Here is a 72089-nt window from a genome sequence, read left to right as displayed (position 1 = left end):
GGAACGTCCCATTTTGTACACGGGTATTATCCACTGATTTATCTGTTGTGTAATGGAAAGTTTTCCATTCTTTGTGTCTTCATATATTAAATTATTTTCTTGTACACAATAAGGGCATTTATCATAGACAAATAAGATTGTGCAAGTTTAACATAATTATGTTCGTATGCAGAAATCTGCAAATTTATCCGAGTTTACCAACGGCTATTATTTGATAAACTGCTCCGGTTCATTAGGTAAGATACTAGTTCAAACGTGTTTTGGTTTTTGTTTGTACTTTTGTCGTTCCCTGTTCTCGGAGAAATGATTTTAACATGGGGGCCATTAATGCATTGGATCACACACGGCATACACATAGCATTATATAAAAAACACGTTCTGCGCGTCCTTAAATTCGTCGTCCGAAGTCGGAAAACGTATTGCCCTTAATATTAAGTCAAATTAAGTGTCAGTCGCTGCAATTGTCTGTTTACATGTCGATAGTGTACATGTAGAATCTATGTTGACATCGACATCATTTTGTCAGGAGCAATCGCCGCCATATTGGATTTTGATCAATTTCATTCGAAATTAAAATTTATTATAGTAAAGTAAAATCTTCTTTTTTCGGTCGTTATGTATTACATTTCGCATGCTGCGTAAAATTTAATCTATGCATATGGTGATATTTTTACTAGTTTTACAGTGAGTGTGTGAATTTTTTAAGACTATTTTGCGTACCAGAACAAATACATTTATATCACTACGCATGGTTACATTCGTTAGATTTTAAGCGATTTTTAAGAATGAATTAAACTTATTGTTAGGCTAAGGTTATTAGATCTATTTCTGTTAAATGTCACGTTGAAAAAAAAAATCAAATGGGATAAATATAATGTTGCTCGGCTCGAACACCGAAAGGGCTCGCCAAGGCTCGCGCTCCCGGCGTTCTAAGCCTCGCAACATACACTTCTCTGTTTTCAACGCTAACCTAGTATTCTATATGTGTTACGTTTATTATATTATCGGTATTTAGCATATTCTGCATATATGATCCGTTAATAAGTTCCATCACATGTTATTCATATGGAATCCTAAAAAGATACACCAACGGCATTCATAACAAAGAAAAACGCAGAAAGACACGTTTTGCCAATAATTTAATATTTACGTGTGGGGTTCTTCAAATATGAGCCATTTATTTAGACATCGAAAAAGTGATTTTTCGAAGTGGTTCAAATAAATGTGCTATTATATGGATTAACAAATGCTTGGAAGGATATATATTTGTACAATATTTATCGAACGAACAAATTCATATATATAAGTCAATATTAAAATCGATGTGTTTACATAGTGTAATGTACGCCAAAGATAACAAAACAAACTGCTTTAGTGCCTGATTGTAATCACACGTTAATATATGTGTGTTGCCTCAAAAGTCATGTGTGGTCAGAGTATGCATTTAATTTAAACTCTACGTATTATCTTATGCATTATTTCCAAAACAAAAAGTAAATTTATATGCATAATTTGCGATAATTACATTAAGCTCACACCGGTTTCAGTCTCAGTTTATTTGCAGAATCAGCAAATAATGCCTTTGTCCTCATACTAAACAAAGGCAATTCTGAGTGGGCAAGGCCTTTGTTGTTTGGGCCCCGGGGAGGGTAATGTGGACATGGATGGTCGAGATTGTTGCCATAAGAGATGTTCAGTTGTTACAAAAACATATTGCGTACGAAATATGTTTGGAACGAAAAAATGTGGATGTACGGAGAAGTAGTACCCGTGGACCTCTCGATAAATTTGAAAGAGGACCAGAACCAAGTTGCCTTTAACTTTATCATGGCCCTGGGGTGGGGAATGTGGACATGGATGGTTAGGATAGACGGTGTTGTCCTAAATGATGTTCAGTATTAATTTTAAGTCAATTGGTGAATCACTGAATAAATTATGTAAAAACAAAATTGTGGGTGGGCGTGGTCGGCCACTATCTCCTCCTACACTATTAGCACTAGAACCTTGAAACATACACACATGGTAGCTATGAGCATATGTGCGACCATGCACTATTATGAATTTTTATCTTACCACTGGGTCAAAAGTTATTATCACGTGCTTCGCATGTTGTTAGTAAAATGAGTGAAAATGTCCTCATTTTACCCCATTTCACCCCCCATAACTTTGGACCCAGGGGTCAGATTAAAATTCCAAAATTGCACCGTCAAACATATGCTTGTAGCTACCATGTATGTAAGTTTCAAGGTTCTAGTGCTAAAAGTGTAGGAGGAGATAGTGACCAGATTAAACGGACAGAACGCGGAGATCAAAACAATATCCCTACGCTTTTGAAAGCGTAAGGATACATACTAAACAAGAAGCATATAATAAAATGAATGAGTGAATACATAATTGGTTTGCATCGATTATGTTAAGGTTCATGGGGGGATAAAATTCATTAAAACTTCGCTTTGGTTTTTCTTCATTGAATGTGGTACAATATGGCCAAACTATATATCATTTTAAAGCTAAAGACGGATAGAATAACATAAACACATTTTTGACATTCAATATTTGTGTGCTTTATTCATATTTTGGTTTAAAACCAATACATTTTTACACTAATTTACAAAATCTCAATCTTAAGTTAGGAAGGATATGCAACACCTTAAGTTGAATAAATTCAAAGCTATATACATATACAAGGTCAAGTTAGCAACATTTCACAGAAAATTATTGTCATAAAACAACAAATTAGTTTTTATTCAGCTGCCTTTTTTGGATAAATATCCTAAACAAAGTTCTAAAAATAACTAAAACGTAACTACTTTTTAAAAATCCAGGTATGGTGGATAATAAGAGTCACAATTCTATTTCAAAGGCTTAACAATTTTGTTATTTACCTCTCACCTGCAAATTTTAAACCATCTCAAATTGAAATAGATTGCAGACGACATATAAAATTGTAAAGGAATATAAAGAAATTGGCAACACGATTGATTTTATATTTCGATTCCTTCTACCCATTTTGAAAGCGTGGCCATCGTTGTGATCCGTAGAAAAACGTGCAAAACAAATCGGTCGAAACCACGTGCAGTGGTGAGAAAACCGGGTATGTGTATACACATACCTGAGAAAACACATAACTTATTTTGACAGTTGGGTGGCATCTAGTAAAACAACAATTAACATTAATCAGCAAGAGATCGCACTAAATAACAGAAATGACCACGTAGAGATATCATCACTTACCCTATTTCAAATATTTTTCCAGCTGAAAATTGTCCCCCACACGTCTTTTTTAGTTTATTTGTATTGTTTTTCTGGAGCCGAAGTGCATCTCACAGAATATCCATCCAACTTCCGTTGTTTTCACTTTCGTTATTAAAAACTCCGTTTTAAAGAATTATTTCTACTTTTAGATTGTTAAAGCGATGTATTATTATATTTTATCAATAGAATAGTATACCGTGATGAATTGAACAGAGTTACGTATCGATCTTTCTGTCAGTCTGTTAGCGTACTATTTTATGCGCAATAATATATGCCATGTGATTCGACAACGATTGTAAACATTGGTGAAATGCTTCTTACAAAGTTATTCTTTTGAGTGTTTATGAAGTCTGATCGTGCAGTTTGCAAACATCAACGGAAAGATTACAATCCAATGCATTTGTCATCGTCAACCGTTTGGAATGTCAATTAGGCGATGAGTGAGTTTTCAGCATGTTTCTTTCTATTTTATTAATTTAAAAATGGCTGCCCCCATGGTGATGAAATGACATGTGTTCGAGTTTTGATATTTCTAGATATGTAAACTTTGTTTACTAATGTATTTAAGCGTAACTTGCCCTCGTCAATGTCGATATTATTCACTAGTTATATAATTTTCCGCCGAAATACGTGGAATAAACATGATTCAGATTTTTAAAAATAATGTGCATTTTAGTGTTAAAATCGCTTTGTATTTTGATTGATTTTGTGGATGTTATGAAACGTTGATGTACAAAATTGGTAGCAGTTTGAAGGAAAAACATCCTTTAAAGCATATATGTATACATTTTCAATGTGGCACTCTTCCTTTAGTCAAATTTTAGTTCAATGCTAGGGGTCCCACATTTTTCACAATGAACGTTATTACCGAAAATCAACGAAAATTGTGTACAATATTTCGTAAAATAAAGCTTAACAATTAAAAATCATTGTTCCTTATGGCAATTGCCGAAATGTCAATGACAGATGTGGTGTGGTAAAATAGATGTTTGTGGATATAGAATTGTCGTTTTCATTATGGTTTAAACATGGTACCATTTTAGTGTTCGTTTGTCGTATGAATAAATATATTCGCAGGAAAATAGCATGGATTTTATTGTGTCCACAAATAAATATAAACGAGCATTTTCTATATACAAAAATCTATGTTATATCATACCACATCTAGCGTTGAAATTTTGGCTATTGCTATAAGGAACACTGGTTGTATAGGTGTTAACTCTATTTTACGAAATACTTTACGAGAAATTTTCGTTGATTTTGAGCGTTATAGAGCCTTTAACAAGCAGCAACAAAGTAGCTAACTAACAAGGTAATCATTTTTTTTCAACATGACATAATAAATAAATTTGGAAATATTTCTTTATAGTCTAGTGTTAGTATTGGACATCATAGATGTGAACTTGTTGACAGTGTAAAACGATTTGTTAACATTATACTTAATTAGTATTGTGTATAAACCGTACATGTACATAAGAAGTGATATCCTGATTCAACCATCTTACTGTTACAAAGTTTGCAATTCCTGTTTTCTCTAGCAATGTTATTGTATCTACCAGTTTCAATTTCTAATGAATGAGCGCTAAGTCTAAATCTTGTTAGACCTTTTCTATGGCAATCATTATCAACACATTCCATATATTGTTGAAATGTATAATCCTTTTTAAATTTAACATAATAATATAATTTACTTTGCGAATTTATTATATGATACCATTACTTTACGTATTGATCAAGAAGTCGTTGTTTGTGTTTTGGGTAATGGTCTGTTAAGTTCATCTGTTCATGCAATAAATAACTCAAGCCTTAATTGTCAATAAGGTCTTCGATAGGTTTTGTCCCGCATAGTTTTACATTAGTGTTAACAAACATATTATCTGTGATACTATCGTACTTAGATTGTATAAGAGCGTTTGGTGAATTAATAATTTTGCACAATAATTTAAGTATAAGTTTTATACACTTTGAAAGCGACATTGCGTTAATAAATTAATTATCCTATTACATATTGCTATGAAAGCTTCTTGCTACTCCGTAAATAACACAATAACATTATTAATAAAACTTAAAAGATAAATTATATATATACCTGACATTTGTTTTATACATATTTGAAAATCAATAATCGTTGTTTTGCTGATAATCAAACAGCAAATATCCATATATATGTTTATCAACGTCAACAACTTGTATGTAAGTAATATGCGATATCATTCGTACATGAGCAGAACTAACTTGACCGTTAAGGTAACAAGGAAAAGATTTCTCGTACCGTTATATGTTCTATGGATATAATTTAAAATGCTAGATTTGCTTATTGTCTTACTAGTTATTCAAGTATTAACACAAGCATTTTGGGCATTTGCTGCGTAGTACATACAATTACTTACTCATAGTTATGAGTAAATTTATTATTCTCTATTCTCAAAATACTATTAAAATCTCATCATCTTTATAACCCATATCATCATCATTATCATTATCAAACAAATAATAAACCAAAGACAAAATAGGAGTGAGTGCTTGTATTTGACAGGACTTTCAACAAATAAATGCAAAAAACAATTCTTCTGACGCCCGTATATGTTGTATGCGCAATGGATATAGACCTCAACGGCACCGCTCAGTTGAGGAATCTCGAGACGACTGGAAACGGTGTAACATCTTTGTTCAGGTGTATAAAGAACTGAAACGATACTATTTAAATGCTGTAGGGCATGTAATTATGAATACTTCGTATACACATGTGTGTCATGTGAAAAGGTGCAAATGTATTCATAACAATTAGACGTCAAGTATACATCTCAAAAAAGAGTTACTATTTGAATAAACTGATCCCCGCCGATGCCCACAGTGCACACAGGACGCCCCCAATGCCCATCAATCACGCTAACTTGCTTAAATATTATAAATAAACAAATGTGAAACATTAATTTGTTCAAAGAAGCTGCTAATATCTGCAAGATTCATCTACCACTACCAATCAAGAGAAGTGTACATGACTTCACGTACACCCCATACAATAATCAGTAGTAATAAACGATTCAGGTAAAACCGCGAGCGGGATACGCAACCCTACTGCCATTTTTGTTTTCTTATTTTTTCTTTTAATGGCAGGGGGACGTATGAGGACCCATGGCTCGAGACCGGTGTCTAGGTGCCTTCATCACCTCCCAAAACCTCTAATTAGAGAAATCTACAAATAAGCAGCTATTAAGATACTGTAACATTAAGTATTTTATAGTAAAAAATGTAATTAAAACATTATCAATTTCATTGCGCAAGTTAACATAACAAACAAACATCAAAAGCATCCTGCACACACCCCGGACATCAACAAGAAACAAACAAATCACTCAAACCATAAAATCCATAAAGCATCTATAAAGAATGTTGATAAATCATAAATATTCCGAGAAATATATAAATGCATATGACGAATTTAACAGCTATATTAAACCGACTTCAACATCTAACCAGTCACACCAAAATGAAAATATTAAGTAATCGTAAAATAAAAATGTCTTTAAAATTAAACATTCATTACGAACGACAACAAAAAATTATAACACTGACATTTAAACATACCAATATTTCAATAAGTATGCTGAAGGTACTATCTCCAGAAATTGAGAGTCTCGAAAAACATGACACCCATAACTTAAAAGACCTCATTCAAACACAATATTATGTTAAAAATGAGTCAAAATAATCAAGAAAACTTAGCTGCTTCAGACTCAAATGAAAATACACCTATCGTCTTTCCCAGTAAAGAAATCGGTTCGTGTTAAGATCCCATCTCACATGGACTAAAACCCGAACTGAAAATATACTAAATATAGACTTTATAATAGCAAAATTATAAACATAAAAGCAATGTAACCAATTATTTAACCATACATATGTTCATTAAGGGCGGGCGGGCGGGGTTATCACCCTTTCGTTTTCTTGCTCCATAACTTTGCCTGTCAAAAACAACCCTCGAATGGCGTCTTACTAGATGTGCAAATCATATATACCCCAAAACGAAAAACTCGTGCGCTTTCGCGCTAAAACATGCACACAAAACCCGAGCATTATACGCGCTAAACCATTACCATAATCTCTCTTCTAAATAACACGTATTCAACCATACTATAGCGTATTTATCAAACCGAGAATAATTTCATTTACTCATAGTTATGAGTAAATTTATTATTCTCTATTCTCAAAATACTATTAAAATCTCATCATCTTTATAACCCATATCATCATCATTATCATTATCAAACAAATAATAAACCAAAGACAAAATAGGAGTGAGTGCTTGTATTTGACAGGACTTTCGAATAAAACAAAGAGAGAATACAAATAATATAAAACATAAAATGAATACCTAAATATTCTCCACCACGTTATATACCTCTCGAACTGTGTTTTAACTGAAAGGATACAATTATAAACATTTGTAAAAGCAATAAAATCAATTCAATCAAAATAGGCACACTATGGCCTTCAACAACGGTCAACTGACCACACAAGCCAACTGGCTTATCAACATCAGGCACACTCTGGCCTTCACAAACGGTCAAATGACCACACAAGCCAAACGGCTAATCAACATCAGGCACACTCTGGCCTTCACAAACGGTCAAATGACCACACAAGCCAAACAGCTAACAACATCAGGCACACTCTGGCCTTCACAAACGGTCAAATGACCAATCGAATAATGCACAAGAGAATTAAACAGATATAATAAAACAATATTTACCAAATTAATGATAAACATTAAAACGGAAATAAAAAATATCATAATCATAATCCTTATAATAATAATAACATACTACATAAACCATACCTTTATGTTCCCCAATACTTAATATACCATTCGTACTGTCCAGTTACTGCACTGCAAAAAATAAACTTGCAGATTGTTAATTCCATGTGAACATGCTTTTTAAGAAAATAAGGTCAACTCACAAAAGCCAACCGGCTTTCACACATCAAATCAACTTGCTTTAAAAAACGGTCAACTGACCATACAAGCCAACTGGCTTACCAAATCAGGCCAAATGGCCGTAAACAAATTGGTCCAATGACCACAAGGAACATACACACAACACAAACACAGAACTTAATAATACTCAAAAGCATTTCCAAACCATTTATATAATAATATATTATAGTGTCTTTAAATGTGCTACGAACAACACATCATACATTTCAAATCACACATACATTAATAATGACTTTTCACAAATCTAAATTTAGCGACACCGATAATCTGTCTTTCAAAGAATCTTTAACATATCCGTCCTTAGTGGAAACACTTTTTCATCTATCATGTCTTTGCCAAAGTCTATCCACAGTCTTATTATTGGCACTTATAGATGCTCCACCAGCACGAAAAGAATGAAGTCCATATTTAGAAGAAACATAACCCATTAGACTTAACTTCTTCCTCAAAACTATCATTTATAGTAGAATAACTTATATGCTTATTATTAGAAATCAATTTGAAACAGTGTTAAACATTACACAAATAAACTGGTCTAAACACATAATCAGTAGATGAACATGCAATATCTGCAACACACAAACACTTTTCAAACAATTTCACAGGACATGTGTCTGTATTAGTTTTGCAACCAGAACAGTATTACCCTCTCTTAAAATGTCCGTTTTTTACTTTTCAACTTAAATATCACAATGCATATCTAAAAATACAACATCTGATCTTTTAACAGACAAAATTTCACTTATCCTAAAAAACCAGCATAAGATAAGAAAAAGATTGTAACGCCTCTTAAATACCCCAAAGAACAATCGCTCTCAGAAACAAAAGTGTGATAAAATTTCTTTAATATATCTGATGTAATAGGCTCTTTTTTAACTACCGTCTTTGCAATTCTCCGAATGCACCCAAATAAAATACATCATAATAATCCTAGTAATAATAATAACATACTACATAAACCATACCTTTATGTTCTTCAATACTTAATATACTATTCGAACTGTCCAGTTACTGCATTGCAAACAATAATCTTGCAAATATTGTAAATTCTATGAGACTTTCGTTCCAAGAAAGTTCGGTAACCTGACAACACAAGCCAACAGGCTTTCACACACCATTTAGACTGGCTTTAAAAACGGTCAACTGACCATACAAGCCAACTGGCTTTCAAAATCAGGCCAATTGGTCTTAAACAACTTGGTCCAATGACCACAAGAGACATGCACAAATACCAAACACATTTTACGAATGTTCTCACAATCAATACGTATGTTCTGCTCTTAAAATTAAAACTACCGACTTGACATTTGTTTTTAGGTTCAATTCACCAACACAGACATACTTTAAGCTACTGATCGAACCCTGGCTCAAATTTCCATGGCAATAGCATAAGCTCAATTGATATACTAGAACACCGTATTAACTTTGATTTACTAATTTGAAAACAACAAAATGCTTAACACACTCAAATACAAAGCTATAGGTACTTGGTCGGCTGCAAAACTAGTAAATTTTTAGAATTTTAACCCATCAAACAAATCTCAAAGAAAACCGTTATTGATGCAAAGTTGAATTTCTGTGACTCTAAAAAGAATACATGTACCATCTGAGAATAATCCCTGTTGCTGAACCGTTACTTGTTTTTGTTCAATTAAACGCAAAACCTAGAAACCCATTCATTTTTACGTGCTAAACCATAACCATACTCTTTCTCTTCTAAATAATATGCATAGACCAACATCATTCGGTATTTATCAAACCTAAAATAATTTCATTCACTCAAAATTCGTTAATGTAGTATTATCCATTCACAAAATACTGTCAACTATTCCTCCTCCTCATCAATAACGTTAGCATCATCATCAACATTTATAACATCGTCATCAATAAAATCATCATTATTAATCTTAACAAGTTATTTTCTAACACATAATTACACAAAACAAAACAAACAACAAATCATACCTTTCGAGCTGCCCTCTTACTATAATGATACACTATTCATTATTTATTCTTCGAACTGTCCAGCTTCTGAAAAAATAAACTTCGCAAACATGTGTAAATGCAATTTCAACATGTGTTTTGAGACATATTTTAGTGAACTGACACGCAAGCAAACTGGCTTATACGCATCTGAAAAAAAAATCTGCTTGAAACAAAGTGTCAACGGACAACCCGAGCCAACCGGTTAATTTACATAAGCCAATCTGGCCCTTAATAACATACATTTAATGTTCTCCAATATATATAATATCCTTCGAACAGTACAATCTTAACATTAAATAAAAACAAAAATGTAAATGTAAACGCACGTTTTAACAAATTTGGTTAACAAACTACACGCGCTAACTGGGTTTATCCACATCTGGTCAACTGGCTTTCACCAAAACGATAAGCAAAATTACACATGTTAACTGGCATTCAAAAAACGGCCAAACACAATAAAAGCAAAATGTCTTTACACATCAAGCCAACAGTCCACCAAACAAGAACAAAAACTATCACGAAAACAAAATCGACTTATATTGCAAATAAATCCGGTCTACTTTTGTTATCATTACAGTACCTAATCTTTAAAAATGCATTAAACTATCACGAAACTAAATTTAACAAAACCGATAAATGCCTTTCATCTAAGTTTAAAACAACAGTCTTATTGTCAACGCTCTTTTCAAACCAAATTTATACCACAGTTTATCCAAAATATCGTAAATTAATTAGCACATATGCATACACCATTATTGACACCAACCTTGCAGGGGAAACTTAACGTCTTAAATTATTATGAAAAATATAATAACTCTTAATGTTTTAATTCAATTTAGAGAAAATGTTTAATTGTATACAACAATAACATAAACTGTTTATTCAATATCCAGCGAACGAGATGTAATATATGCAAAACACAAACATGTTTCGAAAAAAGTTTACAAGACAAGTCTCTATAGCTGTTTCATAGATGAATAGAATATATATTTCCGTAATGTATCGATTTTTGATGTTACATTCTTAATTCACAATTGGAATACCTGAATAGTTTAAAGATATGTTCGCATAAATTTTCATCCGCTTATTATAATACCACCTCATATATCGCACACAACCATCGTGCTGAATTATATGGAAAACGGCAGTTAATTGTTATTAATCGTTTGTTGAATTATACGCTTGGAACTAATACACAAACTTGTAACACATGTATTACCATATAAGGTGTTATATCTTAAAAACAATAAAAATAAAGCAAGGTGTTCGTAAAAACATGAGGGAGAGTGATCTAACTCTGCTATCAAAACAACCTGGAGTGACACACTATGTGGCCTTACCTATATATAATCCTACCAGACCATTACATTTGCGACCTCTTTTTGAACTTAAATAGTTTCATTTTAACACAATAATCAAATCAATTGATGTATCTGAATAGTTGGAACTAAACAAAAACAACAGCACAAATAAACATATGGAGCATGTTATTGAATATACTTATCATAAAAGTTAACAAGGAACACAACCTGTGTTAATTTCAATCGGAATGTTGTTGCCAGTGTTATTACAATAAACAGAACCAACAAGTCTGACCTTTGTTCGAAGTTCCAGCTCACCATTCCGCTTCTAGCAGAGAATCAGTCCTCTCATCGAAAATCTCCTTCCGAATACTATGTATTTCGCATATGAACGCCTAAACTACTTTATCACCCTTTCGTTTTCTTGCTCCATAACTTTGCCTGTCAAAAACAACCCTCGAATGGCGTCTTACTAGATGTGCAAATCATATATACCCCAAAACGAAAACTCGTGCGCTTTCGCGCTAAAACATGCACACAAAACCCGAGCATTATACGCGCTAAACCATTACCATAATCTCTCTTCTAAATAACACGTATTCAACCATACTATAGCGTATTTATCAAACCGAGAATAATTTCATATATGCGTCATTATTACACGTAAAACTTCAAACTATTCGACTTACTGATTATTATTTAATAAAAAAAGAAAGTATAATTTGATTCTTTCTAAAGTCTTTGCACGATAAATTTAAGTTTGTGATATCTTTGAATATTAAAAAAATGTTTATAACATATTAACTAAAAAAATGCAATTTACATGGACATGGACATGATACAAATGTTGAGTTTGGTGTGAGGACTCTGGAAATTGAATGCCATTTGCTAGCTATGTCCATAAATTGGTTGTAGTATTTAAATTGTTATGTTGCAATGTTAAATTTTAAATTTTTTAAAATATTTTGTCCACATGATATTTGAGTCGGTTTAATAGTATTAAAGTTGACAGCAGAATAGCAAGACAAGAATCAATTAGATTTAAAACTGAGAATGTTTAATCAGTACTGTTTAAGTACTTTTAGATAAAGGTGCAACTTATGTGGAGACTGTAACATTTTAACCGTTTTGAAAGCAATTTTCAAATTGTTCTCATGGTGTGCTGCGAGATATACACATCGCGTAAGGTCATTTTACTCTTGAAGGGTTAAATGTTCGAAGTTTCTAAACTGAAGCATGAATGAGACTTAGATGACATTGCAGATCGTACGACACGGCGTGTATATCCGCTACATATTTGTTAATTACATCATGCATAATGAGCAACAATGTGGACAACTAGAATAACAAATGTGAAACACAACCATTAAACTTGTATTAGGTGTTTCCGATCTTTAGTCCAAAATAATACTAAAAATATAATTTGATAAAACGTACATCAAATATCCAGGTACGATTGGTGTGTTGGGTACTGTATGGAACAGAAACTTTTCTTTGTGTTATATTAAATATACATTATAAGCATGCTTGATATTCTTGATAATGCTAAGGAATTGTATCAATACTTGCGTAAACTTGATTTGTAACGAAACGCCGGCGGTACTCAGTCATATTTACTCAAAAAGGTAATTCTACTTTGTAAAAGTGTTTCAGAAAAGATTCAACACGCACACATTATGACAAAGTTAAGTCTGCAATAGCCATATATGCAACATTCTTCTTCTTTTTTCATCTTGTGGTAGCTAAGTTATTAATCAATATCGATTGCTAGTAAGTCATTTCCGATAAAGTTATAACAAATCTATGGTGACCTGCGTATGTTCGCCAATGTTTGCATCACCAAATGATTCGAAACATGTGTATCCTGTTTCGTTTTTCTACCAGTAATAAGAAAGTCCATGTCTGTTTCATAAGGGAATCATCATCAATTTTCTTTAAATGAATGGAAACCATAAAGAAGTATTCATTAACATTAAGATACATTAGTTTTGATAAAATTATGTAATCGCTATATTAAGAGCATGGCTGATTGATCTACACAATAATACATTTCACATCATATTATGGTTTTCTGCAATGTCGCTCAGTAACTCGATCTGTAATAGCCCATTATATGAATTAGATAATACATTATTATTTTTGTGTATCAACGTCAAAGCAAATATATATATATATATATATATATATGTATATATATATATATATATATATATATATATATATATATATATATATATATATATATATATATATATATATATATATATATATATATATATATATATATATATATATTGCAATAATTCATTGCATATAAAACAGGACATTTGACTGGATATAATTTCGTTGGAATAGGGGTGACATTCACTCCTGTATTATTTCACGTTCGTTCGCACAAAATACTAACTTGAGTCAACGACTTCTTACTAGTGGGAACGAAAAAGCTATTTTGTGAGAACGACTTACTTTGTCGAGGGAACGAGATAAAAAAAAACGAAGAGTGCAAAAACTAAATACAAGAGGCATGCAATAAAAAAGAGCGGTGCACCAAATAAACATTTATGCATTAAACAAAAGAGGAGAAAATGAGTTAGCTATGTCTTGGGAACGACAAAAATAGTCGAGAAAACGAGATAGAAATATAAAAGAGTGCAAGACTAACACGATTTTGATTGTTAGACCAATGAGATTTGAAGGTTTTCCCTCCAAATATTTGATTACTTGAATTATCAATCTATCTAATAGTACTTCCTCACGCCTCTCGCGCGTATTATGGGCAGGGTAAGCATTGGCTGTTAGTAAAGTAAATCAGTAAAGAGAGAAATACAGATAATGGTATCTTTCAGCAAATTAAGAATGTGTACCAAAAGAAGGATATTGTTGTTAGGTGGTTAGGAAGTTTAAACGTCATATAGTATACAACGATACTTGTAAATGCATACGTACGACTGCGATCACAATAATGTGTAAATACGAATATATCAGATCTGCTGCGCTAGGTTACGATACATTGATTTTCAAACGATGACCCTCATAAATAATTGATCGCGGTTTATCTTGTCATTCTCAAATCTTTTATCAAACTTTCAAAATGTTCTACAATAAACACGATTGCAAAAAGTGAGTTAAAGTTATAATAATACCGGATACGATCACAACAATAAGTTCACGATTAAAAACAAGACATCGATCGTAATGCCCATTGTGAAAGTGGAACGGAGCATACACGATCAGAACGAGTGCTACAATTTGACATGTTAATGGATAATAAAATCGTGTTGTAAATCGTACCTGAATGCTTATGTTGCAATAATGTTGACGCACAATACGATACGTGTTTAACCCTTGAAAAACCTCCACTTTAATATAAAAGCTAGGCAAGGTCCCCCAATTCAAATTTAAAATAAAACTGTGTAAGTTTAAATTATACTATAAACTCATACATGGTTTTATTACGTTAAAGGGAATACTCTAAAAATGCTAGTGTACACGTAAGCGATATCAAATGCTATGAAGAAGACGGATGGTGTCACCACAACCACCATGAGGAAAAAAACGTAAATCAGCGCTGAGATGAACTCAGTTGTCAAAGAACCTTTAGGGGTTTGCAAACATTTCATTAACGCATGTTATTTATGGAATGGATTTTCTATTGTTAAATGACTGTCTATTTTAAAATGACTGTCAATCGCTTTATTACTAATTTATATAAATCATTAAATCTAAGAACAACAAAAGCCTGGTTTCATAATTGAATATAAACATATAAAAGACATAATTTTATACTAGAGCAACACGTGTTTAAGAAAGCATGCTGAACCTGAAAACTTCTTCAAAGGTACCAAACAAACATGTAATTAAGTTGCGTTGTAAGGTATGAATAAAAACAAAACTTTGCAAACAACTCAAAATACAAAGTTTGAGTCGGATAACAACTAGTATGAAACGTTCTTAAACATTAATATAACTAGTTAGGAAAAAATATGATTACAACCTGTATTTGTAAGTGACAACGAATGTACAAGCTATGTAAGTTTATTTATAAAGATGCAATATTAAACGAATACATATTAACGTAATGACTGTCATGATAAGATTTCACATGCCCTCATGTATATTGTTAGCTGGTAATTAAATGCGCTGGTTTTGCTTAGGAATTAACATTTTCTACCAAAACTGAGAACAGGATTAACAAAGCAATAGACATTGTTAAAAGTACATCGTCACCAGAGAAAGTTATGTAAGATATAAAAAATGGATAACCATATTACATATTTGTACATAAAGAATGATGCGATTTCTTTATTCGGTTGGCTTATAAAGTTAAACAAAAGAACACGTTTACCTTTGTGTGTTTAGTGTTTATCAAAACAACTTGGTACTTACAATATTAACAGAACAAAACAAAGCCAGCATTATAATTAGTAGATATAGTTACATTCTTAGTTTCTGATAAATGAAAATTCATATTACGTTTTCCGCAAATCGTGCATATGCGATATTCAAATCTAAAACGACACATCATTTGAAAAATGATATTCCATCAAAATGTGTTTGACCAAACACTTCAATGGTGATGAAAATTTAAATTCTAATAAAATGCTATCTATTATATAATGTAATAATTCAATATTCTAATAATCACCTAAATACTGACTCCGATAACTAGATCGTCACTCTTAAAATGTCACTTCGCAAATGTATGAATTGATATTCTAGATGACATTTAATCAATAAATACCCCATCATCTGGGATGAAGAATTTATCTACGGTTTTAAAATGTTTACATTAATTAAAGTCTAATGGTGAATGAAATCAAGTGTTGATAAATATTTCAGTTCTTCATATTAAATGCATTTCATAATTGAAAACCGCTCGACATTTAGTATTCACTTGCGTGGGTATATTATATTGGGATATTATTACCAATTGAACGTGCACTTCTAACACAAACATACTAAAACATAGCATGCTTGCTTTAAACGCCTTTAGCGAGACTTGGTCAGCATTTGTAAAATAACAATTCAAACAAAGAGTGCCTTACATTAAATTAGAATGTATGAAACAAAATTCTAACAAGCAAAATAATTACTCTTACTGAAGGGAAATGTGAAAAAAATGTTGCATTCGTTTAATGACAATCATAGATTGAACTCGTAAGAATAATACAGCGCTTTTCATAATTGAGCGTGAATTACCGATTTAGAGTTATAACATCAAACGATAAATAATAAATGCAATCATATCTGAACGTCTATCATATCAAACAACACTCGCACGTGGTCCCGAAGTATATAAACATGTAGCATATTATTTCAATCAACGACATAAGAAATTCCAATCTGATATTCCAAGCCGTTTTTTTTAAAGATATCAGAATTATAAAAGTTTTTACTTTTGAAGTTCAATTAAGACTTCTTTCACAGGTCAACTCTCTGATTTATTAAAACGAAAAATAATACTCACATTTTTGCAATTTCCAATTGATATACGATCAAGAAGAAGTCCACATGTTCATACCTCATGCACCGCGATATACTATGTGAATATTTAATCTTAACCTTTTTACTTTTTGTACAGCACTGTATCATGCGCGTGTTTGTGTCAATTGACAGTAAACACTCTGAAGACATAATCTACTTACCGCACATACGTCATATGTTGACTAAATAACAATTTTGCTATGGTATTGCGCAATCACAACGTGTTATTCTATTATCGTCCTTTTGTAAACAATCAGTTAGTTTGTGATTATAAACCCCTTCGATTGACTTTAGAACACGTGATGACACTGATGCAGTTTTTTAAAGTACATATATTTTACATGTTTTTCTGGGTTGATTATTTCATGTGCTAAGCGTTATGAATATTTTTTTTTAGATGATTTTCACATCACATGTCCAGTCAAAACACAATATCAAATCTTTTCATTACGGCTGACAATAAATTAATCTCCTGATAAGTAGACGACAACATTTGTCCCATTCGTATGTATCGTATGCCTGCTACAAATTAGCGCTGACATGGCACTAAATTTTGCTGGAACATTAATGTGTATAAAAACTACAATATAAACTGGCAAATTGCAATTGTTTATATATTACTGTCGATAAATATGTATGAAATGGTTATATACAATTTAGTGGCATATATTTGACAGGTAAAATCCACCAGTATGTATGTGGAACTAGAACTGAGGGTTCAATTAAGACATATGTGTAATTGAGTTTGTTTGTAATAACTATTGCACTTTTATGTTAATTCGACGTTTGTTCAAAAACAAATTAAAATATACACATGATAGTGTAAAAGGAATGTATATAATTAGCGAATGTAGTATTTCTTTTTTTGATCTTGCAGTCAATGATAACCCATGAAAGTGTATGCACTTATTTCAAAAGGGGTCTATTGGTTTTGCTGAAGATACAGCAAGAAGACGAGACAGTAATGAGATACGAGGAATCTGGGCGCGATACCCTAGCTCTTTGCGAATAGATCGATTGGTTCGTTTACGTGCTCAGTGTATAGCACCGATGCACGCGATAATTACCGGGCTTTATACCAGTACATGTACATCTCTGGTTGGCTGGGAAACACTTGAAGCATTTTTTTAAATTTCCAGTACCCCGGCAAGGGATTGAACCGGGGACCTCTAGAATGGTAGACCAGAGTGTTACCACTCGACTAATGCACCGCCATCCAATCTTTATAATGTATCTATTGTTTGAGCTCTTTTGTTGTTGAACTTCAACCAACGCGACTTGAACATAGTAAAATAAATAGAAAAGTAAGCAAAAATAGTACTAGGCACAATACATATCGATTTTTGTTCCTTTAACGAACTATGATAACTTATTACTTTTAGACGGATAACTATATAATGTAGAGTCAAATATTAAAGTGATAAATTGCGTAGTTGTAGACCGCGAAGCTCTTGTGTAACTGCTCTTAGTCTATTTAATTTTGCAAATATTCATTTTTATGCACGCAACATTGATTTGTATAAAATTAGCAGCACGAATTAATTTTATTTGCCATGTCCTATTTTCATCCTTATGTATTTGACCATCACCAAATCTAGTGTGTGGACGTCTGCGCTGAACATCATCTTTCCCTTATTTGAATACAATGTGAAGCAACGATTGGAAATAAAATAATGCCCTCAACCATGATTTTCTTGGCTCAAAATGGATATTATAAAAATTGGTAATGTGGTGTCCCAATACACTTAGCAAATTACCACATGTTAAATTATCCTTCTCTTATTCTATCTGTGTTAACCGTTTAGTGCTTACTATAGTAAAAACATGTCGTTTAGATTATTGTAATACTTACCGCCTTTATAAATTGAAAGGTATCGAATAAGCAGACATCCGACGAGAACATGCTTATTTACATGAACCTAATCAAAGTGTGCCAATCTGTTTATTGAGACGCTGGTTTGGACGACAATAACTGTTTAATAGTAGTGTATTAAAATTGCACCTTTTGTTTATTCAGTGAAACGTTTGTAACTGCACATTTGTCACAACAGTGCTTCATCAATCAATACAAAAACTCATTTAAATGCATGTTGTTTAAAACATTTAATTAATGACAAATCAATAATGGACTTAAAATTATTGTTGTGTTTAATAAGGGCTTATACATATTCAGTTGGGTATTCGAGCAGATATTAATAAACATACTTTCTTGAAATAATTTGTTGGCATTATTTAACATGCAATGACGTGAATGAAAATGAACAGAAACAGAAACACATGCCAATGCATTATGTGAACACTGCATATTAATCCTCATGCCTTGACCACTCTTTGTCGGTATAAAACACTTTTATAACAAATAACACAAACTATAATTATTTGGATATATGTTAAACAAAAATGTCAAAACTTTAATCTGCTGGGTATCATCATTGTGTGTGTGCTTCATCGCTGTGACATTGACAATTTTGTTTGTGCTTTTTTGCTATCATATTTATAAGTGCGTTTGCTCTTTATGCGTATTAAACTGATCGTTAAATGTTTACTCTATCACTGTCACATTTTACAATGTGTTTGGCTTTATAACTGCCACATTGATTAGAGTATATTTACTATATCGTACATTATCGCTTTCACATTGATCGTTTTCTGTTGGCTTCATCGCTTTCACATGTATGATTATGTCTGCGCCTCGTCGCTGTATCATAGCACATTGTGGTTGTGCTTTATAACTGTCAAATTAATTATTTTATTTGTACCTTGTCATTGTCTCATTCATTATTGTCTTATTGTTTTCCCCTTTTCACTGTGACATTGACCATTTTGTTTTTGCTCAATCACTGTCATATTAATCATAATCTTGATGAGGCATTGACCAGTGTGTTGGCAATTTATTCTTGTCGCATTTATGTTAGTTTTTTCTGTATTGCTGTCTCATCGATCATCGTGTTGATTATTGTGATTTGTATCATTAGCGGGCTTTCGCTGTCATATTGATCATCGTGTTTGTATCTGTTCATTGTCACATTGATCGTGGTGTATCCGTGTGTTCATAGACACATGATCTTTGTGTTTATGCTTTATCTCTGTCACATTGATTACCGCATATGTGCTTCATTGCTGTCAGATTGATAATTTTGTTTGAGTTCAACGCTGTCACATCGACTATTGTTTTCGTATTTTACCCTTGTCACTTTGATTACTGTGTTTATGCTTTGTCGCTGTTACAATGATCATTATTAATCTGCATTATCGCTACCGAATTTTCTGTTGTGTTTGTGCTGTGTTTTGTTCACATCGATAATCATATTTGAGATTTATCGCTATCACAGTGAGCAATGTGGTCATGTTTTATTGCTTTCAGATTGATAATTTTATTTGTGCTTTATAACTTTCACACTGACCGTTGTGTACTATCGCTGTTACATCGATCAGTGTGTTGGTACTTTTTCGCTGTCATATTGGCCGTTTTGTTTGCGCTGTTATGCGCTGTTACAACCTGAATTGTAATAACGACCTGAATTGTAATACACTTTATTACATTATACAATTGCGTGACAACCTGAATTGTAAAAACGCCCGAAAGTGTAATAAACTTTTTTCTTGGTTTAATATTGCATCTGATCGCATTTTCAAACACAAATTATTGCAAAATATAAAGCATATATGTATATAAAATGTATCTTAATAGGGCAATACGACCTATGAACGACAGAAAGGTTGGTCTCATACAACCTTTATTGTACTTAAGTTATTAAATTATTACAATTGCTTGACAACCTGAATTGTAATAACGCCCGAACGTGTAATAAACTTTTTTCTTTGTTTAAAATTGAATCTGATCGCATTTTCAAACACAAATTATTGCAACATATAGTGTATACATGTATATAAAAGTGCATCTTAATAAGGTAATACGACTAGGATTGAACATTCGATCAGATGCAATTGTAAGCCAAGAAATAAGTTTATTACACGTTCGGGCGTTGTTACAATTCATGTTTTCAAGAAGTTGTAATACTGTGATATCTTTATTACATTTAGTTTGTATGAGAACACCTTTTTGTCATTCATAGGTCGTATTGCCCTACTCAAATACATTTATATACATGTATGCATTACATTTTGCAATAATCTGTGTTTGAAAATGCGATTGAATGCAATTGTAAACCAAGAAATTTAACATACATGTATACACTATATTTTGCAATAATTTGTGTTTGAAAATTCGATCAGATGCAATGTTAAACCAAGAAATAAGTTTATTACACTTTCGGGCGTTATTACAATTCAGGTTGTCAAGCATTTGTAATAATGTGATGACTTTATTACAATTGAGGTTGTATGAGAACACATTTTTTTGCCATTCCTAGTCGTATTTCCTTATTTAGATACACTTTTATATACATGAATACACTATATTTTGCAATAAGCTGTGTTTAAAAATGCGATCAGATGCAATTTTAAACCAAGAAAGAGTTTATTACACTTTCGAGCGGTATTACAATTTCAGGTTGTCAAGCAATTGTAATAATGTAATTATGTAATTTTAAACCAAGAAATGAGTTTATTACATTTTCGGGCGTTATTATTATGATTTAATGAGTTCATTACAATTGAGTTTGTTTAAAAACACTTTTTTGCCATTCATACGTCGTATTGCCATGTTGATATAAATTTAATATACATGTATGCATGATATTTTTCAATAATCTGTGTTTGAAAGTGCGATCAGATGCAATTATGGTTGTATGAGACCAACTTTTCTGTCATTCATAGGTAATATTGCCCTATTAAGATACATTTGTTATACATGTATGCATTAATTTTTGCAATAATTTGTGTTTGAATATGCGAACAGATGCAAAATTAAACCAAGAAAAAAGTTTATTACACTTTCGGGCGTTATTACAATTCAGGTTGTCACGCAATTGTAGAAATGTTATAACTTTATTACAATTGAGGTTGTATGAGACCAACCTTTTTGTCATTCATAGGTCGTATTGCTCTATTAAGATACATTTTATATACATGTATGCATTATATTTTGCTATAATTTGTGTTTGAAAATGCGATCAGATACAATATTAAACAAAGAAAAAAGTTTATTACACTTTCGGGCGTTATTACAATTCAGGTTGTCACGCACTTGTAATGATGTAATAAAGTTTATTACAAGTCAGGTCGTTATTTCAATTCAGGTTGTAACAATGCTCTCACATTGATAATCGAGTGTTGGCGTTATCGCTAACACATCGATCATTATGAATGTGCATGAACCCTTTACATTAAGCATGTGTTTGTGCTTAATCGCTGTCACATTGGTCACTGGGTGTGTGCTTTATCGCTTTTATGTGGATCATTTTAGTATTGATTTATATCTGATACATTGATTCTTGTGTTTGTACTTTGTCAATGTAACATTAGCTATCGTGTTTAAGCTTTATCGCTGCCACATTTACGCTGTCCCATCTCGCATTGATCACTATGGTTATGCTTAATTGCATTGACATTCATAAGTTAGTTTGTGCTTTATCGCTGTCATATTGATCATTATGGTGTTGTTGAATAACTGTCGCATTTCTCAGTGATTATTTTGCTTTATCGCTGCAAAATTATTCGGAGTGTTTGTGCCTTTTAACTGTTCCGTTGTTAATTCTGTTTTTTTCTGTGTTTGATTTGTCGCTTTCATAGTGATCATTGTTTTTACTTTGTCTCTGTCAGTCAATTTGAGTAATGTTTTTGTGTTTTATCACTTTCACATTGACCATTGTGCTTGCGCTTTATCAATATTAAATTTATAGGTTTAAGATTACTACAACGGCAATAATGTCAATGTTATCTTTAACGGAAATTCACCTGTACGAAGTAAGGCCGTGTATAGTTAAAACGACTTTTACAAGGAAATAGTAAAAAGACCAATCGAGCATGGATTAACAATTGATCTGTGTACTTCCCTGATCTACAAATAAATAAAACTAACTTGTTTGATAAAAACACACTTGATTGAAGTTAAGATCTACGACTCATGCACAATAAATGTTTCGGAAAGCTTTTCATTCACACAGCGCACTTTAAACTGTGTACGAAACGTTGGAAACTGTGAATAACTAAATAGTTACTAGCCCACCATTGCTGGAATCCGCATCTAGACACGACCTTCCATAAATCTGCGAGGAAAACAGTTTATTCAAAGCACGAGATGTGGAATGGATATAATGGATTTATTTCTGCAAAATGGTCCCACGATTATGTCCGAGATTGAATACAAATTCTTCTCGAAAATGGCAACTAGATTGTTCGCAAAAGTATTGCTTGTGATCAAGAACTAGATTTCTTAAATTGCATAAAGAATTGTATCAGAAAGGTAAGTTTAGATACATGTAAATGTGTGCGTGCAATTCATAGGGTTAAGTCTTGTCCCTCAAAAATAATGCATACAAATGTATGCGTTTGGTTTTATAACTTGAATGTCTGTTTGATGTGTAATACAAATAAAACTGACTTGTGTTAATCAACCTACATATGTAAAAATACACAGATATAAACAGATAAGTTTAACGATGAATTAACATTCATCATGTGTTAAGCTAATATTAATACCACTATTAACTTCGTACACATACGATGCATTTTGATAAAATACTTAACGCCTAAATAATATTCTGCTTAATATTATAGCCATCAACCAGAAATGAAAATCATGCTAGAAAGCTTATCACTGCAGCATTTACAAAATATAGACTTTTGACAATATTAACATATTCAGTTCATGTCGTGCGAATTAAGACACTTAAGCCTTTGACACGAATCGAATGCCTGAATGAAGAAATTTACAGACATTTTACTCTGGCATACCCTTGGGAAATCTGGGAAACTAGTCTTTCCATACGCGACACTAACCTGTAATCGTCTTAAAGGGGCCTTTTCACGTTTTGATAAATTGACAAAAATAAAAAATAAATGTTTCAGATATTCAAATGTTCGTTGCAGCTATGATATTTGTGAGGAAACAGTAAGATTTATGTTGACTTAATATATTTTACCGCTTTACCTAGATTACACAAGAATGGTCATACAATAAAGAAGTCATGACAAAATACATGTATGACGTGAAACTTCCTGACACTATAAATAAAATAATATTTCCTACAAATATATGTTCAGAACGCAATCATATATAGGCCATGATTTAATAAAATCAGTGTTCTAGAATATAAACCTATTGAAGAGAAGCTTATGTATTAAATAGTACTTAATTTTGTTTTTATTTTTTTACTTGAACAGAGAGGTTGTTAAACGGTGCTTATTGCTTTTTGTTGAAATTTGTCTAAAATGATTGTAATTATTACTGTTATACAATACAATGTGACAATACATACTTTTATTTATACCATATTGATATCTTAATATGTATTTAATTGTATTCGTTCCAAGCTTTGCACAAATACTGAATGCGGTATAATACAAAGTAAAGTAAACGTGTTACATGATACACGAATCTTTCTAAAATCATGTAAAAATGTCAACAAGACTTTAATTATTTTGAGCAACGTGGCTAGAAATTACAAATTACTGACAACAAAGATAACTTTGCTTAGATATCTTCGATAATATCATCATAAAATAATTAAGACCTTTTAAATTTTCAAGTAAACGTTTCATGATAATTGCATTATCCTCTAACTTGACTTGCGTTTCGGCTTCCAATGAACTAATAACGTACACAAAAAAACGTTATTCATATTAATGACCACACTGTTTGTAATCAGAATGTGGCAAAATGACGTAACTGTATTTCGGTAATCCTAACTTCGTTGCCTTGAATGTGTTAATAGTCAGGAAATAACAGTCCGTTGCAGCCCATGCAGTTTTAAGAGTCAAAACTCGTATACACATAAAGTTAGGATATTATTTGGCTTGGTTTAAAACGCTGGTGCTTTTGTCTCGATGATAAATACGACTTAAGGAAATCATGTCTACAGATCTTCGACAAGAGTATGCTCTTCACAGACGTGCTATTCTTATAGTGGTGTTAAATGAAAGAGAATGGTTTTACCTACCATAAAACGGTAACTTAATTTATGAGCACTAAGAGCAAGGAAACATAAAATAGATTGTTTCTTTCAATAGGAAGCAGGAATCGATTATTTATACAAACTTTTTTATTTAAATGTTTATAACTTCCAAATAGAGTTTTGACTGTTAATAAACGATGATCCATTTTCTGAAGTTCTTAAATTAACATAACTCAAAATATAAAATATGTAAAGTATAGCATAACCACACAGAACAAAAAGTATTTCTCCGTAAACATATTTATATTATTTGTAAGTAAAGTTTAATAATGTTATACCGCAATATGTATACCGTTTCTAATGGTTAACCCATCTTTCTTTAAGGATCATGTGTACGCTTTAGATAACTAGCCTAATTTAACGTGTTGGAGAAGCCGAAGAATACCCGAGACGGGGTTGAACACGGATCGCTTAAGTGAGATACATGTTAATCAACAACTGTGCTTATCGTACATCCACCAAGGAATTGGTACAGTGAAAAATACATGTAAAATATTCTAAATTCCAGTGATTGGGTTTAACCGTTAAGATTATATTGACACCAAGACGATTGGCTTATTGTGAATGAGATTTGCAAACGGCGGATATTTCAATGTACGTAATTGAAGCTTAGACGGTCAATTGTAAGTATATTGTAAATGTGTTTGTTTTGCGTTTTGTGTCTGATATGAATAAAGTATTTATGTAACAAAACGACAATTCTATTATTTGCAAAATATACAGAGATTGCATCAGACAAACGACACATTATGGCATAACCCAAATGATAAATACCAACATTATATAATGTATTAGTATTATTAGATAAACATTTCAACGGCGCCCCATATTTCGATAAAAATCAAATAATAAACTATTTGGCTCAAATTGTGTTATGTGTCGCGGAATTTACGACCTTTAATATTAACTTTTCTTTATTATTTTGTATGTAAAAATATAGTTGTTGGTGACACTATTAAACCATATAAGGTTCATAGCATTTTATAAAATGTTCTAATTGGTATTTCAACTACGTCACTTACACAAACGAAAAACTAAAATCAGTTTAAGACAGCGAAACTGTATCAAGTTGACATTAATTACAAAATAAACACATACTTGAACGATATATAAATAACAAGCTATAAAGGAACACACGTATATACTCTTTAATTTCACTTTCCATTGATTTAACATACATACAGAATAATTAAAATATAAATTCAGACATATAAACATGAAGTCATATACTATTCACACAAATATTATGTACATCTGTATTCTATGTAAATTGAAATTGATTAACGTCTGTTTGTTGAAACACGATTACTTTGACGTAATCCTCATTTGAATGAAAGTACATATATGTCTGGTTGTCTCATCGTTGAGAGAGTTGGCCGCTGATAGAAGTAATGTCACTGTATCATATTGATTAGTATCGGGGATAAGTGGCACTCTCGTAGCAATGTATGTCTATATTCTCTCAGTCTTTGACAGGAGGCGACGGCATGAATGTCGCTGTCTATAAATAACTATGAGACCAAAGTGTTTAAACTTGTTTTATTGTTGTTTGTTTATCAAGTTTGTTAAACATACAACGGTATTTAATTTTGAGAGAAAGAATTGTATTTTACTTTCAGAAATACTTGTAACTTTTTCTTTATGATAGGAAATATGTTAATTTTGTAAGGTGGTGCTTAAAAAACTAAAACGCATAGGAAGATATAAATTATATATATATATATATATATATATATATATATATATATATATATATATATATATATATATATATATATATATATTAACCTCGTCCATAGGTATGTGCAGGTCGAGGCCATCCTGCTCCATACCTTACAAAAGATTGTGTTAGTAGCTCAAGATTAATATAAATAGATATACATATACATAAACATTGCAAATATTATAATACAAGTATTATAATAAAAGGACATGCACAAATAACACATATAATTGTTATCTATCTTGGAGGTTAATAAAGATTAATGTATATGTAAATACACAAATTAAAAAAGTTTCAAGAAAAAAAGGCATGTCACCAGTGTACTAAAAATATGTTTACTTGTACATATTTTGTAACAATGAAATGTATTGGCTTTGGTTCATTCTATGAGTATTCTTACAACTAACCAATTAGGGAATTCATTATTTTGAATAGTTGTCTGCTTTTGAATTTCCCATGATAAAAGTAGACTTCTCTTAAGTCCTGGAACATTGGGGATTTTGTTTGTTTGTTTACACATGAAGAGATATTTTTTAATTTCAATACAAATTCCTAAGATCATGTCTTGGCAAGAGTGTGAAGGCATATTGTTATTATTTATATTCAATACGTTCGAAACATGTTGAACAATTATATGGATGTGCTCACAACCCTAGAAAAGGTGAGTTAAAGTTTCCTCATTTTTATTACAAAAAGTACATTTATTATCATCAACAATTTTCATTTTAAAAAGCAGATATTTAGTTCCTAAAATTCTATGTATTATTCTAGTATGTAACCATTGTAAAAATGTATCTCTGGTTATTTCAAAAACAAAGCTGTACACATAATTCCAGTCAATATTATGAAGAATTGCATTCCATGTTGTTTTACTTGAAGGTTTTTCAGTGATTGAAATAATGTTTCATATACTAGTTTATTTTGTTTCTGAGCAAAAACAAATTTAAGGTACCAAGAAATATAAGCTCCATCATTGGATGTTGCTTAAACAGATGCAAAACCAGAGTTTTTAATGAACTTTGCTACAGATCTTTTTAGACCTTCGTAGAATAAAAAATTGATATGTTTACCTGTACAAGCTTCAATTTCTTGCTTAGACTTGAATTGTCCAGAGGTACATACTATGTCTTTTATAAATCGTATGTCACGTTCATTCATACTTTTTTCATAAATACTATTATCACCGATCTTTAAGCTGTTGTTATAAAAAAGTGGCATGTCAAGTATATCATCAGGTTTTCTTATTTTAATTTTGTTTATGTACATTCTATAATATTTCAGCACATCCTTCCAGAAAGAGTTTGTGAGATTTTCAACAATTTTGTCTACATAAGCATTTCCCGTATTTATCATTTTTTAAACATCAGACAGTGAATACACAAGTTGGAAACATTTTCCTGTACATGCAACTAATTTCCTTATCCATGTTAGCTTCATACTTTTTTCAAATGAGTAAACATCAATCATATTGAGCCCTCCATCTTCATAAGGTTTTATAAGTATATTATGCTTAAATTTATTAGGTCAATTCTATATGAAGTTGTTAAAACTATTTTGTATTTTTTTTCAAAATATTGGATCCTGGGCTAGGAAGGGAAATACATAAGTGTGTAAAAAGGGGAAGCAACACTGTTTTAACTATGATTATCTTTCCTAATGGTGTAAGATATCTTCTTTTCCAAAATTGTATTACACTTGAAAATTTATCTCAACCATTTTTTTAAATCTACATCAAATATATGCCTAACACTTTAACATTTGTTGTGGCCCACTGAAGTTTGTACTTAGTTTTAATTGAGTGAATGCTATAAATTTTTGTAACCTATCCATATTAAATGTGTTTTGTCAAAATTTATTTCCAATCCAGACTCTGAAGCAAAATTATGTAATAACTGCAAAACAGCATTAAGTGAGATATCAGAACCATCTTACAAAAGAGAGGTGTCATCTGTAAATTGAGATATCTTATATTCGACATTTTCTATTTTTATTCCTTTTATGTTTTTGAGTTATAAAGTAGAATAGCTAAAATTTCTGCGCTTCAAATAAAGATATATGAGCTTATTGGGTCTCCTTGACGGCATCCTCTTTCAATTCTTATGAAATCTGATAGATACCCATTAATCTGAATAGTTGTCATGGTGTTATATAAGAAGAGACGGACCCATTTTCTGAGCATAGTACCAAAATTAAAATGTAGTAAGGTTTTTTCAATAAAATTAATGGAGAGTGTATCGAAGGCCTTTTCAAAGTCCAATGCAATTTAAAGTCCAGGTATTTTGTTATCTTCTGTGTATTTTGAATTATCGTATAGTAGTCTTGTGTTTTCACCAATATATCTGCCTTTGATAAAGCCAGTTTGGCCGTTGGAAATAAGTTTATCCAGAACAGTCTTTAATCTATTTGCAATTGTACCTGAGGCTATCTTATAAACAACATTTAAAAGTGTAAAAGGTCTAAGATTTTGTAAGAACTGTCTTGCTTTGTTTTCTTTTGGTTTGCATGTTATGATTCCCTGATTTTGTGTTATTGATAAGGGTCCTGAGATGAAGGCATAATTTAGACTTCTGAGAATAACAATTTAAGATCCTTCCAGAAAATTTTGAAAAACTCTGTTGTGAAGCCATCTGAGCCTGGGCTCTTCTCATTTTTTATATTTTTAGTGTAGCAGAGATTTCTTCAATTGTCAGCAAGCCTTCTTATGTCTGAGATTCCTCATTACTTAGTTTAGTTATTTGATATTGTTCTAGCTCATTAATGATGTCAGAATTACTATTGGTTTCATTTGTTATTGTTTTTGTATATAAAGTTTTGTAATATTTAGCAGCTTCAGTTAAAATTTCATTTTGATCATATACATTTTTGCCATCATTGTTAATAATATAATGTATAGTTTTACTATATGAACGTTGTTTTTCTAAATAACAAAAATATTTTGTAGGTTTTTCACCATCATCTATCCATTTTGCTCTTGATCGTATGAATGATCCCTTTAATTTAGTTTCACGTATATTTGATAGTCCCTGTTGGAATAAATTTAGCGCATCAATGTTCGTTTCATAATTATTTTTTTAAGTGTTTCAATTTGTTTTAAAAGAAGGATTCCCTATCATTCCTCTGTTTAGACTTGTAAGTTGAGAAAGATATTATTTTACCTCTAATTTCCATTAGAAGAGTTTCTAAAAATAGTTGATCATTTATAGTAAATTGCAACAAGTTATCATCAATAGTATTAAGTAATTCTGTATTATAAGCAGGTAGGCAATACTGTTTTTTAATTTTTTCAACTTTTGATTTAATAATCTTTAGATATGCCTTATCATGTAATAATGAATTGTTGAACTTCCAGAGTCCTTTACCATGGGTTACTTCTCAGAGATTTAAATCTAAAATTATAACTGAATGGTCAGATTTGTAGCTAGCTTTAATTTCAGATTGTCTTATATGCTGCACAAGATTGCTAGTGACAAGGAAGAAATCTAGTCTGGCTTGCTGAACAGTATTTGGTTTTCTCCATGTATATTGGTTAACATCACCATTGATTAATCTAAACGTATCTATTAAGCTTCGTTCATTTATAACATTAGATAACAAGAGGGCCATGGTGACCCTGTATCGCTCCATTGTTTTTTATGCGAAAAAAGCTTGCAATGCGCATGGGTTGAAATGTACTCAAGCATGTGACTTTCTCTTTCTATCCCTCGTCCCACTTGGCGCTTAAAGTTGGAAGGGTGAGCATTTTTCATATATGGAAAACGTTACTACAGTGTTAACTAAACAGACTAAAAAAAAGTCCGGGAATTGTAGCACAGGTCCTTTGCTTATAACGTAGGTACATTTATCTCTCAAAAATATATTGTCGTTCTTTCTATTTCACATATTTTTAGATGCGGAAGATCAAATCTACGCATGTTCTACAAGATTAATGAAAGTTCCTTCATTCAATCATGAATCTTTTTCCAAATTTTAAAGGGGCCTTTTCACAGATTTTGGCATTTTTTTAACTTATTCATTAAATGCTTTATATTGATAAATGTAAACATTGGATCAAAAAAGCTCCAGTAAAAATCAAGAAAAAAATTAAAAAAAGGAAAAGAACATTGCCCGGAGCAGGTTTCGAACCAGTGACCCCTGGAGTCCTGCCAGAGTCCTGAAGTAAAAACGCTTTAGCCTACTGAGCTATTCCGCCGAGTACACATTCATGACGTATGTTATACCTTATATAAGCAATCTTCGTAGTTTCACAAAATTTAACGACAAAAACAGAACTCTCCAAATTATTCAATCGTTTCGCGTTGCAACGCTTTATAATTTTTAGGTTTTTAAATCGTTAAAAGATGCATATAATGGCTATATTAGAGCATGGTTAATGTTCAGTATTACTGTTTCCTCACAAATATCATAACTAAAACGAAAACTTACGAATCTGAAACAACTTTTTTCAATTTTGTCAATTTACCAAAGCGTGAAAAGATCCCTTTAAAAAGTGTTTGTAGGTTTCAAAGTTTCTGTTACTTATATAGTTCATGACATATGCAAAATACCTAATGACGTAGATCACCTGAATTTTACTTCATTCTTGAGGCATCAGTAAGTGTAGCAGGATTGTTAACGTGGTGAAGAAATTGTTTATTGTAAAAAGAAGATATTTGCCTGAGGAAACATAAAGTTACGAGTTTTTCAGGTTTATGAGGTGCCGAAAAGCAGTAGTAATGATAACTTTGTAGAGGTTGTTTGTTAAACAAAGTTTTTTTTTATGAGACAAAAAAATGAATTATAATTCATCAAGATGTTGCGATCATGGCAACACTACTTGCATATGGCGTGAGGTTTAAGGAGATATCATGACAAACAATTAGCTTGACCTAACTTTCCTTTACTTTTTCCATCTGACATTGGTTACCTGTCATGTTTGTTTTTGAAAAATACTAGGATTGCCATATATTGAAATAATGTATCTGACCTTTTCTTTGATAGGTTGCTGGTAATAGACTTAGCGGCAGTCACTTATAAACAAGGGGATTGTTCAAGGCATAAGTAGAATATACTTTTAATAGATACATCTTTTTGAACTTGGATTCTTCTTACTTTTTTGCTACTGAATATTAAAATCACTTAATTTCAATGTAACAATTTGTTGTTAAGTTTATCTTGAACAAAAAAAATTTGCAATCTGTTTATTAATCATAAAATGATGTCATTTAAATTTTTTTTTTGATAAATAGAACCTATAATAAAACAAGAATTTTTAGAATGTTAACATAAAAGAGGCCCTACGGTTATGAACAAGGAGATTGTTAAAGTATGCACAAAATAGACTTTATATAAGCATTTTTTCAATTTTGTGACCCCCGGGGCAGGGTCAAATTTGACCCCAGGGGCATTATTTGAAGAAATTTGGTAGAGTACTATAAGATGCCACTACATACCCAATTTGATAACTCAAGCCCGATTGTTATCGACGAGAAGATTTTTAAAGTTTTCAAAAAATAGGCCTTATATCAGCAAATTTTCAATTTTGTGACGCCGGGGCGTGGTCAAAGTTGACCACAGGGGCATAATTTGAACAAATTTGAAAGGGGTTCACCCAAGGAACATTCCTGAGAAATTTCATCAAAATTGGCACAGTACTTTAGGAGGAAGATGTTTAAAGAAAAAGTTAACGCACGGACGCACGCACGCACGACGGACACAGGACCATGACATTAGCGCCGCTGGCCTCTGGCCAGTTGAGCTAAAAAAAATCTTGACTTTTTATTGTTATCTAGGTTTTTATAACTTGAATAATCTAGTTAAGTATGTTGTACAAGATTAAAATCCCCACATATGACATAGGTTTCATCTCCTAATATGTCAATTTAATTAAAAAGCTCAGCATAAAAATCTGGTATATCAGTATTGGGTCCATATACAGTACATAGAGTAAATCTTTTTGTATCAAATGTTAAATCCAAGAGTAAGTCATTTCCAGTTTGATCTGTTATGGTGGCATGAATTGTTACTGCTGTATTCTTTTTGAATAAAATGCAAACCCCTCTAGAGTTAGAAGTACCATGACTGAAATAACAATCCCCATCCCACTGAATAGATACCTGTTTTTCTGTTAATGGAATAAAGTGACAATCTGCAAACAATATGCATTTGCTTTTTGGTTTTTGAAATAGTTTAATACATCTTTACGTTTTATAGTCGTTAAGGCCACGGCAGTTGTAAGATACAATCTTAAAGTCAACCATTTGTATAGATTGTGAAGTTTAGATTATAATTTTGGTACATCATACGAAAGAACCCAATTACCAATAAACTTAAAAAATTACAGTTTGTTATGAACTTAATGTATAAAATATGTACATCAAATACAAAAAAGTTTGTTCATTACACGGGTTTCCACATCTGTATTTAAGTGAAACATTTACATAAAAAATAGCATAGCATGCTGTTTTTGTACCAAATACTCAGTTACAAAACATGAATGTCAAACACACACACACACACACACACACACACACACACACACACACACACACACACACACACACACACACACACACACACACACACACACACACACACACACACACACACACACACACACACACACACACACACACACACACACACACAAACAGGTAAGCTTTTGAGCATTGCAATATTATGATCCAAAGTAGTCCCTGTTTATTAAAATTATTCAAGCAATAAATAGGCTTTGATTCGCATGTTGTTTTTAGGAAGATGTATATTATCTGAACTAAGTTTTCGGACAAAAATGTTATGAACGCACTGATGCGTTGAATCCCAAGATCGCAGTGAACTTATTAGGAAAGGCAAACAGTGTATAAGATGTAACACGCAACATTAACAACATAGTGTCGTCATTATAGCGTTACTATCTTTCCTAAGTGAAATGACTCTTCACACAAAGTGTCAACAAAAGTGATGGTAATATTCTCATATTTTAGAATCTAATCTACATAGCACATCAATATATGATGGGAATAAAACAGCGTCAAATTCGTTTGAAAATTATTACCACCACTGAGAATTAACAATGTGTGAACAGCATACATACCATACAACAAATGATGCATATTTGTCAGAACCGCCTCATATTCAAAAACGTATTTTATATGACAATTATCCTGGTATGTCGTGCGGACTTCTGTTTAGAATTACATATCTTCATTTAAATCCGAAACATGATAAAGGGTTCTTACATTCTGAAATCACGTTTACAGATATTGGAACAGAAATTCAACATAGTAAAACATACGACCTGCTAATGGTTTGATCGTATAATGGCCGAAACAATTATGCTTTTATTTATAAGGAAACTCAACTCTAACGGGGAAATATGCGTAGTCCCATCGTTAATAATAAAGTCGTCTCATTATCGTATTTTATTATTAATGATAACGATCGCGAAGGAAAAGAAAGGAAAACTGACCACCTCTGATTCGATTCAAATTACCATTTCGAAGAATGGAGCAAATATTATATAGTTCTTGTTAATAATCGATTCAAAATGCATTATTATAAATTTTTTATTCCGAAGGTTGTCGAAGGTTTGCCAGTGTGTAATTTTTACTTTTGGAGTAATATGTTTCTGTGTATTGAGGCAAAATGAGCGAAATGATGGTGTGCATGTTTTGCTATCCTGTATGGCTCTGTTGATTACACATGACATTGTTCTATGCTCCTTTTTGTGCCATCTATTGAGGTAAATATTTTATGAAGTAAGCTCTTAAAGCGAACAACACTAGAAGCACCCAATACAATTTACGGCGATTGTTTTCCGAGCTTCACATTAAAGCGTCGTATGCGTCTTGGACTTAAACATATTAACTTGTTGCGGATAATATATTATTGACAATGTATATACTGAAGTTTGTAATTACTTGTACCATTATACTCTGGGAACAAACTGAGCGGCTGCATTCATATAATCTCGCAATATATGTACATTATGTTGTTATGTTAATCATCGCGCTTATTAATCAGTGGCAATATAAAAGATAAGCAATCAATCATCTTATCTTTTAAATACACGGCGGAACATTATTTATAAATTGAATATTTTTTAGGAATACATTCAGTAATGCGGGCATGTTTACCTCAAGGTGTAGCCGTTAAATATTCAGTAAAAGTATACAAACAAAACAACTCTATCCCATTGTTCACAACAAATCATGAATTTTTGCTTATTATAATTAATGTGTTGAGGAACGCTATTTCCGAATTTTAACGTAAAATACATAAGTAGATGACACGAATATTGGGTATTGATGTATTCATGTGAAAAGTTATGACCCAAAATAAAGAATTTACGCAGAAATAAATATGCTATCTTTACCATTCTAACAATCAAAACAGATAGCAAAACCGTTCTCTTATAACTATCATCACAAAATTATACATGGTTTACTTTCATAATAAGTGCGAAGCATATAGTCAACGTGCAAAAAAGCAATTAAAATTTCCATCCCCTAATATTGTTTCTCTATTTGTTTAATCAATTTTAACACATGTCATTCTTCAACCATAAATGTTGATAAAAAAAGACTAATTTTGAATAGACGTATACATATATTCAATTTATATGCATGTATGGTTGTAAATAAGCTGTTGCATGTTAACTTAAGATAATAAACCCGTACCAGTGTTGTCATATCCAACACAAAGGAAAAACACAATAGTCGAACGCATTTTTAAATAAAAATAAGATACACAAAATACAGTACAAACTTTGAACATCGAATTTGTTTAGAATGTATTCTTGATATAAACATATCATAAATTCATCGCGAACAATTAAAGTGCCAGCTTCATTTGCAGTGGCAGTCATGTTTGTATAACATTATGAAACCTACCTACATAAATTCTTAACTGCTGGCGTGTATGAATAACTTTTTTGTTAATATTTGTAAACAACAGAAATCGGGTCCTATGTAGTTTTTGTTGCTCATATATTGCTGTCAGAATAACCGAGTTTTCATACACAAAATAGTACAATTGATTGTTCGAACGTTTATTTGAAATATGTGATAAAGGATGAACGGATAATTGTATTTTCAATTTATTGTTGAACAAAACAAAAATGTTGTGACTGCATGTATTCAGTTCAGGAAGGAATAACTCACTCAAACTTGAAAAATTAAAATGTGTTTTCGTATTTGTTTACAATTATTAATATTGCAATACGTTTGAAATATCAAATAATTATAAAAAGCAAGCCACAACCTTTGAATATAAAAGTTTGCAAGCTGCGGGATTGGAACTCGGACCTATCTTGGTAAAAACAAACACTCCCATTGTCGTACACTGTGACGCTATCGTGTTTTGAATTAGACCAAATTTCGTGGCTGTACGCTAATACTCATAACACGCTCGGAGTGACGTTCATTTACGAAATGTTGTGATGTTATTACAGCGTTGATACCGTAATATATGTTCGGCATTATCTATAACGTCAAAACCATTACTACTTGGGCTAACAACAATAGCATTGTTACAACCCGTTTTGCAATAAACCCGTTTTGCAATAAAATTATTGCAAAACGGGTTGGAGTGTCTTATTGCAATTTTTTTTTTAAACAACCCGTTTTGCAATAAACCCGTTTTGCAATAAAATTATTGCAAAACGGGTTGGAGTGTTTTATTGCATTTTTTTTAACAACCCGTTTTGCAATAAACCCGTTTTGCAATAAAATCACAACACATTTATTTGCAATAATTTCATTGCAAAACGGGTTGGAGTGTCTTATTGCAATAAGAATTTTGTATAACAACCCGTTTTGCAATAAACCCGTTTTGCAATAAAATCATCACTCTTGTATTTATTCAAATGGATTGGAATAGTTAAAAGTGATGTTCAAATTTTGTATTTAAATAATATTGTTTTAAAATAGACAAAACTGTGAGTTAAAACTTAAAATTAAAAAGCATGGAAGGTGGTGAATTTCGAGATTTAATACGATAAAACAAAACAGAATGTGTGTCGAAACGTGTTGAAGTGTCTTCATGCAACGTCAGTTGTGAGTTACAAACCGTTTCGCAATACAATCATCACATATATACTATTTGTTTCAAATTGATTTGAAACGGCATAAAGGAAGTTTAAAATGTCGCCTGCAAGGTAAATATGATACAACTAAACTGAATGTATATATGAAGTGATTTTCACCAATTGGGAAATTAAGTGAAAACAACCCAGAAGTGCAATAACTTTATTGCAAAACGGGTTGGAGTGTTTTATTGCAATTTGTAATTTTTATAACAACCTGTTTAGCAATTAACCCGTTTTTCAAAAATTTTATTGCAAAACGGGTTGGAGCGTCTTATTGCAATTTGAAATTTGTATAACAACCCATTTTGCAATAATAACATGACACATGCATTAACTAATTCAAATGGAATGGAAAGATTAAAAAGGAAATTTAAAATATCGTATTGAAATAATATTATTTCCAAATATAGACAAAACTGTTAGTTTCCACTAAAAAGTAAAAAGCATTGAAGGCGATGCATTTCGAGATTGAATGCGATAAAACAATACAAAATGTAAATAGAAAGTGTTTCAACCTATTAAGTACTGAAGTGAAGATAACGCCGAAATGCAATAATTTACTTAAAAAACGTGTTGAAGTGTCTTCATGCAATGTGAGTTGTGTGTAACAAACCGTTTCGCAATAAAATCATCACATATATACTATTTTTTTCAAATTTCTTTGAAACGGAATAAAGTAAGTTTAAAATGTCGCCTTCAAGGTAAATATGATAAAACTAGAGTGAATGTATATATTTATGAAGTGATTTTCACCAATTGGGGAATTAAATGAAGACAACCCAGAAGTGCAATTATTTTATTGCAAAACGGGTTGGAGTGTTTTATTGCAATTTGTAATTTGTATAACAACCCGTTTTGCAATAAACCCGTTTTGCAATAATTTTATTGCAAAACGGGTTGGAGCGTTTTATTGCAATTTGATTTTTTTATAACAACCCGTTTTGCAATAAACCCGTTTTGCAATAATACAATGACACGTGTATTAATTAATTCAAATTGATTGTAAACATTAAAAAGGATATTTAAAATATCGTTTTTTTTTATTTCCAAATATGGACAAAACTGTTAGTTTCCACTAAAAAGTAAAAAGCATTGAAGGCGATGCATTTCGAGATTTAATGCGATAAAACAATACAAAATGTATATAGAAAGTGTTTCAACCTATTTAGTACTGAAGTGAAGATAACGCCGAAATGCAATAATTTACTGAAAAAACGTGTTGAAGTGTCTTCATGCAATGTGAGTTGTGTGTAACAAACCGTTTCGCAATAAAATCATCACATATATACTATTTTTTTCAAATTTCTTTGAAACGGCATAAAGTAAGTTTAAAATGTCGCCAGCAAGGTAAATATGATAAAACTAGGCTGAGTGTATATATTTATGAAGTGATTTTCACCAATTGGGGAATTAAATTAAGACAACCCAGAAGTGCAATAATTTTATTGCAAAACGGGTTGGAGTGTTTTATTGCAATTTGTAATTTGTATAACAACCCGTTTTGCAATAAACCCGTTTTGCAATAATTTTATTGCAAAACGGGTTGGGGCGTCTTATTGCAATTTGAAATTTTTATAAAAACCCGTTTTGCAATAAACCCGTTTTGCAATAAAATTATTGCAAAACGGGTTGGAGTGTCTTATTGCAATTTTTTTTTACAACCCGTTTTGCAATACACCCGTTTTGCAAAAAAATTATTGCAAAACGGGTTGGAGTGTTTTATTGCATTTTTTTAACAACCCGTTTTGCAATAAACCCGTTTTGCAATAAAATCACCACACATTTATTTGCAAAAATTTATTGCAAAACGGGCTGGAGTGTTTTATTGCAATTTGTAATTTGTATAACAACCCGTTTTGCTATAAAATCATCACACATGTATTATTTAATTCAAATTGATTTGAAACTCTGAAATGAACATTTCAAATGTCGTATGTACGGATTTAAGTTAAACACATATTAAGACCAGGTTGTAAGATTTGCCCAAATAATAAAATACATGGCAAGATATTAAATGCAGCAGAAAATATGATAAAACAACACAATATTTTTATAGAAAATGATTTCCAAAAAAATAGGAATTATGCGAAGAAAACCCATAATTCAATTTGTTTATTGTAGTGTGTTTTTGCAATGTGATTTTTTTTTATAACAACGCGGTTTTCAGGAATATCATTACATATATACTAATTGATTCAAATTGATCAGAAAATGTATTCAGGAAGTTCCAAATGTATACGGACACTGTGAATGAACAAAAACTGTAACGAGGCCCCAAAAGTCAACGTCAGTAGGCGTTTTACGAAGGATAACAGCCACACCAGGTAGGTTTTTGTCAATATCTCTGCTGATTGTCCTCTGGTTTTCATACGACCTGGTGCAGGCAATAAAGCATGCATAAAGCTTGCGATCGGTATATCACGTGTGGTGTGTGTTGCTTTGGTTTTCGAGAACACTTCGACACAAATTTTCATTGTAGAAGCAAACGTATTTAAACATACAAAGAGTCGGTGTTTACAAAAATAAACGATCACATAACTATCTATTTGTTACCGGACGAACATATATTACCAAGTTTTTCGAAAATATGTTTCGGATAATAAATATACGTTTAAAGAGTAGAATCTAATATGGCAAACGTCAGTAGTACATTTTAGAATGGCAAACGTCAGTAGCCAAACAATGCAAACGGCAGTAGACGAATATATATGCAGGCGGTCCTTCCACCTTTTAGACACACCCATAAATATGTTAACTAATATAATGACATTTACTTTAACAAGTATTATATTTCTGTTCAAAACAGTAAGATTTAGAAGCTTGATAGTATTTATTACCACGCACACATAAGAACTGCAACTGTGCTGTATAAATAAATACGTACGAAAAGTGAAACAGTTCCTTTGGAATTGGACGTTTATGAACGAATATGGTAAATGATATGGTGCGAGCGCGACACGCGTGTGTGTGTTGTTCATGTTAATTTCCCAAGAGCAATCGTCAGCTGTTATGAATAGTAAATGTATGTATACATTACATTTTACTTGCGACTTTTTGAAGTTTAAAATCTTATTATTCATTTCGAATTGCTAATTGTAACACGAAATAATTACCCCGTAAAAGTTATATTCTTAAAAGCTATTTAAGGTCTATATCTTCGAATACTGTGTTTACACTATACATTCCATGTAAAAATTCCTAACATGATGCATACCGTTTGTGTTTAATCGGTATATTTAACATGTAATTCAGTTATGTCACATGTGTGTCGTTTTTGTGGGGATGCCCTCAAAACCAAGTGGGGGTTAAAACTGCACGAGGACAGGCACCTCGGCTTGTCAAAATATTCATGATGTGAGAAGCAATTTAGAAGAACAGAGGATCTCACCAGACACATGTGAGTATTTGTTAAAGCCCCATTACTGCTCAAAATCAACGAACATTTCGTACAATATTTCGGAAAATAAAGTTAAACAATTTAAAATCAGTGTTCCTTCTAGCAATTGCCGAAATTTCCACGCCGGATGTGGTCTGGTAACATAGATTTCTGTAGATACAAAATGCCCGTTTTTATGTTTTTGTGGCACAATTAATTCCATTTTAATTTCCCGCAAATATATCTATTCATGCGACACACGAACACTAAAATGGTACCACGTTAGTGTTCATGTGTCGTTTGAATAGATACCGTAAAATGGAAATAATTATGCAAAAAAAAAACAACAACAACGAGCATTTTGTATCTACAAACATCCAAGTTACCTACAGAATCCGGATAGTGCCATCTACAATCTCGCCCTTCTTTCATCAAGGGCGACACACGACACACGAAGCGATACACGATATTTTGCACGACACACGATATTTTGCGCGATACTCAAAGCGACACACGGTATTTTGCGCCACACACGATATTTTGCGCGATACACGAAGCGACACGCGATATTTACCACGATATATCGCCTTTTGGGCAACCTACACAAGGGTGATATTTAGTGGTACATTCTCGCGCGTCGCTTCGTGTATCGCGCAAAATATCGTGTGTCGCGCAAAATATCGTGTGTCGCTTTGAGTATCGCGCAAAATATCTTGTGTCGCGCAAAATATCGTGTATCGCTTCGTGTGTCGTTTGTCGCCCTTGATGAAAGAAGGGCGAGATTGTAGATGGCACTATCCGGATTCCGTAGTTACCAGACCACATCTGGCGTTGAAAATTTGGCAATTGCTATAAGGAACTATGATTTTTAATTGTTAACCTTTATTTTGAGAAATATTGTACGAAATTTTAATTGATTTTGAGTAGTAATGGGGCTTTAAGTAAACGACAAAATGCATTAACTGACATTTTTAATAAGTATCGGAACATATTCATGTTCACACCAATTCATTTATAATGTCATTAACGGGACTCTGTCACTTCTCTGAAATGAAGAATATAATATTAGTAAATAATAAATTTGTATAATGAGACTATTTCGTGTGAAAATTATCAAGGCATTTTAAGATGAAATAGTTAACACTATTATTCTGTTGGTAAAGTTATACTGTTATATATTATGTATACGATTAACAGTAGCGCAGAAATCGGTATTTGATATTTCTTCATTTGAGCTCGAATTCGTGAGCTTGATCCCCGCTTTGGGTTTAAATTAACATATCGGCTGGAAGACGATCACTCCGTCCACTTTATCACGTGATATTGCGGTCAGAAAACAGACAAGCTAACACCGAAGTGACGTATATTCTCAGAGATAACGCGACATTCTGGATGATTGTAATAAAAATGTTATCCCTTATAACAGTGGTTTAATTGTTTTGTATCATTTATTGCTTTGAAAATGCACATTTTTTTTTTTTTTAAATAACATTAGCTATATATAATGGGTATTTCAGTAAGTTAAACACGCTCACAGACGCTTGCGCTGGTACCGAAATCCCCCCATGTTAGTAGGTTTAATGGTGGTATTATTAATAAATAACACCTATGCAATTGTATTTACCGATGTTATTTACGAAAAATATAAACAGAACATTGTATGTACATGCATCTGACACGAACAAGCGTTTTATAACAGGGATTTCGGCCGCGTTTTTTTTTTTGCTGTGAGTGAAAAATAATTTATTTATTGGATATTAATTGGATATTAATTTTATGTTTTGGATTTTCATTTATAAATATACACTTTTTGTATACTTTTTGCCATTAGGAATATAACCCAATTACCAATCTACAATAATGAAAATGCCCACGAAATCCCTATCTATGATTATCACATGGGTTGAAACATTGTACTCAGACCAAGGCACAGTAGAAGTGCTCTCACTATAGTTTGACAACTGAAAGCCGTCAGTTATTATTTACAAACATAAAATTATACATGTGAAGATTTCCCTGACCTTCTAGCCCATGTGCGTCTCTCCTGTTTCAGCCTTCCATCACCAGATATATATCATGCATGTTCAATGTGAATCTAAATTTAGTTTTAGTGCAGATTCGTTCATACGACACAAAGACACATTTTTTTTTACGGATCATTTTAATTTCCTCCAACGATATCTATCATACGACACACGAACACTAACTCCGATCCTAATAAAAACACAGTTCCGCTCGGCTTAGAGGACTGGGACAGCCATGTAAAATATCGAATATAATATAATTTTTTTATAAACAACTGTAAGCAAGATGAGTTGCAGATAATTGGTCAGTTACCACATTTTAACTAACTCTGTTGACCTGTTAATTCTTTTCAGCTCAATTCAACAGTGAAAAATGCGTCTAATATCACTTTAAACTGAGAATTTATATAAAATGTGTAAAAAACTTGTTATACATATATTTCAATATAAATTAAAATAAAAGTTAAGAAGAACATGTGTCGAAAAATGCGAAATAAGCCAGATAATTAATTCTGAAATCGAAAAAGGCTTCCAGACGAATTCGCCGGCATATATATCATGCATGTACAATGTGAATCTAAATTTAGTTTTAATGCAGATTCGTTCATACGACACAAAGACGCAATTTTGTTTCCTAGCAAATACGAGTAAAAGTGTCGGCATCGGCTTTAACCAGCGCTAACTTGTCTTTGCTGCATATTATGAAATTCGTCTTCAATGTATAATTTTTCTTGTCTATTTTTTGTGTTATTGTAACATATTTTTATCAATATATTACAATTTAACACATGAAAATCGTACAGTCTCCCTTTAAAGCCCCATAAACACTCACACTCAACGAATATTGCGTTTTAACGAGAAACAAAATGCTCGTCTTTATGTGTTTTGGCACAATATATTCAACACATGTTCATACACCATGTCAGTTTTCATGTGTCGTTTGATAGATATCGTTGCGGGAAATTAAAATGTTCATGTACCATGTTAGTGTTCGTGTGTCGTATAAGTAGATATCGTTGCGGATAATTAAAATGTTCGTGTACCATGTTAGTGTTCGCGTGTCGTATGCATATTTGAAGTGTGTATGGGGCGTTACCTGTTACTCATTGTCCTTGTATAATCATTATTGTTCTGTTTGCCGAACAAGCGACTGTTAGCATCAGTCACAACTATTTTAAGTTATCTTCCTTCATTTCCACGTCTTTGTTTCATTTAACTGTTACTCATTGTCCTTATATAATCATTATTGTTCTGTTTGCCGAATAAGTGACTGTTAGCATCAGTCACAACTATTTTAAGTTATCTTAATTTCCACGTCTTTGTTTCATTTAACTGTTACTCATTGTCCTTATATAATCAATATTATTCTGTTTGCCGAATAAGCGACTGTAAGCATCAGTTACAACTATTTTAAGTTATCTTCATTTCCACGTTTTTGTTTCATATAACTGTTACTAATTGTCCTTATATGATCATCATTGTTCTGTTTGCCGAACAAGCGACTGTTAGCATCAGTCACAACTATTTTAAGTTATCTTCATTTCCACGTCTTTGTTTCATTTAACTTTTACTCATTGTCCTTATATAATCAGTATTGTTCTGTTTGCCGAACAAGAGACTATAAGCATCAGTCACAACGTGTTTGTGTTATTTCATTGTTTCATTTAACTGTTACTCATTGTCCTTATATAATCATTATTGTTCTGTTTGCCAAACAAGGGACTATTAGCATCAGTCACAACGTATTTGTGTTATCTTCATTTCCACGTCTTTGTTTCATTTAACTGCTACTCATTGTCCTTATATAATCATTAGTGTTCTGTTTTCCTAACAAGGGACTGTAAGCATCAGTCACAACTATTTTCAAGTTATCTTAATTTCCACGTCTTTGCTTCATTTAACTGTTACCCATTGTCCTTATATAGTCATTAGTGTTCTGTTTGCCGAACAAGCGACTATTAGTATCAGTCACAACTATTTTGAGTTATCTTCATTTCCACGTCTTTTATTCGTTTAACTGCTACTCATTGTCGTTATATAATCTTTATTGTTCTGTTTTCCTAACAAGGGACTGTAAGCATCAGTCACAACTATTTTAAGTTATCTTAATTTCCACGTCTTTGCTTCATTTAACTGTTACCCATTGTCCTTATATAGTCATTAGTGTTCTGTTTGCCGAACAAGCGACTATTAGTATCAGTCACAACTATTTTGAGTTATCTTCATTTGCACGTCTTTTTATTCGTTTAACTGCTACTCATTGTCCTTATATAATCTTTATTGTTCTGTTTGCCGAATAAGCGACTATTAGCATCAGTCACAACGTACTTTTTGTTAGCTTTATTTCCACGTTTTTGTTTCATTTAATTGTTACTCATTGTCCTTATAAAATCATTATTGTTCTTTTTTCCTAACAACGGACTGTAAGCATCAGTCACAACTATTTTAAGTTATCTCAATTTCCACGTCTTTGTTTCTTTTAACTGTTTCTCATTGTCCTTATATAATCATTATTGTTCTGTTTGCCGAATAAGCGACTGTTAGCATCAGTCACAACCATTTCAGTTATCTTTATTTCCACGTTTTATTTAATTTAACTGTTACTCATTGCCCTTATATTAGCTTTATTGTTCTGTTTGCCTAACAAGGGACAATTAGCATCAGTCACAACGTATTTTTGTTAGCTTTATTTCCACGTCTTTGTTTCATTTAACTGTAACTCTAAGCCCTTATAGAAACTTAATTGTCTGTTCGCCGAACAAGCGACTGTCAGTGACAACGTTGTTTTTTGTTATCTTCATTTCCACGTGTTTGGTTCATTTTACTGTTACTCTTTGCCCTTATAGACACGTTATTTTTCTGTTAGCCTAATCAGCCACCCATTTGAAAAAATGAGACCTCTATCAGGGGATGCATATAAGGTCTTTATTGAATTATTGAAAGGGAATTACCGAAACCCAGTCAGTCAACGGAGTAAGGCCGAAAAGAATGCAATTATTTTGTTTTGGAGAAGACGATCCCGCCTTGAAATTAAAGAGGACAAGCTGTTTTACGACGGGAAAGTGGTCGTTAAAGAAAGCGATCTGAGAAACAAAGTAAAACAGTCAGTAAGGTCAATTAAAGGTGGCGGGGCCCGGTCTGTTGCCTATTCCCTGAAAGAAAAGTACGCAGGTGTATCTGAAAGGCTGAAATCTGAAAGGTGTTAGATAAAAGCAGTCGCCATGGACAAATGCAGGCAACATTTACAAATAAACCACCTCCTAAAACTATCAAGGCAAACCGCGTCTTTGAACGTGTACAGATTGATCTGTTACGATTAAAGGAGGTTCGTACGAGCGATGACAAAACGATGCGCTACGTACTTTCAGTCGTTGATGTGTTTTCAAGATACTTAATTTGCCGTTCGCTGCAAAGAAAGTCTGCGAAAGAGGTTGCTGATGCCCTTGAGGACATTTTCACGGAACATGGCTATCCTCAAATAGTGCAGTGTGATAATGGGACAGAATTTTTGGGTGAAGTTAGGGATCTCCTGAGAAGAAACATGGTAAAAGTAATAAAAGGAAGACCTTACCATCCCCAAAGCCAGGGAAAAGTTGAAAGGCAGAATAGAATAATTCGAAAAAAAATAAGTTACGAAACACAAAGGAGTGGAAGAAAGGGATTTAATTGGGCAAACAATTTGAAGAAAATCACTTCTGCAATAAATCGCCAACCGAAAGAAGTTCTTGGATATCAGACGCCTTTTTCAGTTTATTTTGCTCGAGATGGTGAGAAATCCGCTGATTCCATTAGAGACAAGGCTGGCTCGGCGTCTGGGAGATGTGCACAGAGAACGTTTGCATTTCATTTAAAACGCAATTCCTGCTCAGTTTACGAGAAAGGCGACAACGTTTTGGTTCGTTACCCATTTGGCAGGAGAGTACCCTACAAAAGGTATGTATTAAAAGGTAGGATACTAAAGCGAAAACGTGGCTTTTCGACTTACAAAATTGAATTCAAAACCCCTGAAAATGAACTGAAAAGGCAATGGGTCAATGTAGAGCATATCACAAGTTGCACCATTGAGGAAGAAAGGAAAAAGAAAGAGCAGTCGTTAAGAATGTTTAAAGAACAGGAAAGAAAACGACAACATAGGGATAAATATTTGATAACAGTTGACCCTGTTGATGACTTGATTGACAGAACATCAGATACAAGCAATGATCAGTGTAATGAGTCAGGTGATGCGAACAATTTCTGCAATAACAATGACATCGAAATTGACTATGACCCCATGGGAATAGGTAATTGCCAGTTTTTGGCAATAAGCCACCAAATTCAGAGTATAGGACTAAACATTTCTGGCACAAACTTTCGAAAACTTGCTGTCGATCATATTTCACTTCATAGGAACTTCTACGCTGATTTTGATGAAATGCCAATAGGAACATACATTAGGCGAATGCAGAAAGAAACAACTTTTGGGGATAACATGACTCTGATTGCAATAGCACGCGAGTTGAATTGTCGATTTCTTGTCATCAGTTCTGAAGGACCAGACCACAATAGAATTGTTTCGAATACTGGATTGTTTGACCACACTCAGCATATATTGACACTTGGGTTCTATCCAGAAATACACTATGTTTCAGTTGTTTGCCATGCCATTGATGCATTAGTTGAAACAGTTTCTCAGAACGCCAGGAATTCACTTCTGGAAGAAATACGCAGTAGTCATATCGTAGAAAGTGCTGATGAAACAAGCATGCAAGCTGACAGAGAAATCGTAACAGACGGGTCAATGACAAGAAACAGAGGATGCGACGAAACAATAGCGTTGCATGGCTCATGCATAAACATCCATATTCAAAGCAATCAATCGGGTAATGTTCAAAACAAATTGACAGAAAGCAGTGAAGAAGATGACATCGATGACGCAGAAAATGACTTTGAAATTTCAATATCAGAAGACAGTCAATCAACTGATGATGTACATGAGAGTAGGTTTTCAGTTCATATCCCAACAACCATAACAGAAAGACAACATGGAGTTGACATCTATGATATGAATGAAGCACCCATTGACAGCGAACAGCAAAACATTGAGTCAGTTGATGTGCAAACAATTTTGCCTGGAAGCAAACATCACAATGAAAATGACACGGAACATGAAAGATCTGAATCCGATATTCCCACCTTACCTGATCTTGTACTCGAAAAGATAATACATATTACCATTTCCAAATATCCTCTTATGAGGTACACGCTGCAAAGGGTGAGTCATTCATTTGAACGAGTTGTCAGGAAGTACGGGTATCCATCAATTTATTTAAGGCCTGGTGAGAGTCTTAATATGCCATCTATTGTAAGTGTTGCTCGATTGTGTCGCATCTACGGCAGTCACAGTGGTTTAGGATTGAATTTGCGACGCATTTTACACGCTACAGGTGGCAGATGGTATCGCGCGTGGCTTACACTTAAAATGGTTGAAAATGGATGGTTCGAAATCCGCGATGTTAATTGGAGAATATAGATGGCATATTAAGACTCTCACCAGGTATGACATAAATTGCTGGGTAGATTGCTTTTAGATTTGAAATGTTACAAAGTAAAACATGTCAGAGCGCAGCAGGTTTCCAATTAAAAAATTAAAATACCTGCCAGTGGTTTTCGACCTTGACGTGGTTGGCAGGCTTTAAACAAACAGAAAGACAAGAAATCATGCACATATGGATGGGTAACTCAAGATTGCACAAGAAGAAAATGTATGGACCGCGCAATAATAAATGAATGTTAATTTTATTTTAACATTCTTTAAATGCGCGTTCTTAGAGTTTGGCCAATTGGTACGTGCGGATAAGTCAATTAAAAAGTAAAAACATTAAGGCATGCCGAATGCCGATCAAAACATTCGATATGTGTTATGCCTTTTATGTTTTGGTCTAATTTTGAAACAGAAAATCCGTATACATTTGAAACTTCCTTAATACTGTTTCTAATCAATTAGTATATCTGTAATGATATTCCTGCAAAACGCGTTGTTATAAAAAAATAACATTGCGAAAACAAACAAATTTAATTCTGGGTTTTCTTCGCATCATTCCCTTTTTTTTAAATCATTTTCTATACACATATTGTGTTATTTATCATATTTTCTCCTGAAATTAATATCGTGCCATGTATTTTATTATTTGGGCAAATCTTACAACACGGTCTAAATATTTTTTAAACTGAAATCCGTACATACGACATTTGAAATGTTCTTTTCACAGTTTCAGATCAATTCGGATTCAATAATACATGTGTGATGATGTTATTGCAAAACGGGTTGTTATAAAAATTTCAAATTGCAATATGACACTCCAACCCGTTTTGCAAAATACTATTGCAAAACGGGTTGTTGTAAATAAAAAAAATGCAATAAGACACTCCAACTATTGCATTTCAGGATGTTTTTTTTTTCAATTAAATCAATTTTTTCAATGCCTTTTATTTTTTGGTCGAATCTAACACCTCTGTCTTATTTTGGAAACAATCCTTTTAAACGACATTTGAGAATTCTTTTTAAAGTTTTTTAATCAATTGGAATCAATTAGTACACCATGTGTGATTAATGAGTGCAAAACTAGTTTATTGCAAAACGGGCTGTTTTTTTACATTGCAATAAGCTATTGCAAGCCGTTTTGCTATTAAATTATTGAATTTCTGGGTTTAGTTCGCTTGAATATGAAATTGGTTAAGTTCTTTTTATATATACATTCTGTGTTTGTTTATCACATTTACTCATGAAATTGGTCACTTTCAATGTCTGTTAATATTTGGTCGAATCTGAAACCTCTGTCTTATTATATACAAACTCCCTGAACACGACATTTGAATATTTCTTTCCAACGTTTCAAATCAATTTGAATCAATAAGTACATGTGTAATGAGTTTATTGCAAAACGGTTTGTTAAAGAGAATGCACATTGCAATAAAACACTTCAAACCGATTGGCAATAAAAATATTGTAAAACGGGTTTACATTGTATTGCAAAACGGGTTGTTATAAAAAAGATCCAATTGCAATAAAACACTCCAACCCGTTTTGCAATTAAATTATTGCACTTCTGTCTTCACTCAATTCCCCAATTGGTGAAAATAACTTCATAATATACATTCAGCCTTGTTTTATCCTATTTACCTTGCAGACTACATTTTATACTTCATTAAAACCGTTTAAAATCAATATGAAACAATCAGTATATATGTGATGACTTTATTGCAAAACGGGTTGTTAAACAAAATTCAACTTGCAATAAGACACATCAATACGTTTGTCCATAAATTATTGCATTTTTGCTTTATCTTAACTTGTACTTAATTGTTTGAAATCACGTTCGATACACATTCTGTGTTGTTTTATCGTATTAAATCTCGAAATTCACGACCTTCCATGCTTTTTAATTTTAAGTCTTAACTCCCAGTTTTGTCTATTTTTTAAACAATATCATTTAAATACAACATTTGAACATCCCTTTAAATTAGTCCAATCCATTTGAATAAATACAAGAGTGATGATTTTATTGCAAAACGGGTTTATTGCAAAACGGGTTGTTATACAAATGTCACATTGTAATAAGACACTCCAACCCGTTTTGCAATAAAATTATTGCAGAACGGGTTTATTGCAAAACGGGTTGTTATAAAAATTCAAATTGCAATAAGACAATCCAACCCGTTTTGCAATAAAATCATTGCAAAACGGGTTTACAATTGTATTCCAAAACGGGTTGTTATAAAATATCAAATTGCAATAAAACACTCCAGCCCGTTTTGCAATAAAATAATTGCACTTCTGGGTTGTCTTCATTTAATTCCCCAATTGGTGAAAATCACTTCATATATACATTCGGCTTAGTTTTATCATATTAACCTTGCAGACGACATTTTAAACTTCCTTCATACCGTTTCAAATCAATTTGAAACAAATAGTATTAATGTGATTATTTTATTGCGAAACGGTTTGTTACACACGATTCACATTGCATGAAGACACTTCAACACGTTTTTTCAGTAAATTATTGCATTTCTGCGTTATCTTCCCTTTAGTTCTAAATAGGTTGAAACACTTTCTATATACATTTTGTGTTGTTTTATCGTATTAAATCTCGAAATGCATCGCCTTCAATGCTTTTTACTTTTTAGTGGAAACTAACAGTTTTGTCCATATTTGGAAATAAAAAAAAAAGATATTTTAAATTTCCTTTTTAATGTTTACAATCAATTTGAATTAATTAATACACGTGTCATTGTATTATTGCAAAACGGGTTTATTGCAAAACGGGTTGTTATAAAAAATTCAAATTGCAATAAGACGCTCCAACCCGTTTTGCAATAAAATTATTGCAAAACGGGTTTATTGCAAAACGGGTTGTTATACAAATTACAAATTGCAATAAAACACTCCAACCCGTTTTGCAATAAAATTATTGCACTTCTGGGTTGTCTTAATTTAATTCCCCAATTGGTGAAAATCACGTCATAAATATATACATTCAGCCTAGTTTTATCATATTTACCTTGCAGGCGACATTTTAAACTTACTTTATGCCGTTTCAAAGAAATTTGAAAAAAATAGTATATATGTGATGATTTTATTGCGAAACGGTTTGTTACACACAACTCACATTGCATGAAGACACTTCAACACGTTTTTTCAGTAAATTATTGCATTTCGGCGTTATCTTCACTTCAGTTCTAAATAGGTTGAAACACTTTCTATATACATTTTGTATTGTTTTATCGCATTAAATCTCGAAATGCATCGCCTTCAATGCTTTTAACTTTTTAGTGGAAACTAACAGTTTTGTCCATATTTGGAAATAAAAAAAAACGATATTTTAAATATCCTTTTTAATGTTTACAATCAATTTGAATTAATTAATACACGTGTCATTGTATTATTGCAAAACGGGTTTATTGCAAAACAGGTTGTTTAAAAAAAAATCAAATTGCAATAAAACGCTCCAACCCGTTTTGCAATAAAATTATTGCAAAGCGGGTTTATTGCAAAACGGGTTGTTATACAAATTACAAATTGCAATAAAACACTCCAACCCGTTTTGCAATAAAATTATTGCACTTCTGGATTGTCTTCATTTAATTACCCAATTGGTGAAAATCACTTCATAAATATATACATTCACTCTAGTTTTATCATATTTACATTGAAGGCGACATTTTAAACTTATTTTATGCCGTTTCAAAGAAATTTGAAAAAAATAGTATATATGTGATGATTTTATTGCGAAACGGTTTGTTACACACAACTCACATTGCATGAAGACACTTCAACACGTTTTTTCAGTAAATTATTGCATTTCGGCGTTATCTTCACTTCAGTACTAAATAGGTTGAAACACTTTCTATATACATTTTGTATTGTTTTATCGCATTAAGTCTCGAAATGCATCGCCTTCAATGCTTTTTACTTTTTAGTGGAAACTAACAGTTTTGTCCATATTTGGAAATAAAAAAAAACGATATTTTAAATATCCTTTTTAATGTTTACAATCAATTTGAATTAATTAATACACGTGTCATTGTATTATTGCAAAACGGGTTTATTGCAAAACGGGTTGTTATAAAAAAATCAAATTGCAATAAAACGCTCCAACCCGTTTTGCAATAAAATTATTGCAAAACGGGTTTATTGCAAAACGGGTTGTTATACAAATTACAAATTGCAATAAAACACTCCAACCCGTTTTGCAATAAAATAATTGCACTTCTGGGTTGTCTTCATTTAATTCCCCAATTGGTGAAAATCACTTCATAAATATATACATTCACTCTAGTTTTATCATATTTACCTTGAAGGCGACATTTTAAACTTACTTTATTCCGTTTCAAAGAAATTTGAAAAAAATAGTATATATGTGATGATTTTATTGCGAAACGGTTTGTTACACACAACTCACATTGCATGAAGACACTTCAACACGTTTTTTAAGTAAATTATTGCATTTCGGCGTTATCTTCACTTCAGTACTTAATAGGTTGAAACACTTTCTATTTACATTTTGTATTGTTTTATCGCATTCAATCTCGAAATGCATCGCCTTCAATGCTTTTTACTTTTTAGTGGAAACTAACAGTTTTATCTATATTTGGAAATAATATTATTTCAATACGATATTTTAAATTTCATTTTTAATCTTTCCATTCCATTTGAATTAGTTAATGCATGTGTCATGTTATTATTGCAAAATGGGTTGTTATAAAAATTTCAAATTGCAATAAGACGCTCCAACCCGTTTTGCAATAAAAATTTTGAAAAACGGGTTAATTGCTAAACAGGTTGTTATAAAAATTACAAATTGCAATAAAACACTCCAACCCGTTTTGCAATAAAGTTATTGCACTTCTGGGTTGTTTTCACTTAATTTCCCAATTGGTGAAAATCACTTCATATATACATTCAGTTTAGTTGTATCATATTTACCTTGCAGGCGACATTTTAAACTTCCTTTATGCCGTTTCAAATCAATTTGAAACAAATAGTATATATGTGATGATTGTATTGCGAAACGGTTTGTAACTCACAACTGACGTTGCATGAAGACACTTCAACACGTTTCGACACACATTCTGTTTTGTTTTATCGTATTAAATCTCGAAATTTACCACCTTCCATGCTTTTTAATTTTAAGTTTTAACTCACAGTTTTGTCTATTTTAAAACAATATTATTTAAATACAAAATTTGAACATCACTTTTAACTATTCCAATCCATTCGAATAAATACAAGAGTGATGATTTTATTGCAAAACGGGTTTATTGCAAAACGGGTTGTTATACAAAATTCTCATTGCAATAAGACACTCCAACCCGTTTTGCAATGAAATTATTGCAAATAAATGTGTGGTGATTTTATTGCAAAACGGGTTTATTGCAAAACGGGTTGTTAAAAAAAAATGCTATAAAACACTCCAACCCGTTTTGCAATAATTTTATTGCAAAACGGGTTTATTGCAAAACGGGTTGTTTAAAAAAAATTGCAATAAGACACTCCAACCCGTTTTGCAATAATTTTATTGCAAAACGGGTTATTGCAAACCGGGTTGTAACATAGCACCCACTACTGCTTGAACATACAATATACATGTATATAAAAACACGAATCTGATTCAAATAATCCGCTAAAAATTAGTATGATCATTCAATATTAAAAAAATCAATCACATCAATACCAATCCTTTATTTCTTAATTCCTCGTCTTCACTAAGGTCTAACGTTTTTCTGTGGATATCATAGTCAAGCAATTTTAACGTGTATTGCTCATACTATTTTAGTCAATTCATACCAACTTATTGCATGTATTGTTTACCGTTGTACATTTTGAGACGTTTCACTATTCGAAATTCTAAATCATATTTTCATAATACTTTGAACAAACACAATATATTGAAACACAATAAAAATTTAAAAGCTACTTTATGTTAGTAAAAAGCTCTCTATGTCATGCCACCAGCACTAAGGACCACAATGGAAATAAGAGTCGCTCTTTTTTTGTTTTATCCTTGGTGCTGGTGTGCATGTCATGGTTTATTTATTCTCCTGTGTTTAACGATTCTGTATTTTACATGTTGGTTTAAATGTCTAGGCATGTGTATTCGATGCCAAAATCAATCAATCAATGAACCAATCATTCTGGAGACAACAAATCCTAGGTTGTTAAATATCGCAGTATTTGCAATAATATATGTATGACGTGTTTTATATAAAGCTTTATATTAACAATAGCAACTTTTGAGTTATTAGGAAAACATTTAATTATGCGCTGGAAAACTGATGCTTATCAAAATCATTCTCATTGGCCAATGTTTATGCACACGGATTATCAATTAAATGAGTTGTAAGCATAGACACGATTGCGGAGTTCACCGCTGTATACAAAATAAGCACACGTCTGAAACAAAATATATATTTAAACCACTTACATTCAACAAGTGAAACAATTGTATTCAATGGTTATATTAAGATCCTGTCAGATGATATATAAATGCATATGTTTTAATTAATTGAACATGGATCGGTAAGTAACCGTTTCCGCTATTGTATATAAAAACTTTATATCGATGTTGATAATAAAATTCGAGTTAGTATGTTTTTTTAGTAACTACATACCACGATGGATAATATAAAAGTATAGTTCATTTCAAACACCGAGATGAATGTAATGTAGACTATTTAGTAACACTAACTTCAACAAACAATTTACGAAGTTACTAATTCAGAAACTAATTCTAAAAGGCCCGAATTTGATAATCAACCAACAAGAGGGCAATGGACTATCAGAACGGCAATGATTTCACAATTGTGTACATATCTGTATTAATTGAGTGTTTTACAATTAGGATTGACATGTCAAAATACACGTGTATGTTATGTGATTATTTCTGGGCCAAGTGTGATTTAAATTATATTAAACCGGTTTGAGACTTTGTTACCTTCAAGAGCTATTGCTCACATATTTTATGAAGACTAGCGGATGGTAAGAATGTCTCTACTGTTAAGATTTGAGGAGTTTTAATATAATTGTATAAATACTACATAAATAATTCGTAAACGCAATGCAAGTATTTACGCTGTATAAAAACTAGTGTGTAGTGAAACTTTGTCTAATGCTGTTTCTAGATTCCCTGCCACGGATATGCAATGGCTTAATTCTATTGAGAAAAAAATATGCAAAACAAGGGCTTTTGAAGTAACGAAGTTATATATTAGCTGTATATCTGCCAAACTAATTGCAGAATAATTTATGAAGTGTTCATATTTTGGTACCTAACCGTTTTTACGGGGAGTTATTAAAATCATTATAAAAAGCCCGTGTTTATGGCCTATTCATTATCATGTGTTCATTAAATTTGTATAACGTCAACTGACTTTTAAAAAAATCTACATAAAACATAAAGTCTGTGCGCGACGGAATCATCATTGAAAATAGTTTTTAAATAAATTAATGTAACACTGTGCTGACGTAAAAACATACGTCTTTTACGGACACATTAATACATAAAGAGATAAGTAAACTCACGCCAATTGATTCATGTTACGAGTGATACAGTCAGACAGTTCTTCAATAATCTTATAGAATTGCTAACCCTTTATGGAATGGATTCATGTCTTAAACTAAACGAAGTAAATGCACTGTGCTACGAGTAGGTAAATTTAAACAAAGTAATATTCATCTTAAAAAATAAATGAAATTTAACTGGACATCAGATGAAGCAACAACGTTAGGGATAACCTTTACAAACAATGAAAATGAAACAATTCTAAAAAACATATTGCCGAAATTACAAAAATTTAAACATTGTTTAAAATCATGGCAGCATCGTAAACTTACACTAATCGGAAAAAACTTCGTGTTGAAAACGTTTGCACGTCCGAAATAAATTAATACACTAACAGTTCTCCCAAACCCAACAAATGACATTATAAAAGATATAAAATCAGAATATTTAATTTCATATGGGAGGGTAAACCTGATAAAATTAAGCGAACTCAACTAATTCAAGCAGTAGAATATGGAGGTATCAGACTAACGGATGAAGATTCATTCCTGAATGCATTAAATGCAGTTGGGTTAAAATATATTTAGATAATACCAATACGAGTAAATGGAAATTATTCTACCAGAAAATTATTTAAACATATGCTGACTCCTTTCTTATTGAATGTTATTTCGACAAGAATATTGTAGATGAAATTTCAACCAGAAACATATGTCTATCGAATGTTCTATCGGCATGGTGTAAAGTTACTCACAATTTAGAAACCAAAATAAACAGTAAAATCATTCTATGGAACAATAAAGACATAAATAATAATAATAAAACATTTTTCTGTAAATATTGGTTTGAACGAAACACAAAATATGTAATTCAATTGTACGACTACAGAATAAACGATTTCTATTCTTTTGTTAACTTATGCTACATATTCGAAATACCTACAAGTAATTTCCTGATGTTCTACACTTTGATCAAAAGTATACCCATACATAATAAAGCTGATACCAATACAAATAACACACCATGTACACAAAAAACATTCGTAGAAAATATAATTGCTAAATAAAACAAAACGAACAAAATCTTTTAAACACTTCAAATATAAAAAAACTAACGAAATCTCAAAATCTAAAATTAAATGGAAAACCGTCTTAAGAAAGAAATTTAATTGGAAACAAATATTTGTCATGCCATATAAATCAACTACTGATAGCACACTGAGAAATTTCCAAAATACATCCAGAGAATCATAGCTTCAAATATATATCATTTCAAATATATGTGATATGTGTAGTGAACATATTGAAACAATAGAACACCTTTTCTGGGAGTTTTAACATATTCAATCTCTATGGAATCAATGTACAACCTTTCTAGAGATACAACAATTAAATGTTAATCTATCTCCCTTAGACATCAGTTTAGGGGTAAATACCTTTAAAATACAAGAGGTTAATAATGTTGTGAATTACATAATTATATTAACGAAATATTTTATATTCAGCATGAAATACAGAAAACAAAGATTCAACTTGAAAAAGAAATAACCCTAAACAATGAAACACTTTATATATTTGAACAAAATGGAAACACATTAAACTTCCATAAACAAGTCCAGTATGCTTTCTACCCACTTTATGCAACTCATCCTTATTCATAATTATTCTGTTGTTTTTCTTTTTCTTTCTTTTTTTAAAAAACACCCAAAGAAAAAATACATATTAACTCTTTTATAATCTAAAGGAAACCAGAAGGTCAAAAAAGTATATATAAGCATATCTTGTACAACATGTCTGAACTTTATTGTTGCTACATGGTATCATTAAGTTTTGTTTTATGATCATATACATGTATACATTGTATGTCTTATATTGAACAAAAAAGATCAAAATACTTTTCGATAGTGAAATGATTCTTAAAATATAATTTATCAATAATGTGATTGAAGTTTTATTGAAATATGTTGGATACTGAGTGTCGATGAGGTTCATACAAAAACCCGTATTCCTCTGTTTTGTAGATTATTACAAATTATAGTTAATGTCATAGATAAACCCCTTTATTGAATTTTAAAATATAGGATTAACGTAATTTTGGCTTTTTTAGTTGAAAATAATTTTAATCAATTTACTGTGAGCCACATTTTAAACATTTATTTGATTCCTATTAAGCTGATTTGAATACGAATTAACTCAGCCTATGGTTTATTATCTGTGCATTTTATTTTAGTTGATTTATATATGCAAAGTTTGTGTTCATAAAACTTTCAGTTTAAATATAATCGTATAGACCTGACCAGCTAACACGTGCTCATAACAAAACCCACAAAATATTTTTTTTCCTATTACGGTTGTGTTTGAAAGTTATTTGTGTGTGCAAAATTAGAGACTGTTGAGCGTAGCTTACGTTGAGAATAACATGGTCGTGACTTCCATTTTTCGAGTTTAGTTGGTGAAGGTTCATTCACCATGTTCAAAAAGAACACTGAACATAGCAAGAATGCTCTTCAATAAACGTACGAAAACACGGACGGCTATATCAATAAATACATTTGGATTTTTTTAAGTTTACATGATTGTTAGTGTATCTCACAATGTTTTATGACTAAACTGTAAATGTTTGGTATAAAACGTTTTCTTACAATGGGGAATGTATACGATCGATATTACGGAATTTGCTAATTATTTAGCCGAATGCCGTATTTACATATTAAAATCACACATATGTGAGTTGAATTTAGCGCATTACATGTATTTCATTCAATCATTCGTTAAATATGTATTGTAATGTAAATATTTAAAACATGGTCACCATAAAAAGAGCAAGAGTCATGACTTTCATATATACTTGTTCTTCTTTTTATGATTGATACTTAAAACAACGCCTGAATATGAGATCATATTTATACGAATCCATTTTAAATGAGGAAGACTTGACATTGAATATTGTCTCACGGAAACAATAGAAATTTGCTGTTACCACAAACAGTACCTGATTCATAAGATAATTAAACAAAACTCCCTTGTAAATAATACATGCTTTGAAAACGACAACAGTGTAAAACAAATTGATATGAAATCAATAAAGTATAACATAATCATTATATATTACTGGTGCTTGTGTTTACACACTGTTTGTTCATGAATTAAATAAAAAAATCTGCTTTATCATGTTGGTTTATATTATATGTAAAGATCAATCATATCAAAAGAATGAAGTGATTCACAAAGTAAAAGGAAACAAGTACTAACCTTGTAATGACATAGGGACAATTGGAGAAACTATCAATTTTTCTCTGAAATTACGATAATCGTTCAATAACCGTAGAGGATGAACTTACAACACAATTTATACAATAGAACCTCGTGCAAATTGCCTATTATACATTAACAAGTTCACAGTTCCTTTCTATGCGAATTTTCGAAGCTTTTTAAATAAATTGTTTAAACAGACAATTTCTATAGGTACAACTTAAAAAAGGACTATTTTATTTGCTATAAAACTTAATTTCATCTTATTTTGATTTGTTGAGTATAATTGAAAATTAATTTTACATTGCGCACACGTTATATAATTCCCGTCACAAAAGAATTAAAACTTTTAATCCGTTTCGTAATAAATACAGCAAGATTGCAACTACTAGAATAAAACAAATTGTTTCACTTGAAACTTCTCAACCACCTAAGCTTCCTTAAAGGGACTCTCAACCACGATTGACGAAAACAGAAAAGTTCTAAATTACCGTATGTTTTACAATTATTAGTTTATATTGATTAAAATATCACGACTGGTATATTACATTACTTGACAAAAGTTGTTAAGTTTTCGTATTTTCAGTATATTCGGTAATAAATTTTACTGGGTATGTCTACCAGTTAACTATAAATAACGCAAGTAGATTAATCTTCATCGTCACGTCGTAAAACCCAGGAATGCAAATTGTGCATGTGTAGTGAATTGTATATATTATATATATATATAATGACCAATCCACTTGCGTTATTAATAGTGTGTATATCGTTATGTCACCTACTTTCGCGATGTACTTTCGATTTCACATCGTGAAATTATATTACCGAATATACTGAAAATATTAACTATTTTCAAGTAATGTAATATACCAGTCGTGATATTTTAATCAATATAAACAAATTATTGTAAAAAATACGGTATTTTAAAACTTTCCTATTTTCGTCAATCGCGGTTGACAGTCCCTTTAAATCGTCTATCGGCTATTCCTATGATTGTAAATACCTAACCAGTTGTACATGCTTCCACGCAAGGTGGTTCCCGATCTTACGGTTGCTACTGGAGGCAACTTAATTTGTATAAACAGCTTAAATAACTTTTGGTTTAGCAAACCCGTCCGAGCAATGAGCAAGAAACACCAATTAAATGTGCATCACAACAATATTGTAACGCCCCAGCTTTATCGTGTTGTAAAATTTAAATATGTAATGTTACACTTACCTGTTAAAACATGTTAAGTCGTACCTATTTGGTGCTCCTGAATTGCCACGACAGGCCATGTCTGTTCATGAACGCCAGGATGGCCTGTCGCTCCAATTCCCATTCAGAACATTTTGACATGTATCCATGTTGTTTACATTTTACATTACAAAACATGTTTTTACGCTGTCCTTGATCCGTTCTGAAGGAAAAGTAACCAGTCGTTTTTGTATTGACACAGTCTTTGTTTGTTAAATATCCTCAAGAAGAAATAATTGTTAAGTATTTATACACTTCTTATACGTAAAATTCCATTCTTAGCAGGAATATTCAACTAGTCGTTTGTTTAATGATGTCATAATGGGCCGTGACGTCATATTTTCGGCACATTTAGCGCTTTTTCTCTGTATTATCGGCCACGGCCACGGCCGTCGGCCTCTTGTTTCGGCCATCGGCCACCGGCCTCGGCCTTCGGCCACCATTGAGTATATAAGAAAGGCTCTTTTTCGGCCAAGGAACATTCAAAATTTTAAAACTGACGAAACATCATTGACGTATATTAATAAGCGGATTTCTGATAAAATGGTTGGCATTAAAAGTTTTATTAAATTTACTTTAACATTTGAGATTTAAAACAACACGGATATTTCTTTAACTCGAGTTTGCGTAATAAAGTAAAGAGACTTTCATTTACAAAGACTTAACTTTTATTTATATTCATGATTTATACGCTGATTTATCAACCATAATGCCTCATGTTGAAGTATAAATTTTCACGTAGATTAAATTAAAATAATGCTCATCGCTCAGCGGTTATTTCATTGATATGTTGTTAAACTTCTGTTCGGTAAAATGTTAGATGTTAAACAATAAACTGTTAAACATTACCGTCTTTCGGCTTCTTGGATGAAAGACCTGAGTCGTAACATAATTTTTGGCGTTGTCGGCAGGATCTGTTTTCATAACAGATCCAGTGATAGAACTTATATTTCCGAAGAGACTTTTGTTTTCGCGATTTTGAACACATTCGGTATTATATAACGATACAATGGCAACTTTGCAACAAGTCGATAGTGAGGGGGTCATCTCGTTCAAAAGCCCGTGCAAAAGGGACCAGTCTCTTGAAACCGTCGATGCCGTATCCGACCACTCCTCTCGGGTTAGTAGTACCGGAAGTCGTTCCCATACGTCATCCGCGCAGATGTTAGCGAAAATTGAAGGGATGTCTCGGGACATTGAACAGCTAACAAGGGTCGTTGGGTTATATCAGAATAGGCTTGCTTCAACTGAAACATCGGTGGGTACGGGTGATCGGCACGTACTTCCGGACATTAATGACAATGCCCTGGCTAGACAGGCTTTTGAGAGCAGTGTAGGTGATACTGCGCAGGGGCATGACCGCTCAATATTGGATCGACCATGTAGGCCAGCGGGCAGACTAATAAAGGGGCAAGGGTGGACAAGTCACGCCTTAAACTCCGCTTCAGGCGACCGCAGTAGACATGTTGAGTTCAACAATGGTATGCACAACAGACCCAATTACTCGTGTTACGGGCGGGAATCAGGCATGCACGCCGATGTATGTAACACGGGATATAACCCATGGGAGGAGCAGAACGGAAGTAGGGACGAAGCGTCAAGTGGTCCTGCGCTGATGGATGAGAATCTCACTTATAAGACCAACGCCGCTGAACATAGGCGGCGTGTCCTCACCTCTGAAACACAGTGGGAGGGGGCGTGGCGTCAGACCCCAGGAGCACCCCCGATGATTGGACGCGTAGAGGTGCGTAATCCCATCAGAGAACTAACTGCAGATGAAGTATCTGGGGCAAGGGGCGACCAATACTTTGCCCGAGGGTGTATCTCAGTAGAGGACAACCACGTGCACACAACCCAGCTTCCGGCCGCAGTGCAGAGTGAGAACATGCATTCTATTTCCGCTTCGAGGGTAATGCATAGTGCGACAAGGGGTTTGAGCCAAATGAAAATCCCCCCCTTCACAGGTAAGGAAAACTGGGCAGTGTGGTCAGCCAAATTTGACGTTATCGCGTCGCGCTACAGGTGGACGGACGACGAGAGGCTGGACAACTTGTTGCCTAGGATAGAAGGCCAGGCAAGTGAGTTCGTTTTCACCCAGTTGCCGAAGCGAGTTTTCACGAGTTATCGCGATTTGGTATATGAGCTGACTGCCAGGTACCGGGTCATTGAAACCCCTCAAGCTTTCGCCGCAAAGCTGAGTAAACGTAACCAGAGGCAAGGGCAGACAGCGGAAGAATATGCCGCTGAACTGCAGCGTTTATATGATAAGGCACACCCAGATCGTGCTCGTGGCATTCGAAACGAAGATTTGGTAAGGAAGTTCTTGGATGGTTTGCTTGATTCAGACGTAAGGTTCGAAGTCGAATATCACAAAGAACCCAAAGATCTAGAGGAGGCCGTGTTTCACGTAGTGAACCTAATTCAGGTAAAAAACGGGTGTAAGCATGACCGTCCTTACAAGTCTCATGTCAGACGTACAGTGGACGACGGCACTTACGAACAGACGGAACAGGTAAACAGAGTGCCGGAAAGCAAACCAACTAAACGCATTGATGCCCCAAATCGAAGACTGAACGCATCAGGGAGCGAGCAACCTAAAGATGATCAGCACGATGTACTAAACCAGATACTGGCCCGGTTGAAGAAGCTAGAGGATAGAGATGCAACCGGCCCGTTTAAAAAAGGTGTTAGACTGAACGTGGAGTGTTATAAATGCTATAACAAAGGTCATTACGCTCGAGAATGCCCATCCAGGAATGCGATTGAGGAGAAACAGCGATATCCCACTAAGGGCAAGGACGAAGTGAAGCATTTAAACGGGCAAGGACCTTCTCGTGCGCCCGAGGAGAGGTCCATTTAGACACGTTAGTCACAGGAAATGAGGGCCAATCAGATAATCAGTACAGTGACGAGATGCCAAAACTTGGGCATAGTGATTTTGACCTTAAATTGGGTAACGGGGTGTACTTGAGGGGTTCCGTAGAAGGGGTGCCGATAGCCTTCACGGCTGACACAGGTTCATCTAGGACGATAATTGCACATAGTGTATACAGCCAAATACCGGAGTGCAAGAGACCTGTGTTGAAGGGGAGCGCTCCATTGATGGGAGCTGGGGGCTCACCCATCCGTGATTGGGGAACCGCACGGTTAAATCTTTGCTTGGGCAAAGTGGAGCTGCAGTGCGATGCTGTAATTGCCGAGATAGAGGACCAGGCGCTGTTGGGGTACGATGTCCTAGTGGGCAGTGAACATGGTCCAGCCGACTTACTGTTAAGTAAGGGTGTTGTTGTCCTTGGTGGAGTAGAAATACCGTGCTTTAAGAAGGCAGTTGAGTCGCGTTACAGAAAGGTCACAGTCGCAGAAGACGTCACCGTACCGGCCAAGTCTGAGGCTTTGGTTGATGTTTTCGTAGGTCGCAGAAAAAGCGATGACGATGATAGCCGAGCCGAGTACTTAATAGAAGCAACCGATGGCTTAAAGACAGGTATCATCTCATGATGGGCGCGACCTTGGTTGATATCAATAAAGCTGTTACATGCAAGGTTAGGGTTCTCAATCCGCAGGCGGCTGATGTCGCTCTGAAGCAAGATGCTGAGATCGCGTGTGCAGAGAGGATCGAACGGGTCGTGAGTGTATTAACGGAGAAGGAAAACGAAGGCGAGGAAAGCCTAGCAAGGGTTCGCAGGGTCCAGTTAAGGAGTCCCCAGTCGTCTCCTGCGGATGTTATGTTTCTCAAAGCGAGCGAAGCAGATATCCCTGTCCATCTGACTGGGTTGTATACCAGATCAACGCTGGGTAAAACGGACGCCGAAAAGAGCATGGTGGCAGGCTTATTGGTCAAGTACAGTGACACCTTTTCGAAGGATGATTGGGATCTGGGACTTACGCATTTGACAGAACACCCTATTAACACCGAGGACGCCGCTCCTGTTAAGCAGCGCCCTCGGCAGGTACCGTTGGCCTACGCTGACGAGGAGAGAAATGCCATCGAAGACCTTATGCGAAAATGGGTCATAAGAAAAAGTACCTCACCTTGGGCAAGCCCGATCGTGTTGGTTCGTAAAAAGAACGGTGCGGTACGCCCATGCATTGACTACAGACGGGTAAACGCCCTCGTAAAACCCGATGGTTTTCCTTTGCCCAGGGTCAATGACTGCCTCGACGCGGTGTCCGGGTCCCAGTACTTTAGCAGTTTTGACCTCACTTCCGGGTACTTTCAGATACCGCTAAAGGAAGAAGACATCCCGAAAAGCGCGTTCGTGTGCAAGTTTGGCCAGTATGAGGTTACTCGCATGCCGTTCGGCCTCAATAATGCAGCTAGCACGTTTCAAAGGACAATGGAGCTTGCTCTGCAGGGCTTGCAGTGGGAAACTTGCCTAGTTTACGTTGACGACATCATTGTGTTTGGCGCAGATTTGGCTCAGCATATGAGCAGGGTAGACGAGGTGTTGAGTCGTATTAAAGATGCGGGCTTGAAGCTATGCCCAGATAAATGCAACGTTTTACAAACGGAGGTAACATTCCTCGGACACGTCGTGTCCGCCAAAGGCATAAAGCCTGACCCAAATAATGTAGCCAAGGTGATTTACTGGCCAGTCCCCCAAACAGCAAAGCAGGTAAAGCAATTTGTTGCAACCGCCTCGTACTACCGTCGTTTTATTAGAGACTTTGCAAAGATTGCAAAGCCCCTAGTGGCCCTGACGGCAAAAGGTGCAGAGTTCGCGTGGAACGATAGTTGTCGAACTGCGTTTAATGATCTAAAACACGCGTTGGTGAGCCCTTCGGTAATGGGGTACCCCCTTAACGAAGGTGGTACGTTTCACTTGGACGTGGATGCCTCGGGTATTGGTATTGGCGCGGTGTTGGCTCAGATACAGGATGGACGCGAACGCGTAATAGGGTACGCGAGTAGGTCTCTCAATAAGGCTGAGCGAAATTATTGCGTAACTGAAAGAGAATTGCTCGCCGCAGTATACTTTATACAATACTATAGACAGTATTTACTGGGACGACACTTCATTGTCCGTAGTGACCATCAGTCGCTTGTTTGGCTATTTAGCCTAAAGGAGCCAAACGGCAAGATAGCGCGATGGCTTGAGATACTAGCTCCATTTGACTTTGCCATCGAATATCGCATGGGTTCCAAGCAACCCCACTGTGATGCACTTAGTCGGTTGTGCGAGTCCCCTCGCGATTGCACGTGCAGCGAAGTGGACACCACCGAACCCCTCAAATGTGGCCCCTGTCGTAAATGTCGGCGGCTGGCGGAGTGCATGGAACTGGTGTGGCCAGGTAAATTTCCGTATAAATTTGGATCCAAAGTAAATCGGGAAACCGTTCAACCGGAAGTGCCCCAAGAGCTGACCCCTTGCAGGGCAGTTACCCAGGTTGAAGCCGGCACCTCTACTAAAACGGCATCTAAAACAGAGGACCCGCCTTGGCTTCGTTTGTACACGCCTGAGCATATGGCAAAACTGCAGCTTCAGGACCCAGGTATCAGCGTCATTTACGTTGCTATCCGTGACGGCGTAAAACCGTCTAGCGACGAGATGCAAACTAGGAGTCCGGAAACTCGTCACTATTGGGTCATATGGGATACTCTCTGCATAAAGGAGAACGTGCTTTATAAGCAGTTCAAAAGTGCGGATGGTACTCAAGACCGACTTTGGCTTATTGTCCCCTCAAACTTACGGACAGAGGTGTTGCTTCTCGTACATGATGCATTGCCGGCCGGTCATTTTGGCATCAAAAGGACTAAGGCCCTTCTAGGTCAGAGTTTTTACTGGTATGAGGCAAAAGTCGATGTCAGGCTTCACGTCCTTGGCTGCGACAAGTGCCAGTCTGATAAGAAGCCGACAAAGACGCCAAAGGCTCCCCTGGGACATTTAAAGGCCGGTGCTCCCTGGGATATAGTGGCAATTGATTTTACAGGGTCATTTCCAATAACGCAACGCGGTGCTCGGTATATCTTAGTAGCGACGGACATTTTCTCCAAGTACGTTGAGGTCATACCGGTTGCCACTCAAACCGCCGAGGAGTGTGCAAACCAACTATTGAATCACGTTTTCTCAAGGTGGGGCGCCCCATTGTCCATCCACTCCGACCAGGGTGCGGCGTTTGAAAGTAGAGTTTTGAAGGAAGTTTGCGCTCTTCTGCAAAAAGGAAAACGCGTACAAGTGCCCGCCACCCACAAGGCAACGGCCAAGTGGAGAGATTTATGCGAACATTTATGCGTATGGTTCGTGCCTTCCTGGTAGGAGAGCAAGACGCCTGGGACGAAAACCTTGGCTGCCTGGCCGGTGCATACCGATGCACCATTCAGGAGTCAACTCGCCTCACGCCCAACATGCTGGTTCTAGGTAGAGAAGTACGTATGCCGGCCGAGGTAATATTTGGTAGCGCGAGTTCAGTACCTAGCGAAACAGTAAGTCCCACTGACTACGCGGCGCTATTGCGTTTAAGGCTCGAGCAGGCACACGAGGTCGCACGTAAGCACCTTCATAAAACTGCAAACTCGAGTAAGGAGATATACGATGCAAGAATGCATTTCCACCAGTATCAAGTCGGTGATCTGGTGTGGTGCCTTCATGAGACGCGTTCGGTTGGTGTGTGTCCAAAGCTGGAGAGAGCATATGACGGTCCATACTTGATCGTGAAAAGACATTCACCTATAAACTTTGAGTTACAAATCAACGTAGATGGCGTCAAACGCGTCGTACACCATAATAAAATTAAGCCTTACTCCGGTCGTGAGCCGCCGATCTGGGTATTGCGAGCGCAGAAACGTTTAGCCCGCATGTAATTGCACGCAGTCGAACGTTTAATGAGGTCGAAAGGTTTAACACACATATAGGCATCATGGTTGCAGTTCAGAACAGTTGTACATGGATGTGTGGTTGTTATTTTAGGACAAGACTCAGTCACTGAATCGACGGGTCTACCAGTGTCGAAGATGTCCACGTTATGGACGTAAAAACAGAATCGTTTCCCACGTCATGCGTGATCACGTACCGGCCGACAGGGTTCCGTTTTACTGCACCCTTTGCAACTTCAGGTGTCAGGACGCTGCAACGCTAAAAAGCCACATCCAGAGGTATAAGCGTCACCAGAGGGAGGAGGCCATGGCAGGTGGGAAGCACTATTTGACCTGGCTGCAAAAGGCTGAGTATCCCATTTTCGTTGGCGACTCGGACATCATACGGCTTTCCCGCGAAGAGAGTGAGACCTTGCTGAGGACCATAGATGACTCGGCTAATGACGCATGGTTCGACCAGGAGGAAAACTCTAACAATACAGCAGGACCCGCTCTTCCATCATGGCTGACAGAAGAGACTTTTCCGGCCTCTATGATAACGGGTGAACGACACGTGCAAGCGTCACCAAGCGTAGCATCCATGCAGGTGGTATCGCAGCGACCGCCCACCGGCACGTTCATGCCGATTACAACAACCATGACCTTACCTAAGCAACTGATTTACCAGCCAACGCGAATGGTTGCGCCAGTAACTCTGACATCGGATCGGGTAAACCATCATCGGGGCCGCGTTCCTGCTGCCTGCGCGCCGTCGACGGTTCAGTCGACGGTAGTGTTCGGACGAACCACTGGTTTAAGCCAGTCGATGTCGACCGCACAGCCTGTTGATCAGCTAACCCTTGGTAGGCTTGGGCCCCAGGAAGATTACTTGGACAAGTCGTCATTTTGCACCATTGACTCCGCGTTTGCCGTGGCCACGCCGGTGGTTCGTCGAACTCCAGAAGCTTTTGGTCCGGTTGCAAGAACAAGCCTTCCACTGCCGGAGTCTGCATTTGTACCAAGCGGTCCAGCACGTGCATTGTCGAGAGCCTCCTTGGGCAGCGCAAGCGCAGCAACACATTCTCCCATGCAAACTGATGGATACGTGTCTTCATACTCGCCCACTATGCCGAGTTATTTTCCCAGCTTGGATCTGATGGCTTCGGAAACTGAGGTGCTATTCTCATCGGAGTCACTCTCCTCTTCAGCTCCTTCTGTGACAATGCCGTCAGCTTTGCAGTCTACATTGCACACGTCCTCCGAACGGCGTATATTCCTGCCTGAATTGCCCTTGCCCCAAGCGTCAATCCTTAAACCCGCCTTGAAGATGACACCTGAGAAATCGTCGACGTTATCTACTCCCCTGCTGGACGAGCACGTCAATGTTTTGCCGAATGTTTCGGACATATGTGATCCACTTTTTTCGGGGACCGTCGTGGACAGGCCTGAGTCTCGTTTTGTTCAGCAGGGAACTCAGACGGATTTGCCGTCAAGGGCGGAAGACCTCCTCAAGAAGATGCTGGGGACCATGGAAGAGCATCTGAGGGCTGCAGTCAGGACTGAGCGAAAGGTGCCCAGCGTGCTTGAAGATGTCAGACGCATCGAGAGGAAGCTAGACGTTAAGGCCAGGGCGCGAGAGCAGTCGTCTGGTAGGAGTACAGGCAGCAAGCGGCGGCGCAGCAATGACGGCGAGAATCGCCATACCTTAAACAGCGTTGTGCGGAAAGTGTCCTTGATCCGTTCTGAAGGAAAAGTAACCAGTCGTTTTTGTATTGACACAGTCTTTGTTTGTTAAATATCCTCAAGAAGAAATAATTGTTTACTCACAATGTATAAAATCCATAGTTTTGTAAGTATTTATACACTTCTTATGCGTAAAATTCCATTCTTAGCAGGAATATTCAACTAGTCGTTTGTTTAATGATGTCATAATGGGCCGTGACGTCATATTTTCGGCACATTTAGCGCTTTTTCTCTGTATTATCGGCCACGGCAACGGCCGTCGGCCACTTGTTTCGGCCATCGGCCACCGGCCTCGGCCTTCGGCCACCCTTGAGTATATAAGAAAGGCTCTTTTTCGGCCAAGGAACATTCAAAATTTTAAAACTGACGAAACATCATTGACGTATATTAATAAGCGGATTTCTGATAAAATGGTTGGCATTAAAAGTTTTATTAAATTTACTTTAACATTTGAGATTTAAAACAACACGGATATTTCTTTAACTCGAGTTTGCGTAGTAAAGTAAAGAGACTTTCATTTACAAAGACTTAACTTTTATTTATATTCATGATTTATACGCTGATTTATCAACCATAATGCCTCATGTTGAAGTATAAATTTTCACGTAGATTAAATAAAAACAATGCTCATCGCTCAGCGGTTATTTCATTGATATGTTGTTAAACTTCTGTTCGGTAAAATGTTAAATGTTAAACAATAAACTGTTAAACATTACCGTCTTTCGGCTTCTTGGATGAAATGTATATGAAAAGAATAAAATGAATCCATCATTATTGATAACAAAATACATTGAAACGAAGATAATTACACCTCCTAACATAAAAAAAAACATTTAAAAACAACTCGCATTCCATCAAGACCAATGTCATCAAATTAGCAAATAATGTTATTAAGAAAACGTTGCGTTAGAATTACATTAAAACAGATTATTGTAAGAAAAACAATAACCAAATAGACGACTGAGCCAAACACCAATAAATGTTTGGAATGTGTTATTAGTTCATCTATTATATAGCGTCGTTATACATTTGATCCCAGAAGAGGAAAATATCTTTGTACACAACTGAAGCCTGTCCTGTTTCAATAAAAATTGTTGGCAGAAGAGAAATAATTAACATTCCAAAAGATACATTATGTTCCCGTTTTGTAAATATTCATAATGTAATACAATCCAAACAAGTGCACGAAAGTTAGTGGTATGCCGATCCTGATGTCCTGTAAATTCCACGTGACATTAATACAAACGCTTTGCTTTTTTGTTTCGGTAATGTAATTGTAATGCTTTTATATTCAAGAAGGATTGTGAAACGCAACATTAACGGTATCGATAACAAATACATAAGGACATCTTTTGCAAATAATTTAATATGTTCAGTCTCGCTTCTTCCATGCCATTCATTTTGACATCTGAATGTGAATTGTCTAAGTGGTTCTATGTAATGCGCTTTTATATGGCCTAGTATAATGCTCCAAAGGACATTTATATATAAAATATTGATCTCACTGTCAGATAAATATTGTCGGTCGAGTCCGTATTGTTGTCATAGGAAATAAATATTCTGGTGAACAACATCATGTTTTGTGCTTACTAATAGAAGTTAAAATAGTTAGATTTAATATGCAAAGGAATTGCATTCAATTATAATTAAACGACGTGACTTAACAAAATATGAAAACAATCCAAAAATCAAAGCCTTAGTATCAAGTACACTAATTATTACATGCCTTGTGTCAATACCAGTGTTTATTTCTGAAAATCAAACCTTCTTTTAAAATTTATGCTTTAAAGCCTTCTGCTAAATACGTTAGTTCAACGTCGGCGATAAATAATATCTAGGGGTTAGTTTCGAATATTTCTCAATATTAATCCATGCTTATCACCAAAGCAGACATACACACAAACAAGATTAAAATACCAATATAAAATAAATAAAACCTTTAATAATTCGTGTTTCGGTTACTTGGATGGTTAAACAAATTTCATTTTATAGAACGTTAAATGTTGAGAAAAAAAAACATTATACAATACTGATTATTATGGAAAGACTTTGAGGTATTATTTATATATTTTCATAAGATAAGAGTTTCAGGATGTGCGTGTTGTATAAATGAAAATCGTGCTTTCTGTCGCAAATCATATTTTGATGAAATTTTGTATTTTAACAAACATTACGGAACTTTTTTCTAGACGAATAATTAATATATGTTACACGTGATCAAATGTCTTACCTTTTCATTACATGTTTTAAATGATACAGTTCTTCATATTGTCTGAATATATTCTGATGTATAGATGTGAACTAATGAGACACAATTTGAAGTTGTGTCAATAACATAACGCCACACGACCGACAGTCAGTGAACAATGGTCCAATTAAAACATCTAAATGTAATCTTTAACTTGTGGAAGCAAAAAATATTCGGTTTATAGTATAAGGGAAATAAAACAAAAACATATGCTTAGTTGGCTTTTGCAGATTTAATAATTCTGGAGATAATAGTATATTATTTGAATAGTTTTTGCTTATTTGATAAAAGACCTAGATGTATTAATTCCATTAGCTGTTATCAATTGCTTTATTATAAATTTTAATTTAAGATTATTAACAAACTAGCATGTATATAAGTTTGACCATTAAAAACAACCTTGTGTAGTGTTTCGTATTGTATATTTGCATGTTTTTACATTAGACTTTGCATTACAATTATTAAGTTTTGGAATTTATCGAGCTTATTTGTAAAGCGGATCTAAAGATTATAGAATAAATAACATTTAAAACGTATGTGTTATATTAAACTTATCTGTTTGTTCAATTATTTCTAATTTAAATGTTAACTTCCGCATATGTTTGATATATTTATAATGACAAGTATAAACTTTTGACAATCACGATGACGTATTTTGCACTTGGTGTAATAAGTTAAACAATATGTTTGGGTTTTTTAACTAACATCTTAATTTTAGTAACCTTATCTGGTCAAATATAAGCATCAACAATGAGTTATTTCCAAAAGAGTAGTTCTAATGTCATGCAACTGGATTATTACCCTGTCCGAACAAAGGTGACGATGACCACACGTGCTCTTTTTATTGTTATTAAATATGTAAGATTTGCTGATTGTTTTATATACTTTGTTATTACTTACACGCACATTCAGCTCACTTAGGTGTATACTTTACTTTGTCATAATATAAGAGTGAACAAATGTTTTACAATTTATATTACTGAACATACACGATTCATAACACATACAAAGTTCATGCAAGAAACCTTACCCTTTTAATTTTGTTCTTTTTTGCTGATTTCTAGCAAGAGAGAGGAGGGTGGATGATGAAACTATTAATATATATATATGATTACAGAGTTTTGGTAACGTATATATTAAATGTAAAATAAATAGGCTAAACCGATTATCTCAAATATAGCCTAGTATTGTAAACTGTGAAACAGACTTTAAAAGATAAAAATCATAAACGGATAGCAACAATGTAAAGAACGCTTGGGGCTGCTTACCTGAACATTGCAGTAAGCAATGATTCCAGAATTCCGAAGTAAACAGGTTCACAACACGCTTGCACAATGTATGTTAGTAAATAAATGGGGTGTTACAATCAGCATAAAACGAAATCAGATTAACGTACTGTGTGCCAGGATAACATTTCGAATACCTTGGTATAATGCAGGCAAATACCTTTTTAAATACTTCCCCTCAGAACTGAAGTTCATAAAACAG

This window comes from Dreissena polymorpha, chromosome 4 (genome assembly GCF_020536995.1).
Source record: "Dreissena polymorpha isolate Duluth1 chromosome 4, UMN_Dpol_1.0, whole genome shotgun sequence".
NCBI classification, from domain to species: domain Eukaryota; kingdom Metazoa; phylum Mollusca; class Bivalvia; order Myida; family Dreissenidae; genus Dreissena; species Dreissena polymorpha.
The sequence above is the reverse complement of the archived record's forward strand: the minus strand, read 5'-3'. Positions refer to the sequence as shown.